General features: G+C 43.4%; 2 protein-coding genes, 1 long non-coding RNA gene and 1 pseudogene across 3 annotated transcripts in view; 3 read left to right on the top strand and 1 right to left on the bottom strand.

Moving 5' to 3' along the window:
• Positions 1 to 1,631, top strand: part of LOC135443150 (uncharacterized) — a 2,263-nt gene extending 632 nt beyond the window's left edge. Inside the window, exons 2-3 of the long non-coding RNA XR_010438843.1 lie at positions 67 to 189; positions 1,095 to 1,631. This is a non-coding gene — a long non-coding RNA (uncharacterized LOC135443150). The remainder of the gene's footprint in view (positions 1 to 66; positions 190 to 1,094) is intronic.
• Positions 1,632 to 23,917: 22,286 nt separating this feature from the next.
• On the bottom strand, positions 23,918 to 36,763 carry PDIA4 (protein disulfide isomerase family A member 4). The gene is made up of 10 exons (XM_064704984.1): positions 36,605 to 36,763; positions 31,135 to 31,312; positions 29,237 to 29,442; positions 28,458 to 28,596; positions 27,840 to 28,045; positions 26,954 to 27,112; positions 25,903 to 26,054; positions 25,367 to 25,523; positions 25,035 to 25,268; positions 23,918 to 24,595 (listed from the first exon to the last, which is right to left on the bottom strand). Exons 1-10 carry the CDS (start codon positions 36,705 to 36,707, stop codon positions 24,180 to 24,182), a joined length of 1,950 nt encoding a protein of 649 aa, XP_064561054.1. The 5' UTR covers positions 36,708 to 36,763; the 3' UTR covers positions 23,918 to 24,179.
• An 8,064-nt stretch (positions 36,764 to 44,827) lies between these two features.
• On the top strand, positions 44,828 to 59,397 carry LOC135442910 (serine/threonine-protein kinase PAK 3-like; annotated as a pseudogene).
• Positions 59,398 to 66,646: 7,249 nt separating this feature from the next.
• The window catches only part of CRTAP (cartilage associated protein), a 22,932-nt gene continuing 18,253 nt past the window's right edge, over positions 66,647 to 71,325 (top strand). Inside the window, exons 1-2 of the mRNA XM_064703378.1 lie at positions 66,647 to 67,235; positions 70,951 to 71,100. Coding sequence (XP_064559448.1) covers positions 66,789 to 67,235; positions 70,951 to 71,100 — 597 coding nt within the window. The 5' untranslated portion in view covers positions 66,647 to 66,788. The remainder of the gene's footprint in view (positions 67,236 to 70,950; positions 71,101 to 71,325) is intronic.

The raw sequence follows: 71,325 nt of genomic DNA, 5'->3' as shown, positions 1-71,325 counted from the left end.
TCTGAGAAAAACTTTGCTTGTTTCTCAATATCCTTGTTTTCTTAGACACATTTTGATTTTTTCCAGTAATTTTTAGCTGGAAAATTCCTCAAACTGTAAGAGTGCAAGAATTCCTGGCATTGTTCTACAGAAGCTGGGAAGATTCAGGGACCACTATTAATGAAAACGTCCAACTGTCCCTAGAATGAGGTGAATATATTTATTTAATTAACCTGGTTGTCCTCACAGCAGTTGAGTGTCAGGTAGCATTTGCTAGGTAGGGGGGGAAATGAAATGCAAACACATAAAGGAAAATTATTTGTGTTTAGTAGTCTAAAGCATATCCAGTATCTCAAAGTTTTGGGGGCTTTTTTTTTGTTTTGTTTTTGTTTTTGTTTTTTTGCAAGGCAGCAGAAATCACAACCCTGAAACTCAGAAGGAACTTCAATTTCTCATTCCATTTAATGTAACTTATCTGGAAAAAAAAATATTTACAATACAAGGAAAGAAAGTCTGGAAGGAAAACCAGAATAAGAATCTCTGACTCAACCTTGTATAAGAGTCTACATCAGTGCAAAAGTAAACTGAACCCAAGCGAGGCCTCCTTAGGTCATTCCTGAGTGTTGTAGCATCACAAACATTACTTGTGCTTGAATATATGCAGTAATGTGTGTGTTTGTGCTTGCCCAATGCCATTCCAGGCTTTACTAAACTACATTCTCGAGGATCACAAAACTTTATCTTTCTCAGGGACCTTCAACAAATGTTAAATTTCCTCATTAGCCTTGACTGATTCCTTAGAATAAAAAATTTTTAAATGAAGCTGTTGTTTTAAGGGTAACATACTGGTTGTTATTTTTCCCCTGATACAAAAACACATTAGTATCTTTCAAAAATTTTAATCCTTTCTTGCTGGTGCATTCTGTCAAAACAAAATGCTTTCATATTCCATAGTACATTCTTGAAGTGTAGAAAGTAGCTGTTATTTAGGTTTCTAGAATAGAGGATGTCTTCTTTTGTTTGTCAACATTAAACTTAAGGGTTTAGATAAGAGGAAAGGGTGAGATAAGAGGAAAGGAGAAATAATAGTTATTTTTGTTTTGTTTACTTTACAGCCACTCGGGAAATCATTGGGACCTAATGATTTTGCAGAGACATTTAGCACGCAAAATTTAGGAGGGACCCCACATCTGCCTCCTAAGGACTGAATTACCCTAATTTTCTTGTGTCTCTAAGCCTCAGCTTTTTCTAACACCATGCTTCTGGGGAGGGATGCTGTGAAAACATCAAGAAGAGGGCTGGTTCCCAGGTGTGGCACAAATATGCAACATGCCAAAGCCTTCGCAGGAAAACATCTGTAACCAGCACAGAGGAAACATTATGAGGCCTTGATTCAGGATTAGGCTCATGCACAATATTTTCAAAACTAAAAGGGAAGCTGCATGCTCACAGTACTGCTAGTATTTAAATTTTTTGCTGGCTTCAGTTGACACTGTTGCTAAATGAGATTTGATGAAGCAATGCTTTGCCATAAACCATTGAATGGTTTTCACATGGTCATGAACTGTCTGTACAGCAAATGTGGCAACTTTAATAAGAACATGCACTGTAAATAAAACAGCAAATAAATAAATAAATAATGAATGAATGCAAAGAGGCATCCTTTTTTTTTCACTTGAAAACCAGCTGAGTGTCAAGTACTAATAGCAAAAACTATTTGAAAAATAAAGTTAAAACCATTATATACTAAGCACTTCTCAAGGACAGCCCAAAATCTTTATTACCTGGAACAGAGATATTTTGAAACATGATTTTATCAGTATCCTTGCCAATCATTTATATTTTTGTATTTAAATTCCTATTCTCACCACAACAGTATCTTATTCCCTGATCAGGCCCACTCAAAGCAATTCAGCTGAGATGTTCCAAATGGCAAATGTAATTGATGTACCAGTTTATACAGGGCATAACATTACCACTGCATTAAGATTTCAGCAGCTGTAGGTTCCTGAATAAGATGACACGACATAATAAATTAGGAAATTGCAATATCAATTTAGCTTTGGAAGAACAAGTTGGATTAGAAAGATGAAGTACAGAGACTATCAAGAGACTTCTTGGTAGGCAGTTTAAACTGCAATAAAAATTTCTGAGTGGACTTGTCCAGGGCTGTCAGGAAAAAATAAAGAGCAAAATCATTTTCCTATTTGAAATTGATAGAAATCAATTTTCAGGTGACATTTCCTAAAGTTGTCTGGACAGAAGTAAATAAAATTAGGTTTAATCCTTGAGAAGATAATCTTCAAGTAGCTATTAATCATGAACATCACAAGCCTTTAAATATTTTGCTTGTGATCACTAGCCTGTAGAGGTGGAAAAACTTGTTGCTCCATTTAATACTCTTAGTAAATTGCAACATTTAGTTTACTCACCTTGCTAAATTATGCTGTACCTTTAAAACAGAAAGAAAGAAACTAGGAAATAATTTTCCCCCGTGTCTAAAAAAGCTCGAAAGGTAGTATTCAAATTTCTAATTATACAAATGCCAATTAATAGGTTTTCCCCTTGGGTGAAATAACAAAGACTCCCAGCCCCCATGACTCATCATGTCCCTTCAATCTCTGAAACACCCTGCCATTTACTACTGCATTTATAGACACAAAGCAAAAGCAGAAGAGCAGAGCAGTTGTTCTGCTGCTACAAATGGCTTTTGATGATTCTGTAGTGCTATGGTCTTACCAAATCTCCTGGGAAGGAGGGGGAAGCAGCACACACTAGCAAAAATTAAGTTACTCAGTAAATCTCTTTGTCTTCAGTGGACACATGCAAGTCTGCAGTGAATTAGAGAGCTTATGTTACAGAGAACACAAAGAAGTTCTTTTAAAGAAAATGAGTGCCATGCTGTAATATTTAGTTGATTTTGATCAGCAAGCTCAGCCATCAGTGGGAAATTTGTACCACCAAACACTTGTTTTACTACTGCTTCTTGGCTACACTTGTGATGCTTTTTAAAACTTTGTGAATCCAGGGACATCCAGGAAAAAACCAAACAAACAAAACCCAACCAACCAAAAAACCCCCACCCACATACCAAACCATGTTTCTCTTAGGAATGATAAGGTAATAATAATAATGGCAATAATGGTTTTGGGACCTTATCTCCACCCAGTGCAAACCTGTTGCCAGATTAGTTCACTTGGAAAAATTCAGCATAAGTCCCTCAGTGGGGTCATTTGACTCCTTGCTTTTCTTAAGATAGATTAGAGCTGTATGGAAATTGAGGAAGTTTTATTTCTCAGTACTTTGAATGAGTATTCTGATTAACAAAATTCCTTTCTGAGACACCAGCTATACTAGTTTTTGCTAAAATTAGCAATATTCATCAAACATTTCTTCTCAAGCATCTACTTTCATTGTCGAAAGGCTTTCACTAATGTAAGTTACTTCTCCCTTCCTGCAGAGTGGAAGGAGACACCTCTCATTCTTATATTGGCAGGTGTAAGGATGATGTGAAGATGCTCATGGCATCATGTGTCTTGTATTCCTCAAACACTCCTAGGAATGTTGTTTGCAGTGTGTTTTGAAGATCAGATGAGGTTGTTTTGGTGAATGCCTGTACCCCTGTCACTAACATTCGATTTTTAGGTGCTGTGTAGCACACTGCATTTGATGCACATCGCAGAATCTTTTTCACCTTCCTCTCAGTTTGTAGAAATTAATTAAGAGTAACCTTACAGAAGTACTCCCAAAGGTTCCTGTAGCAGCATTAACCCTCTGACTTAACATGTCAAATATTTTGGCAGTGTTTTAAGTCTCCAAAGGCACAGCTAAACACAGAGACAGTGGGTCACAAGGGAGAAGTCAGCATTCAACAGGGCCAGTCAGAAGAGCAGTTGTTCACAGCAAGCAAATTAACACAAGCCATATAGAGAAATCCTCTTGAGCTCTTATTAAAAAAAAAAAAAAAGCTGTCTTATTACACTCTACTCTAGATTGCCTCTTCTGGAACACGTAGCAAGGCTCCAGCCCATATTTTTAAATGTACATTGAAAAAGGTGATCTAGAAGATGACACATATACCAAAATTTATCCCTGAAGCCCAGCTCATACTGTTTGGTGACTAATTAGTGTGATAAAATAATACCAAATTTGAGGCCTGGGGAATGTGGCTGGAAGGAGGACAAAGATGAAATCCTCAGAACAACCCTGTCAGCTGATTTAAGGATCCCATTTTCTGCCGGAGTTTACAAATATTTTGGGATTTATCCATGATTATTAGATTCAAGAATTTCATCCCTTGTGAATCTCTGCAATAGGTAAAAGATGTGAAGATAAGTAGGGCGTTGTTGTAAAACAATACACACAAAAAAGGAGTATGAAAACTCAGGGAAAATACATAATTCCTCTTAAGGGGAAAAAAATACACAATTCCTCTTAAGGGGAAAAAACGATAACTTCCCATTATATGCATTGGCTGGACCCACTGCAACAATGGCAAAAAAGCATTGAAAGCTGGGAGTGGCCCCATTTTGCAACTTTTTGAAGAAAATTAGTTCCACAAAAAGCCTACACAGATTTTGAAGTAGCAGCAAGTGAAGTGGATTCCAACTGTGATAAAGTCCAAAAACTTGTTGTCAAATTAGGAACTTGTTTGAAGAAGCCTGGATACAATATTACTGATGTAAAACATGTGCAAACAGACTGAGTTGAGTAAACAAATCCTTAACCAAACATATTTGCAGCATTACCAAAGTATTTGAAAAAAAAGAGAGGTAGAAAATAATCTCAGGAGTCATTCCAAATTTTGTGTGCATCCCTTGCATTGCATTTGAACTAATATTCTACAGTGACATGATCTCTTTTTTTTCCTGCCTCCCTTCATGCTCAGTAGCTCTATGCAGCCAGAAAAAAAAAGGACTTAAAAAAAAATAAAAAAAAGAAACATAAAACTACTCCCCCCAAAAAATACCAACCAAAACCAAACCAAACAAACAAACTAATAAAAAAACCTCAAAAAACAAACAAAAAAACCCCCAAACAAAACAAATAAACAAACAGAAAAAAAAAAAAGACAAAAAAACCCAAGCCAAACCCAAACCACTTTTGATTTTCTGAGAAATCAGGGAAGGTAGTAATATCTTCAGTTTAAGAAGGAAGACCAAAGTCAAGAGATTTGGTTGTTGTTGCTGGCTGGAAACCACATTCCCATGAAAGAGACACTGCTTTGGTGCCCCTAACTTGTTTTATTTTAAGCTTTCTCAGACCCAGGTTGAACCTTCTGGGTCTCAAGCACAACAGAATGTTATTCCTTCATAAAGAACAAATTGGATGAAGCTTTGATTCTTCACTTCCTGGTTTATCTGGCTTCAGAATATGAAAATTCTGGCATTCAATGGGTATTGGAATGAAACCACAGCTCTGTTCTGAAGAAATTAATCCATAAATCATGATGCCATCAGGATACCAGTATTCTACAAAAAAAACCCACAACCAGCCTAAAACTTTTTCTTCTGGTTCCAAATGAATGCTATAAATACAGAAGCAGAATAGCCCAAATTTTTAAATTCAGAAATTATTCCAAATTTTTGAAAATAAATTCATTTTCTAGTCTCCTTTTGGAGCAATGAATGACTGCATTTTCACTTTTTATAGCCCAAAGAAGCCTGATAGATGACAGACATCAAGCTGGAATATTTAAAGCCAGTCTCTCTGAAATCACTAAGATTGATGTTTACTCTCTTTAGGATTATTGAACCTACTTCTGAGATGACAGTGAGCTATTGTGCAGACAGCAATTTGAAGACAACCTAGAATCAGGCTCCTGAAGATTTTCAGGGGCAATTCCTTCTTTCCTCACCCTGCTGGGCGCACTCTTGGGCTGAAAATGTAACATTTGAACGGCTCTGTGCCACTGTATCACTTTCCAAGATTAGCTGGGCCAATACAGGATAGAGGGTGGGACTGCAGGTGAGATCCAAAGGTGTGACCTCAGAGGTAGGACCTGAGAGGCAGGTCAGCAGAAAAGGCTGCAGAGCTGCTCAAAAGGAGCTCTGCTCTGAGGTGAGCAGAAGGGGGACAGTGGAAAGAACTGCAGCACAATGAAACAGCAGTGAGTGAAATGCTGAATTTTGGAAGGTGGAAGAACTTCTGTCCCAGTGCTGTGGTTTAACCCCAGATGACAACTAAGTACCACACTTGCTCACTCCCCAGCCTTCCACCCCTCCCCTGGGATGGGGAGAATGGGGAAAAAAAACCCCTCAGAAGGTAAGAACCAATTAATAACTGAAATAAAGATAATAATAAAGAAAATAAGAGAGACAGAGGAAAAAAGCCCAAGAGAAAGAAGTCCACTGGTTGATGCCCAGCCCATCTCCCAGCAGTGGTCAGTAACCCCCTGCCAACTGCCCCCAGTTTATGTGCTGGGCATGGCGTTCTCTCCTGTGCAATGTCCCTTTGCCCAGCCCAGGTCAGCTGTCCTGCCCCTGCTCCCTCCCAGCATCTTGTGCACCTGCTCCCTGGTGGAGCACAGGAAGCTGGAAAGGCCTTGAGTTGGGGTGAGCACTGGACAGCCACAACTGAAACATCAGTGTGCTATCAGTGTATTTCTCACACTAAACACAGCACCGTACCTGCTGCTAGAAAGAAAATCAACCCTATCGCAGTCCAAACCTTTACAGTCAGTGCTGGGGTGCATTGCCCTCACAGTTTGTGCTCCTTCGGGCTTTAAACTGTGTGGCTGAGCTGGTCTGCACTAACCAGCACCCTGCACATATTACATGGGGTTTTTGCTTTGCAGACGAGACCGCTTTCTCCCAAGGCGGGAGGGTTTGCTGCAGAAGTCACTGAGGGGCAGGTGGATGTGGGAATGCCTGGGGCAGGAGGACGAGTCTTCTTCAGGTGATTTTGTTTGCAAGGAGAGCATTTCACTGAAACTCTACTTTTTGGATTTTTTTTCTCACTGGTGCCCTTTGGCTCTAATATTGCCAGAAAAGAAAAAACCAAAGTAACAAACCAAACCCAATCAGTAGAAAAACTCAATACAACCTTCCTTCCTTCCTTCCTTCCTTCCTTCCTTCCTTCCTTCCTTCCTTCCTTCCTTCCTTCCTTCCTCCTCCTTCCTCCGCCTTCCACTTCCTTCGCCACTTCCTTCCGCCCTTCCTCCTTCCGCCACTTCCTTCCGCCACTTCCTTCCGCCACTTCTTCCCCCTTCCTCGCCATTCCCTTCCTTCCCCTTCCTTCCGCCACTTCCTTCCCCCTTCCTTCGCCTTCCTTCCGCCCTTCCTTCCTTCCCCTTCCCTTCTTCCCATTTCTTCCCCTTCTTCCCCTTCTCTTCTCTTCTTTCTTCTTCTCTCTTCTTCCTCTTTCCTTCTTTCTTTCTTTTCTTTCTTTCTTTCTTTCTTTCTTTCTTCTTTCTTTCTTTCTTTCTTTCTTTCTTTCTTTCTTTCTTTCTTTCTTTCTTTCTTTCTTTCTTTCTTTCTTTCTTTCTTTCTTTCTTTCTTTCTTTCTTTCTTTCTTTCTTTCTTTCTTTCTTTCTTTCTTTTCTTTCTTTCTTTCTTTTCTTTCTTTCTTTTTCTTTCTTTCTTTCTTTCTTCTCGCTCCCTCTCTCTCTCTCTCTCTCTTTCTCTCTTTCTCTCTTTCTCTCTCTCTTTCCCTTTTTAAATGTTTATTTTACAGTGTTTACTTTACCCCTGATATAAAAGTTCTATTTTGCAACAACAGTTTCCTAGCATCTGTTGAGATCCGTCTCCCGCCTATGCCCGCTCGCTCCCGGCCTCTCCACCTCCTCCTCTGCGGCACCGACGTGGTGCGGAGCGGGGCACCGAGGCTCGGGCATCCCCTCCCGAACAGAGAAAGGTGCCTGGTGTTTGTTACGGGCTGCAGCAGACACAGCTGAAACAATACAATAATTCAGATATATCTGCGAGACTGCTTGTTAGTGTCTGCCCACGCAGTAAACTCGCACAGCAAACTCGGCACGCTCCGCTGGTTAGAGACGATCTGTGCCAGCCTTGTTGCTGCCATCTCAGACAGCCGGGATGCCGGGAGGAGGAGCAGCAGCGCAGCCGCCTCCCCCCGCAGCCTCCATGGAAATGCATTTCCATGGCTCATCTGCATAGCGCCTACCCAGCAGGCAGCGGTGCCGGGGATGCGTCCAGGAGAATTCCCAAGCGAAATTTAACACGTACAGGACTTTAGAGGAGATACAGCGTGTTGTTTCCCAAAGGGAAACCTATAACCATTCGGTTTTGCCAGGTCAAAAATATTAACTATACCGTCATAACAGAAAAGTGCACCTCTCTCAGAGCTATAAATACCTATCTTGCCACATTTTACTTCGGCTGGTCCGATGGCAGTGGTATTTATAATTGATCACAGTCAGTTACAGATTTCTTTGTTCTTTCTCCACACCCACTGCTGCACTTGACTAGTCTTTTCTTGCGGAATGCCCCCGTTTTTTGGAAATTCGCTTTAATTAGCAAGCTGACAGTCTCTTTTGACAATCTTTTTTTTTAACCTCTGATTTTCTGGAATAAATGAGGATCAAGTCAAGCGTATGTATTTCAATCTTAATTCCTCATGGAACAGCCAGTAGCTGCTACTTGGTTTTTGCCATTGTTCCCAACACAGGCACTGTGCTTCAAAGGCATTTGTGCAATAGCAGCTGAAAGTGTTACTGTTGGGAGCAGAGGGGGAAAGAGGAGTAACCTGAGATTCTGCTTTAATTATGCGGTTTTCATTTCTAATACACAGCACGCTTTTCACTGATTAATGAAATAGTCAAAGGGATAAATAGCAGAAATACATGATGACTGCCTAAACCTTTCACCTGTAAAACACAGGAATTTCTGCTCTAGGTGCTTCAGACCAACATGCCATTTGACTTCCAGAGAATACAGCAACTGAACAAGGCAGAGGTCCTTGTTTTGCGCAGAAAGGTGCTCAATTTTTGGTTGTTGTGAGCCTGAAATATTTCCTTAATGATCACTCCCACAGGTGATGGCTGAAAGCTCATTTCCTTGAGCCATCTTAGGCCCCACTTTCTAGACTAGGGGAAATGTGCAAGGGATTTTTTAAAGTCAGCTGCAAGATATTAATTGCTGAGAGGAATATATCCTCAGCCACCACAGAATCATTTTCCTGTAGGTTCTTTAATCAGAATTTATCATCAATTTGAAATCTGTATTTATTGTTAAATTATTAAATCCTTCTGGGTAAAATGCTATTGTTCCTGTTGACCTTTCTCTTCCATTCCTCTTCAAGGTTTTTTCACTGCCTTCCTTTCAGCCACAGCTACCTCATTAATGCCTTACAGCCCCACAAATGCAGAACCTGCGAACAAAAAGCTCCTTTTGTGGACTGAGCTGCAAAGTTGTACCATGTGCTCCCATCACCACCTCCACACCTGCCTCCAACCATGCCCACAGGGTGAACACGCAAAGGCACTGACAACTCTCTTGTGCTCACACACTGCAACAGCACCACACGATCTGCAGGCACAGCTCTGGAAATGGAGAGCCATCTACCTCCCCATGAACCCAAATTGCATGAATGTGCATGAATATACTAGAAACCCGCATGCTGTCATAGATTTAATTCCTTTTGTTTATTTTATTTTTTTTCCCATTTCCCACCTTCAGGATTTTCTTTACCAATTCCAAGTTTCCCTGTTCCAGGCATGCTACTACAACCCTTCTCCAAGGGTGTAGAAGCTTTTTCCTAATGAGGGCTAAAGATAACCTTCCAATAACACTCCTTTGTCACTTATTAATATTTAACTTAACACTGTTAATCACAGTGGCAATAAGTGTGTTCCCTTTCCTAATTGTGCTCCCTCTCCTTTCAGTGGGTGTAGTTGCAAACACACAATGGTTGAATCACTCAATGAGCCCTCCCATCCCTACCACAGGGACAGAGCCTTTCCAAACCTCAAGGGACATGCCCACCAGGGATAATGCTGAGAGCTGAGTGAAATGATGGGAATTAGTATGGGAGGCATCCCCTCACCAAGCCATTCATCACAAATTCCTGCTGGGATCCCAGCAGAGACCCTGCCGCTTCCCTCAGCGTTGAGACACCCTCCTTTGCCTAGCAGGTGTCCTGGAAGGTGTTGTGCCAAGCAGGCACAAGTTGTGCAGCTGGTTCTGAACTCAACACAGCACATTTCTGGGGAGAAATGGCTGCAAATGCCGGGGAAAGGCCCTTTTTGCCCTCATGCCAGGCCCCGCTCCTTTAGCAGGCACTGGAGGCGGCATGGCCCAGTGGCCATGTGTGAGGTGAGGGCAGCCAGGAGCTGAGGGCCTCTCTGGGAGGTGCAGGAAGCATCCATCTCTTTTCTGGCATTGTTTTTTTGGCCATCATGCCTCCTCCCTGCTTGTGTCATCATCCCACCTGTCCTGCTGGCAGCCCCCTTTGCTCTCGGGCAGCCAGGCCGGGATGCCATTTTCTCCTCCCTGCCTCATCCCAGCTTCAGCCACATATTTGGCCCTGGCCGGAGCCTGTCCCAGGCTGAGGTGCTGCCTGCCTCCCCATGGTCCTGCAGTGTGAAAAACACCAATCACTTGTTTTTAAAATTTGAAAAGTTTAATAGTAATAAAATGGTTATAAAAATAGTAATACAATTAGAGTAATAATAATTTGAACAATTTGAATTAGGACAATATGAGACAACAGAGACAAAGAGTTACAGACATCCAGGTACCTTTTTCTGGGCAGCACGGGCCTGAAAAAGGACACCCGTTAACTTAAGAGCAGCAGCCTGTTGCATATTCATACATTTCATACATGATGTATAAATTCCATTCAAAAACAGGATTCTGTCTGGTCATCGTCAGCTTCTTCCTCTGAATCCTAACAGCGCCTTCGAGGTGGGAAGAAGTTCATTTCTTTTGATAAGAGGGCAATAAATTCTTTCTCTCTGAAAGATTTAGGTCTCTTGTGGCTGCTATCTCTCTGTGAGTCCTTTCTTTAAAAAAAGTATCCTACATAGCATAGTTTCTGTTTTAACATTTTTTATAACCTAAAACTATATTTAACACCCTACCTAAGAGAATTAATACAGCATTACTTTCTAACACAACACATACAATATTCATTTTAATATTTGCAAAAAGCCAATCATAAAATACATGCAGGAAAGGCACCTCTATTGCTCATCACTGCATCCAGACACATTTCTATTTTTCTATTATTTACATTATATGATCCTAGTGTGCTCTGCTTTCATGAGTTTTCTTTTGGTTTTCCTACTTTGGAACCCCAATCTTGATTCTCTTTTCTAAACACTTCTTCCTATCACTTGCTGCATTCTCCAGGCAAGCACTGCATTTTAAAAGAAATCTTTTAAACAAAGAAGACTCAGCAGACTTTCTACCTTGAAGTATTTGGGAGCCCAAAAAGAATGGGTCAGCCAGCTCTGCTCATTACGTTTCCTGGTTGGCTTTGCAGTCATTAGGTCAGTAGATAAATTCCTACTAAATACAACTCTGTCTCAAGACATTTTAAAGCTCTGTATCTTACATGAGGAAGTAAAAATGACACCAAGTGCTTTTGTATATATGTGATGACTTTTTTTCTAGAAAATTCCTTGCCTTCGTATCACCTTGAACCTACAAAGTTTGTGTCCGGGTGCTAGGTTTCAAATAAAATTTTATAGGCTGGTTTCATTAATCATCCAGGGTATCAATTAATTGAATACTAGCTACCAGAACGTTGTAAAGCCAATTCTAGTGGGCTTTTTATTACTGTGATATAAACTGCAACAGCCAAGTCTCACATAAATGAATGTGATGGAAAGGTCAGTGGCAGTGATAGCAATCATCTGCTCTTAGTTTGATCACCCAAGCAGAATTTTCATTAGGGATTTTTAACCACAGACTCATGGTTCTTTTTATGATCAGAGCAGCTTATTTATGGAGCCATTGTTTTTCTACATCTCAGGCTCACTGAGTTCAGCAGACCAAGAAAGAAAGAAAGGTTAAGGTAACTTAATTAAGACCGATGAAATTTCCACTGGGAAGACAAAATCCAGTTAGCAGCAATCAGTCCCAGTGGTGCAAGTTAGAGAGCCCCTTCCCTCTGGAGGAGGTATCCTGCCTCCTGCAGCACCAGGGAATCTCACCACACTGCAGCAGAGCCCCTCTGCCTGCTGGGACAGTCACTGACTGGGGGAAGCCCTTGTGTGGGGTGATGGGCTCCTCAGACCTACAGATGATGCTTTCCGTGCATCCCTGTCCCCCTCCACACAGGTGTGGCACCTGCTGCACCTGGCACAGGACCTTTACCTTCTGCTGGACACTCTGTGACAGAAACAGTGCTATGTGTCTGCCAAAAGTTTAGTTTACACCCATGCAGGAGGGAAGAGGATTGTCCCCAAGACAAGCTGCAAAAGGAAAACTCTTGCCTTCCCAGCTCCCACATCATTCTTTAGGCACCAAACACCATTTTGGCCACATCTACGCCATAAACCTGCAAGAGGCAAAAGTGGTAAATGAAATTACATAAAAATAATCTTCCTTGCAACACGACCAAGTTTCTTGTGAAATTTGCTCAATTTCTTTTAGCAGAGTTTTATAAAAGGCTAACAGATTTCAACATTCTCTCATTAAAGCAAAACAAACATTTTGAAGAGAACACAGTTCAAAGTACAGTTAGAGAAAATATCTCTTCTCTCTAGGCAGAGTTACACTTTCACTAGAAGTTTATTTTGTCGTTTAAACTGAATTCTGGAAGTATTAACTTAGATGCTTAGTGTAAGAAACAATAATTGCACATATGCAACATTGTTACCTCTGCTGAAAAAGCTGAGCTGTTTCTTTAGCAAGCCTTCCCTAGGGAGAGATGTTAGAAGGCTGAATATACAAATACCTACAGTCTGCAGAGATTAAATAAAGTCATTTTAATTAATTCCCAAGGGGGAGAGAGTGTTTCCAATCTCTAAATTGTATGGAAGCTCTGCAAGAAAAAAAAGAGACATGGTGTGTAATTTCAGCTACTTCACAGTTTTTTTCCACCCCAGAAAACACAAAACATTTCCCAGTGATACAGGTTATCTTTCTTATGACTGATACCCTGAGAAGGGGAAAACCATGTCTCACTTGGCCTCAGAAGGAAGTCCTGCTAATAGTGTCACATGAAACAATTTTCTCTGTTATCTTGAAAAACACAGATCTATAATTCAAGAAGTTGTTCCCCGCCAATTTAAAATAACGTCAGGTTACACACCTAAAAGAGCTGTGCTTTCAGAATGTGCTGCAATAAGTGTGCATCATTCCCTGTCACTATTCTAGCCCTGGGAATACTCCAAGGACTGGAGCTGCTGTAAATCAGAATGCATTAATTCTGTGCCTTAAGGAGCTTGCAGGGAAATGTCTCTTGCCTGCTGTTGGTACTGTCATCTGTCAGAGGGGGAGCTGGTTTTGCTGAGGCATGTGGGTGCTCTTTCCATGCCACTGAGAGCTAACAGTAATTGATGTTAATAAAGCAATACTCTCTTACACTTACTAAAGGCATGGACCTAATTATCAGCAAGCATAAAAATAAAACTAAATGGAAACCCATCATACATGTTAGCTAGGATAGAACAGCTACAGTACATTAGAACATCCCCTTGAAAAAAATCCCCAAGTTTCAGAGAAGCCAGACTATGGATAAAATAAACCATTTTGCAAACAATTCTTTTTTCATGGAAATTTCTATAGCCACAATGAATGGCACCGTGGCCCCCAAATAAATTTCAATACCTCCTGCTGTTCTAGAATTCTCACCCTAAGCAGGAGGACTAGGCCACAAGTCTGATTGTATTTGTGTTTCTTTAATTGATTCCAAAACAGAAAGCTGGTCAGGTAAAAATCTGAGCCCATGATCTTCTAATGGAAAAGTAGAAAGAATAAAGAATAAAAAGAAGAAAAAAAAATTTATATCAACATGCAGGAACTTAACATCTCAGTGATCATCTGTGACCATATGTAATTGTCGACCATGCTCTGAAAATACAAGGCAAAGATCAGTCAGACAAGAAAGTTTTAAGTTTTGGAAGACTAATAATGCTGCTGTTAGTGTGTCAAAAAAAAAAAAAAAGTTCAAAACCTTGCTACCAGCAATCCACCCAAACATTGAAACACCTATCCTTTGTTAATCCCCACACTATCACCACTTCTCTTTACAGATGGGTATCTTCAGCATTAAAAAAAAAGAAAATTCAGGAGAAAATGCAGGGAACATCATATGATTCCATGCAAAATACAGCAAGTCCAGCCCTTGGAGGATTTCTCTCTGCTTTTACATATTCTGTATTTCAGGTTTTAGTGCTGCTGAGATAGTTCATATAGCTGATAATTCTTTATGTGACACAGACCCATTCTGCAAGATGTCTGTGTGACACAGCAATGAATTTCCTTCTTTTTACAGCCAGTTTTACCTATCTCAGGTTTCATAATCACGTCACTATAAATCCAAGGGAGCCACCAGTTTTTTTCACAACCTATTTCACCACTCTCACTGGGGCTCCTCCCCATGGGTGACACTGTAGCAATTTCAGTGGCAGTTTGCAAGGCCACAGAAAGAAAAGAGCACCTGGAAGGGTTAAGGAGGAGACAAGATGGAAACAGCAGTGGGTGAGAGACAGATATCTCCTCCTGCACGTGTATTGGAAACTCAAGAACCAAATACTCCTGTCTTTTCTTGGTGAGCATTAAAATCCCATACATCTTGGGCATGTTACATTTCACTATACACTCACCAGAGCAGGACTATGGGGATAAAACTCTGTGTTCTCCCTCTAATTATTTGGCTAGGACAGATTTTCCCCAGCACGTATGCTGACACTGAGGTAACTTTCAAGAGTTTGAAGAGAGACTGAGCTGCAAAACATTCCTTGAGGTCAGTTATGGAAATGCTTCCAATGAAGAATTACACCAGTCATGGAGATGTGCTCACAGGCCTTGAGAGAAAACCCAAGAATTTCTTCTAGTCCAGGAAAACCTAGCTTCCTTCAGTAATGACAAGCCTTTGGGGAAGGAAAAGTGTAGCAATCAGAGAGATTAACTACCAGTTCCTTCTGCTTACTACCTAAGGAGAGAATGCCACTGTGCCTGGGTCAGGCTTCCACTAGGCAGAAGAGACTATGAATTCCATAACAAAAGCAGCCCTCTTGAGGAAGGAGAGAGAAGCACAAAAAGGAAAATAAATCAGATGAATCAGTGCTTATTGATGTCTGCATTCACTACATGCAGAAAAAACTGAAGAATAGGCTGAAGGGAAACTCTCGGACACGAAGTTCCTCTCCACAGCTGAGCTTGCCTCTGGCAGGTGGGGATGCTCTCATTTCCTGACTTTTCCTAAACATGTACTGCCACTGCTTCCCTTGGGCTGCCTCCAGTGCTCATCAAGCTTCTCAGTGAGCTGATACAAATGTTCAGCGCTAGCCCAAAGCACAAACACATTGAACTACTGAAGCTTGTCCACAGGCCATTCTTTGAAACACCTTGGTTGGAAACTGCAGAGCTCCTGTCCATCAGAGTGCCTAGGAGCCCCTTTCCTTTCCTTTGCTTTTTCCTTTGCCCTTCCCTTCCCTTCCCTTTCCCTTTCCCTTTCCCTTTCCCTTAACTGTCGGAAATGGATTCGTTTTGCCATTTCACCGCTTAAAACAATCTGAAGGAGGGAGATGCAAAGCAGCTTCCTAGTGGAAGCTCAGTTATCTCTGGAAAACACAGTAGAGAGGTGCAGGGAAGAAAAGCCAGCTCTCAGGAGGCTCCCGGAGAATCTCTGCGGAGCCGCGCCGTTCCCAGGGAAGGGCGGTGGGAGGCGGTGCCAGGAGCAGGGGCGGGACCCGTGATTTCCATAGAGCGCTCCCAGAATGCGGCGGGGTCTCCCGGCGGGCACGAAAGGATTTTTCCTGTCCCTAAAGGCGTGTCTTTGCAACCCTGGCTTTCACCGTGCTGTCGGGAATACAGACCCGAACGCCTGGGCAGTGGACAACGAGGAACGCCGTTGCAGGAGTAGCCATAACTTAGAAGCTGTGATTCTAAGGGAGATATAAATATCCCTGTGGTAGGAAAACTCCTTCGGCTGGTCCGAAGGTAGTGGGGTATCTCAATTGATTGTTCACAGTCAGTTACAGATTGATCTCCTCGTTCTCTCTTTCCCCCCTTCCCACTACTGCACTTGACTAGTCTTTTGCGCCCCGAGCAGACCCTCCCACGGCATTTGAGCATCACTTCACTGCCGCCAGCCTCTCGGCTCTAGGGTAAGGAAAAGCACAGCCCCCACCACAGCCAGAAAATCCCCCTCTTAGAAAGTATTTATAACAGTGCCTGCTATTGCAATATCCACATTTCCAGCCAAATTCTCGGTGGTACAGCCTGCCAGGCATTGCCTGCAGCCTCCGAAGCACTGAACATAACCTGGCTAATTTAGATTCACCCAGTGACATGCCAGGAGCACGGCAGGGTGCTCTGAGCAGAGCTGTCCCATAGAGATAGGACTGGCTGCAAGCATTTATAAATAAATACCACTGAGCACAGTTAAAAGTGTTGCCAAGCATTTTTGAGAAGTGGTATAGGAACCTCATTTTCGAAACCACCTGGTCAGACAGGTGAAGCAGAACAGAGGTGGCAGAAGGGACAGCCTAGCTGTCTCTGCTCGGTAGAGAGCTAAAGTATTGTCTGAAAAGGTGCACATTGAGCATTTTCAGGAAGGGAGAGGCATCTCCTTGGCCTTGGGCAGGTCTATCCACTGTTGTAAAAGCATGGAGGGTCACACCTGCTGTTCAAAGATAAATTCTTTGATGGAGCATGTCAGGCACCTGCTTTCCAAAAGGGAGTTCTATGCTGGCAATCACCACAGACTGCAAGCACAGTTCTGTGACCTCAAGAAATGTGTTTAGGTCTGAAAGAGGGGCAGCCTTCAGGCCCTTTTCTGCTGGCTGGAGCTTCATTGGGCTTTACTCACTGCCCTGTTTCTTTGGGATTTTGTCTGATTCTCTCCCTCCAGAGAGATTTTTACCCTATAGGTGCATCCCAGATACCAAACTTGAGCTTTACATTCCAGTGCAGGTGCCAGTCACCTAATTTTCTGATACTGAATCTTTTACTGGAATTAATAAATCATGGCTTGTGATGAGGAAAACTTTGTTGCATCCATAATGTTGGATAGATCTTGCTTATTCTGAAAGATTAACACTGGATTCATTTCAGTTGAAGGAAGAAAAATTGACCTAGGAAAAAGGAAATGTCATAGACAGCAGAGAACCACATAATAACCACTCCCTTCTTGTGGCAAACAAATGAGTACACCAGGATACTTATGAATGCATTTGATAGATTCTCTGAAATCAAAGTGTCTGAAGAAACTAAATTTTGCTGTTAGACTCTGTTGAGTCTGAAAATGTTCATTATTTAATCACTATTAAAGTGCATGGTCTAAATTAGTTATTGATTTCAGCCAGTCACCAGATGAAAGCAAGGAATGCCTCAAACCAAAAGAGCTTTGTGGCAATGTTATTTTTTCCCCTCCAAACAGTATCCCAAGATTGACAATTCTCACTAGAACTTTTTTGTACATTTCTACTTATTTTGTATCTGAGCTGATGCATGTCTCAGGCTAAATGTTTTCTCTTGTGTTTTTTAGCCCTCATATAGTTATTGATCTGTAGTTACTAGTGGCAAATACATGTAATTGGCTGTATTGCCTGGTACTGCCTGTGATTCATTTACATATGTGTAGTAATCTTCACACATTATCCTAATTTCCTCTTTCCTTTGCAAGAAGGATGTTTTCCATCAGTGACTTAGGTCTGGCCTTTCAAATGCAGTGCTTCATGCACAAGAGGATGACTTGCTCCTTATTTATCCACAGTTCCTCTTCAGGCTGAAGTGTTCAAGTACTGGACTTCAGTCTTGTGACACTCAAGTTTGACCATTCCTATAATTTTCAGCAAAACAAGCTGCATTGTTAGGAAAAGAACTCCAAACAAGCACTGATTTTATCCTACCATTGAAACTGTTACCACAGCACTGTGATCAAAGGAGGACTTTTTGATCCTTACCAGTTCTTTTGGACATTTTCCTGCATGAGCAAGCACTACCCTTATACCCACTGCTGTGTAGCTATGGCAAACAGCATGCTTCAAGGAGATCATTAACAATTATGGTGCACTTTGGAAGTGAAAGAATGAAAAAAATCAAACACACTGTGACCCTTTTTTTTAATTTAAAATGTGATTTTTCTATTGAAAGAATGGCTGGTTTGTCCAAACTGAATATTAAGGGTGATCTCTGAGAAAAACAAAGAGGCAGGCAGATTATAGTAAGGCCACTGACATTTCCATGGACTCATTAATACACCAGTAAACAGCTCCCAGTTTGCATCTGCTTAAGTCAGGTGCTCTCCTTCAGGCTCAGGGAAAGGAGCTTAACAAAGCTCAACCCTCTTGTCACTAGGCTCTCTGTGACAATCTGCTGGCTGGGAAAAGCTACAGCTCAGTTAAACTAGTGGGGTTTTACTTGCTCTATGTTAGTAGGTTATCTTGAGACTGAAAAAGACCAAAACCAACTCAAAATCACAGAAGAAGTGCCAACTCCCACATGAAAATACATCACTAAAGTCCACTGTCCAAAGGCATCAGCAAAAGTTACACATGAAATATTTCACATGGCAAAGTGAATGCAAAACTGAATGCCAACTTCCTTACTTGAAGCAGCAGTACCAATTTCTAGTGGCACATCCCATTTCCTGAAGGCATTCTGTGGTTCAGAAATGAGTGTTAGTGCAGCAGGACCACTCAGCAGAGCTGTGGAGCTTAGTTTGTGTTGCATATTTGTTTGGAACAGGCCCATAGGTTAAATCCAAGTTATTAGGCTGAATATGGAAAGCAAACAGCAGAGAACTTGTGGTCTGATGTGTAAACCAATAAGATTAGCTGAGTAAATGGCCCTGTCTAGCATAAATTTCTCTAACTTCAGGGAAAATTTATAAATTACCTTTTTCCTCTCCCCTGAGATCACCTTCTGCTGTGTTTATTTTTACTTTTTTATCATTCTGAGCAGCATTTTACCAGGCTGTATTGCAGAACAATTCCCTCCTAATGTAAGGCAAAAGATAGCAGATTTCAGGAAGGCCACTATAACTCAAACAAAGGCAAGTAGAAGGGCATTAATGCAGGCCAGGCTGTCAAGTGTCAGCTTTCACTATGAAGAAACAACTGGCTGTTCAAAACCCCAGCCTGTGGAAATCCTTCAGAGGATTGGGTTACTGATTGTGATAAGGGTTTTATTTGCATGGCTGGATTAATATAGCTTATCTCCTTTATGTTTCTGTTAACCAAGTCACACACAGCTTGAGATGTGAACAGCATTTCTCAAACTGAAACTCCCACCTTTCTAATGTAAGGATTTGGAGCAGTTCACAGACCAGATCCCTTTCTCTCTAAATGCAAAAATGAAACTGGAGAGTGGTCATGTCCCTCCAGACCCAAGCAGCCTCATCTAGCCTCTACAAAGACACGATCATTTATTTTTCATGGTACATATAAGAGCTTGTTCAGACAGATTACAGCACAATGGCTTCACATAAAACCAGCTGCTCCTGACACAGAAAATCCAGCACTAACATTAGCATGACATCAGTCTGGGGCCTGAGAGCAGGCAGAGCTCTCTCTAAAGGAACTGGTTTCAAGTGCAGAGCAACCTCCAAGGGTGTTGAACGAAAACAATTGATTTGTGAGTGGGATTCTGGGCAGATATGAAGGCAGGTTGTGCATGGTAAGAGAACATTTCTTCTGCCCATGGCTGCATGGCTTCACACAACCTACATGGGTGCAGGCAGGAAAAGAAGGGAAGCCCTCTGTAGTTCAGCAACTGAGAGCCCTCCTCTGTCACATGCATTGCAGTGGCATGCAGCGATTCCTGTGACTCCTCAAGCTGTGCTGAAGTCTTAGAAATGCCTGGCCACTGATCCAAGATGGTACTGCACTGAATTTTGCTAGGGTTGCTCATAGATCCCCAGTTTGCATTGACAAAGGGAGTTCTGCAACCCAAAGCCAAATTGCACAACAAACACAAGGGTTTATACCAGTTTGACTAAGCAGATTACACTGTTTGCACAGGGCTTGACTTACTCACTACCCACATCAAGGGCTGAGCACACAGACTGCAACACCCAGCCCTCTGACAGTGTCCATTACCAATGCAGGCTGTCAGCAAAAGGCCTTCTGGAACACAGTTTGCACAGGCTTCTCTTGCCTACCAAAAAAGAAAGGACAGCAGTCTGACCACTACAGTAAATGCTACTTTCTGAGAAGCCTTTAGCCTGTATCACTTATTCATCTTCTACTTTCCAGAAGGCTGTTTACTCAGCACATAGCCTCACACACAAGAAGGCAGAGAAAACTTTGTGGCACCAGCTCTGCAGTGTCTTTCTTGCTTGCCACCAGCCAGATCCTGGGCCATACCCAGGCACTACCATAATTAGCAGTTTGGACATACAAAATTGCTGAGAGTAGAAACCAGGTAACAACCTTGATTGCAAACCCTCTGCTGTTAACAAATCTCTTCCAGTACTAAAAAAACTATCACTTAATGCAGTATCAAGATGCCAGGCCAGTATTTACTGTCACAGACACAGTACAGAAAAACTCATTCCTCAAGGAGCACCAACTGTGCTACAGTTGCTGCCTACCTTAGTTCTTAACCCTTCAGGGAAAGGAGCTGACCCTGAGGAAGTCCCAACTCTGACTACTTTAAGATGTACTACAGTTTACAGAAATAAGTTTGTTTCCAAGAGGATGCATGTGTGGGAGATACACCAGGCCAGGCTCCATGGACTTTTACAAATCAATCCTGTGCTGAAGCATAAACTGTAGGATCTCTTCCAACTGGAACCATAATCAGAAATTATGTCATAGGCTCATGTAGCTGTGGCAAAGAGCAAGTGAGGGGAGCTCCCTTATTCTCTTTTACTGCTTTTTTTTTCTTCTATAAAGGGAACACCAAGGTTAATCAGCAGAACTTAGGTAACTCTTTAATAAAATAATTTGTAATGTTTAGGAAAGCATCCTAATGCGTCAGGAAGGAAAAAGCAGGCTTGCATAATGCCTTTGACAAATTCCAAAAGACTGTATGACTGGTTCTCCTTAGAATCCATCAATCACATTAATATCACTTTCTGGACAAAGATTACAAATCTCACAGTGTATCCATCCCAGTGAGTTTCACAGAGGGTTCATGTGATGTTGACAGTGCACACAGCAAAGGACAGGATACTTGAACTAAGGAAAGCAATTTGCTTTCCACTGTGACTCTGCCCAAAGCTTAGAGACAGCAGTATCCTCATCTTGCTGGGGAGTTATAAATGCATTTATTTTGACATGCAAATGCCAAGGTGAGTGGCACAGCTGAGGACTCACAGGAAATGTGGCCAGGTGACACCAGTGTAAGGATGGAACAAATCCTCATTCCCTCTACTGCTCATAACCTAAATCCATAACCTGCTTGGGGTAACACTGCCTGCTCTTGCAGCTTACTATTGTCAAGAAACTGCAAGCAGTACTAATTACTGTATTCCTATTCAGCTCTGACTCAAGCACTACTGCTCCTGAACAAGAGTCAGGGTTTCAGCACCATACTGAAGGAACTGCTTGTGTACCAAGGAAGAGAGAGAGAGGTGGCAGGAGCACTGAGCCAGCACATCTGGGACACTCCCCTGGGCCTTGTGTCCTCTATTGCCAGAGGGGCTCCCTGGAGGCTGCAGAGGTTTCACCCCAGAGAGGGGTTGGCTCCTGTGGGAGGAAGCAGTCTAAAGGAACACTACAGCATTGGCAATGAAAATGTTAATAATTTTGCACCTGTCAGAAGAGAGGTGAGAAATGCTCTTGCTCGACTTTAACCCTTACTGTCCCAAGGAGAATGGTGCCTCAGCCCTGACTGAAGTCCTTCACCACCAATAAGGGACTCTTCACCCTCCTTTCTACAAATTCCATATTTATCCATATTCCCCTGTTAGACAGCAGCTGTTTTGAAACAAAACCCTTTAAGTCTGCAAACAACTAACAAGGAGCAATTTAGTTCCCCACAGCAGTGTGTGAGGTATTTGCTTAGGCATAGAACCTGGACTATGTTTTAAGAACTGATTTTAAAAGCCTGTGCCTAGTTCTTTGAAGAACTGAATTAATAACACTGGCAGATAGGACTGAACTTGTTACTTGACTTGTATATATATTTTCTAAAGCTGAAAAAAATCACCTCTGGTGTTCAGCTAAGTCTCATCTCACTCCTGTTGCCTGCACAACACATTTAGAATAGATTATAGCTTTTGAAAGCTCTGCAGAAGAGCTGCAAAGGGAAATGACAGTAGATGGGAAGATAATGCACTTTATCTGGTAAGAGTCTTGCAGATGAAATACTGTCTAAGCTTAACAGCCATCTGTCCACTTAAGGACAGTAGAAAGAAAAAGCCCTCTAATGTGAAAAGAGGAGATGGACAATGCCAGGGCCTGAGGTAAATGATGACACTGCTTTAACACTTACTTACTTAGCATTTCCCACCTTTTGCTGATAAAGAGTAGGAGCTGAATAGCATTCAGGCACACCCCAGCACTCCCAGGAGATTTGATACTGTCCCTCTCACCCATAATATGCTGGTGAGCTTTGTTCACTATCTTTGGCTAAGCCATTAATTAAGGGAAAGCCTTCCTGCAGTCCCATACACCTCTGCAAGAATAATTTGATAGTTATGCTTTGCTGTGTGGACTGTTAACAGTGGGGGACAGTCCCCCCTTAAGGCAGAAGGGAAGGACACCCCTTCCATAGGGATATAGGGATGCCAAATGCAGTAGAAAAGTATAAGGACTATGTACCCCCTTGCAGTCCCTTTGGGTCCCCAGAATCTACCTGAACAGCCACCTCCTGGCCATGGGTTTAATCTTGCTACACAGAAGAATACATCTCCCCAGAAGAAAAAAAAAAGAAAAAGATTGTGCAGATCTAAAACCACTGGCTGTTTGTTTGGAGCAGGCCCAAACTCGCCAAAAATCTAAAAACTAACACAACAAGCAATTACTGAAGGAAGACTGGTCGTATTTTGCAAGACAGCAAACAGTGCTGCTAGGAGAAGAACTACCTGTAAAACAAAATGTGAATCAAAACTGCCCCAGGGACATTCAAGTCGCACACACCACAGCCTCACAGCTCTGAGAAGGGTCAGACAGTGCTTCCAGAGTGCATAGGTCTGCAACCTCAACATGGCCCATAAATTTATTGGCATATATAAACTGGGCCATTCAAGATAAAAACCCACTTTTAAATGCATATACTCCCAAGGGCAGCACAGTGAGGATGTGATTATTCTTTGTACCTGCAATACCTGCTAGAGGAATAAAGGCTGTTAGAAGGTCTCAGTCTGCTTGCCCAAAGAAGAATCACTATCAAACTTTCCTCTCTGCAAAAGGAAAGGAGACAGTAACACATAGATCTGACACCAGAATCCCAGCATTTCCACCCACTAGATGCTCTTTTTGTGCCATACTCCAATTACTCCAAAACATATTCAGGAAGACTGAGATGTGAATGGATCAATAAGGACTAGTAAAGAGAGGTACATTAGAAAAACTTGCTATTTTAGCATCACCCTCTCTACAGAGAGGCTAAAACAGATCTAGAGCATATTTAGTTAGCAAGTCCCTGTGTCTTATCTCAGTAGGACCAAATAATTCATCCACACTTTAGAAAACTTCCATTCTTATCCTCAGCTATGAATACAGTGATAGGGTCACATGAATAGGTACAAAGAAACATAACAGAAAACACTAGCTGAAAAGACAGCTCCCCCCAGTAACCATAACAACAAATAAGCCAAATCTGTTTGTCTGAGGGATCTGCTTCTCTCTTTTTGGTAGTATCCTTTAACTTAAAACAGCTGCATTGGAGTCAAAGAACAAAGCTCGAGATAGTCACAAAAAATAAAGGATGTATTTTTCTCCAAAGATCAAAACCGTAACTAACATAAGACATTCATATTAGAGTATTAAGTTCAGTGTCCAGAAAAAAACTCATCTGCCATATAAAAAAAAGAAAAAGATACTTAAATTGCTTTACTGCTCAAGAATCTCTTTGCTCAAAACTGCTTAATTCTTCTCTCACCAAGTTTTGTCAGTAACTTGATTTTAACTACATTGTACAAACAACTTTTCTTCTCCACCCTCATCTTATCTAAAGCTCTTCTTTTGTTCTGGAGAGTTTTGTTGCATGCTCCTCTATAAATTTGCTCAAATGCTCTAAATCTCTGTCCCCGCCTTCAAATTTAATTGGGTTGTTCTTCTTGTCCTTTGGAGCGAAGTAGATGGTGGGGAATCCCTCCACTTTGTAGTGGTCATTCGTCACGTCGTTGGCAGTAGCATCCATCTTGGCTATAATCAGATTTTTCTCATTCTTGTATTTTTTGCCTAGCTCATTATACACTGGTTCTAGTTTCTTGCAGTGTCCACACCATGGGGCATAGAACTCTATGAGAACATCATTCTTTGGATCCATCACTATGGTATCAAAAGTTTTACCCACTACCACTTTCACAGGCCCTTTGTTATTTTTTGGCACTGGCTGGGACTTCACAATTGGCTTCAGTTTTCCTAGAAGGAAGCAAAACACACACAACACCGTTAGAATGTGGTAAGAGCAGCCCTTACAATCTCCTCTAAGAAAGGGCAGAGGTACATCCTCATCCTCCTGCCAGGTAAAGATCACTGCACTGGCAAATGAACTTGCCTCAGCATGAAACACAGGCTAGTTAACTAGTGACCTTTTGGCCCAATAACCTCATGAAATACAGGCAACAGATTTTTTTGCAATTCCTCCTAGAACCCTTCTCTTTTTATGGCTGTCCATTCACAAAGTAACCCATTATTTAATATAGTAGTCCCAAATATGAATGACCAGCTCACACTTTAAAGCCACAGGAACATTTTAGGCTCATAAAACAGACTCTGTTTACTAGAGCCATTGCCTCAGAAAACAACTCTTGGAAATGTAAACAATATAGCTTAGAGAGCCCTATTTTAGAAACTGTACCTTTTTTGAATGCCACCACAAACTGCCTGAGTACATCAGAGTCAAACTCCTCTGGCTCCATGGCATACTTCTTGCCACCTTCATCCAGAATGGCAGCGTTGACATCCTCTCCACTCTCAAGCAGGCCCAAATCCTTTATTTCAGAAGAATAATCTTCCTCATCAGAAACAGCAAACACGTATTCAGGGAAGTCTTTAGCCACTTCCAGGACTTTGCTTCTCCAGTACTGAGTAGCTGAAAAACCAGAACAGGACAGAATGGGTAATTTCTAGCTATTCAGTGCCTGCTTCCTCTCAAAGTGAAGGAAGGGTAATTAATTGTAGCAAACCCACCAACACGGTAGTCGAAACTGAAGTCCACAGAGTAGTAGACAACCACCAGAGGACGCTTGGAGTATCTCTTGGCATCGTTGGAAGGCTTGCGATGACCAACCAGAGGCAAAGCATGTTTTAGCACGTGCTCTTTAATCTCAGATCCATCTGTAGAGTCCTGTAAAGAAACAGTGACAAAAGTTCAAGCAAACAGATTTAAGCAGCATTTCTGCTGCACACTACTAAAAAAACAATATTGGGACACATGTATGTGAAAGAGGGAAGGATGTGTTATAAAATCAAGGCTGCCACCACATTTTCTTCAGACCTTTGAGCACTGAATATTGTACGGACAAATTACTATTTGAAAACACAACATCCGGACTAATTTCATAAAGTCCTGTTGAAAAAGAAATACAGTTTCAGTGGACAAACAGGGTGACTCAAATATCTAGTAGGAGTATTTCTAACAGGAAGATGCCAAATGATTGGAATTACAGAGAAAGAGAACCTTCAATCCCACACACAAACATTTTAGCTCTGGACCATCTACTCACTTTAAGATTCAGAACGTGCATCTTGGACTCGTGCTTTGACTGAAATTTTTCTGGCTGCATGACAACCAGTTTTCCTGGAGAAACTTTCAATAGTTTTGCAATCTCATTGCTGAAGGTGTGATGGAACTTATAATCTTCTCTCAAACCATTAGCTGAAAAATTAAGGTTAGGGTGAAGGAAAAGTTATTAGAAAGTGAACTTACAGACTGTAACTGAGATAACTGCACGGAAAAGCTCTTCCTGTTCTCCAAGTGACACAGAACAACTCGATCTTAGACAACACCTCTCATCAGGGGTGAGAAGCATGTGAATATACATGCAATTCCAGCAGCACTATTTGAATGCTGTTGAACAACCCATCCACTTGGCGAGTTATTGTACACACTCAAACACCTTGAACAGCTTCCAAAACACATGCAGCAAAACAGTTTTTCTTTTATCAATCTCTTACCTCTTGGCCTCTCCCCAAAGAGGTCAGCTAGCCAAACTATTTGCTTTGGGGCAGCCTGGGATACAGTTCTCTGTCTTGCCATGCTGAGGCAAACAAATGAGCTCCTAATCCAACTATGACAGCAGCCCCAGAATCAGACATAGACAGGTTGCCAGGAATGGTCTAACTAAACTGACTCAGAAGTGGATGAGGATCCTTTCCTCAGGCCTCTCATCCAAAATGAGTTTGGGGACAACTGACTCTGGGCTGCCAGATATGAAACTAGAGTAACAGACAGCAAACATACCCAGGCTTTAAGCCAAGAAACTGTGGTTTGTTCCTCAGGAAAGAATTTTCCCTCCTCTCTAGTCTACATGTTTTTGGTGACACAATTACCAAGCAGAGGTATATTCTGTGACCTGCTGACACCTTAGTTACAAAATCTGGTGTGAGCGTATTTTTTGAGTACAAGTAGAAGATCACCCTTCCTCCTACTACTTCTTCTCCTCTCCAACCCTCCCTACTATACTAGGAGCAGAAAATGATCTCTTCATGCCCAAAGCCCTAGGCAGAATCCCAACAAAACATATATTCCCATTAATATTTTAAAACACTCTTTACCTGCTTCCTGATAGAGCTGATAGGTTTTGTCATTCTCTCCACTAAAGACACCAATGATGATGACATCATCTCCATCCTTCAGAAATTCTTGAACCTGCTTGGTAGCCTGAATCTGTTTGGATGGAGGACCAGCCTGTTCAATCATGTAGTCGACAATACCTGTGAGAGAAACACGCCCCCGAAAAGTTGCTTAGGACATTTACTGAACTGAAAGATTTGGGCATTCCATCTATAACATTTAATGTCACACTTCCCATGAACACCTTTTCTCCTGTGCAGCCCTCCCACAATAACCTAAAGGTCAAATCAGCAAGACTTCAGTCCAAGGTTTTAAAGCTGTAGTTCTGAATATTCCCTTTCAGGTTGGTTTCAGAAGAAGTGACCAAGCACACAATCCATGAATATCAGTTGATCTTGCAAGTTTTTATGAAATTTTATGAAATTCCAGACCCTTCACTGTCTCCAGAACCTGTTATGAGCCAAAGTGCTACTTGAATAGTCTTAAGTCTTAATCAAAACTTAATATTGGGGTATTTTTGCCAGCCCTCAAGGCACATTCCAGTATAATTAAAACCTGCCCATTTACCCATACTGCCACTGCTTCACCGAGTGTATTTAATTTAATTGACATTGAAAGGAACTGATACTACCACCAAGTGTATTTAACTTACTTGATATTGAAAGGAGCTGACACTACCACCAAAAGATGTTATGAAGACTAAAGACAAATTTAAATATCCTGTGTAGGCATGAGAGCAGAATTTTTCAGTTGTCCCCAGTTAACTGCTGCTATGACATTAACAAGTCTGCAAGTCCAACAGATATGTAAAAATATTTTTCAGAGCACAAGAAAAAGCAGTTTTTCTTGTAAGCAAAGTTGCAGTACCGTATTTTTCCCGAGGACCGCTGTAGTCGTAAGGCTTGCCCTTGCGGAAGATTTTGAGGGTTGGGTAGCCAGTGACATCAAACTTCTTTGCAAGCTCCGTTTCAGCTGTGGCATCGACTTTAGCCAGGGGGATGGGAGGCGTGCGCCTGCTGAGCTCCTGGGCAGCCTTCTCATACTCTGGAGCAAGCCTCTTGCAGTGGCCACACCTAGGGAGGCAAAGCAGAGGGCACCTCTTACCAGCCACTAAGCCTGCCAGGTACCTCCTACACCTGGAGTGGAAGAGTTAAGTCTTCCAGCATGCAGAAATGAGATCATTGAATCTACAGAGGACACTTCAGCCAGGTCTCTGCAACCTGAAGCTGGCCTCACATTACTATAGGTAGCTTCATTTTTAAGCTAAGGACCAATTCCTTTTGGTTTTCAGTATCTCAGTGTGTTCCCAAATCAGTAAATATTGTCCAGTGAAGACCTGGACACCACCCCTTGCTGAGACACAGATCCAGTGTAGTCCACCAGTGATTTGCAAAGTGATCCCAGGTGCAGATTAGAACTGAGGTACACCAAGTGTGTTCAGGCCATCTGTGCTAGACAAATACAAGTGACTGCCTTTTTGCTTACCATGGAGCATAGAACTCCACCAGGATTATGTCAGCATCATTCACAACTTCGTCAAAATTATCCTGGGTCAATACCAGAGTAGCTTCGGGTGGAGGGGTCCAGTTGGGGTCAGAAACCTCCTTGACTTTGGCCACAATAGCTGAAATACAGTTCAATAACACAATTAGCAAGCATGCATTTTATCATACCAGTAGCATCTTTCAAATGCAAGAATTTGAAATCAGAGGGGAAGTATGGTGCTGGATCAATGCTTACACATCAAGCTTACACAAGAACACTTTCTCAATCAAGCTCTTTTATGCCTTATTTCCTTGTTGGCATTACCAAGAAGGTCCTCTCTTCACCCTATAGAGTGTCTTATGCAAAGCACAGATCTGTACTTTCCAGCACTGAATTCTATCTCAGACAGAAAATGTATTTTTTTCCCCTCTGACTAGAGCTGGACATATTAATTAAGCAAAATACAAGTGGGTTTCTATACAGCCAACATATATATATCAAATGTTCATTGGCTGATCCTTCAGGAAACATGAGACTGTCTTCTCTTCAAGTCGTATTTCTAGAAACCTTCTGTCAGTAACAGCACTACTCACTACCTGCAAAATTGTCCTCTGGCATGCAGCTTGTTGAGAGAACAGGGAAAATTTCAGCATTCATAGTATTACTTGTTTTAAGATAAATAACTTGAGATCAGGGTCCTTCCAAAGAGCCACATGTTAAGAAACAAGATCATAGATACTTTGTTTTCTTACAGGGAACTGCAAGGGACTGGTGCTTACCCTCTTCTGTCCGAGACCCATCGTAGTCAACAGCTTGGCCTTTTTTCAGGATTTTGATGGTTGGGTAGCCACTGACATCAAAACGACTCGACAGTGAAGTGGCAGCAGTAGCATCTATTTTGGCTACAGGAATAGGAGGGTCATTTTCCTTCAGAGTTTTGGCTATCTTCTCATACTCAGGAGCAAACTGCTTGCAGTGCCCACACCTGTCAGAGGAAGACACAAGCAGGTATGTAAATGCAGGACAGACACACAGAGGTGCTCTGCTGCTCTGCAATTCCAGGATGCCTTCTGACAGATGTCCACATCATCAGCACAGAAATGTTTGTCTTGCTACATGTTCAGATCATGGAGAGACGGAGAGCAACTGTAGCTAATGTACTGTATGTTCACATCAAAACCTTTATTTTTCTTAATTTTCATTCAATGTGGAATTATTGTCATATGCTTTATAAAACCACTGTTAAAATATTCAACAACTTCCTTTACAACAAAGTTTTGTTATGCTCACTCCTTCCTTCTTTCCTTCCTCCTCAACTTCAGCTTCTCCCTAACCAAGGTTCATCTTCTCTCCCCAGCACCCTAAATTGAAGTAAAGAGAAAATGAACCAGCAGTCAAGTTGGCCAAATGAAATCTCCCACCCACCATGATAACGCAGCATCTGCCCCCTCTCTGGCCACACCAGAACTCTCTGGGGAGAACAGAGGCTCCTGATGCAAAAACAGGCATTACCAAGGATACCAGCATAAATAATGCTAAATACAGCCTGACAAGCTAAAGGTGAAACCAGGAAAATGTAGGAAAACAGAAAGAAGTTTGTGGCAGATAGCCGTTGCTACTTAGCATCTCAGCTGGAAGGAGGGGGAGTAGAAAAATAGGAGAGGTGTTTAGTCACACATCCTTCTGCTCAGATAAACTGAACTTCATGTTTAGTTTTCATGTAGGCAAACTACAGCTGAAAAATTAATGCCTACAGCCAAGAAGAATAGGATTCTCTGTAAAAAGAATGGCACAAGTTAAAATGCAACTCCACCGCAAACAAGATCATATTTCCCCTCTATTCAGAGGCTGGAGAAGCACCAATGACTAAGTCATTTTTGTATCACTGAGCCACAATGGAAAGGTTCTGACTGCAACACTAACTCAGCAACTCTACTGAAAGTATCTTCTATCTTGTTTTCCCCCAGTAACCATCCTTAATGTTTTTGAACACAAGAATGCAAGAGAAGACACATCCTGGCCTAAATCCTTTGTCTTGATTACAGCAGGTAAGTCCATTATAGCTCCCGGGAGTGCTGCACACCCTGGGATGCCAGCAGAACTGCCATCATTAGGCAGACATATGAGGCACTGCTTAAACTGATAACACAAACAAGCTGTGTCCCTAACCACTCCACACGCTTCTGGCAAGGACAGAAATGGGAATTTGGAAAGGAAAACCTTCAGGGAATTCCCCTGCTAGGGAAGCCTTCATTACTCCATCTAGGTGAGCAAGTACACACGTTCTCAGTGGTCCACCACTGGCACAGGATGATAGCAGGCTGCAAGACCACACTGCACAACTTTTCTGGGCCTCACTTGCACCATTTCTGTTCCCTGACCAGGGACAGAATCCGGATTGTGCTCCCCTAGGCATGGGAACCCTCAGTATGACCCACATCTGTGGAACAGGAGCAGGCTGCTGGTTATTGCATGGTACAGGGGCGGGAATAAAGGTTCTTCCCCACCACCAGAACCATCTCTTATTCTGTACTATAGCAGAGTCCTGGGCATCTCCTGCAGGCAAGTTACTCCTTTGTCACCTTTAAAATGGCAACCCAAGGTCACTTTTTAGGAGCTTGCCCTGGCAGAGCAGCCCTGTGACCCTGCACCCGGGGGGGTGCCGCTGTGAACCCACCATGGTGCGTAGAACTCCAGCAGCACGGTGTCCTTGTCTGCAGTGAAGGTGTCAAAGTTGGCATCATTCAGGACTAACACACCATTCTCCTCTTTAACTACAGAATCATCGTCGTCTTCCTCATCTTCTTCATCGTCATCATCATCACCTTCATCGTCAGCTTCTTTTGTAACAGATTCTGGCAAGGTAAGAATATGACACACAGATTAGATTGTGTCAAGTTTAACATTAAAGTGAAGATGGATTTGGTATCTCCTGTGGCTAAGGAAAGTACCCACATGAATTTGTTTCTGCTGCACACACAGTGACAGCTATCTCACTTTGCAAAGAGCCCGGGCTCAGATGTTTGACCATTTCAATTTTGTCCACACTACACCAGCTAACAATATTCATATTTCAGTAAAGCATCAACAGGTATTTCACACCTCAGGGAGAACTAACAAAATGGACACAAGAAGAATTAAAGAATACAAATCTGCGCAACAGTTGCCACCAAGGTTTGATGGACATCTTGTTGAAATGTGGGCAGTGGGACATGTTTTGCTGGGCAAGAAGGACACAAAGATGACACCTGAACTTCAAACAGAACCCCTTCATCATGCAACAGAGTAGCCAACTTTAAGTTGGAAAACTTAGTGTCTTACACCAAAAAAGCAGGTGTTATCTGCTCCCAATGCTCCCCTTGTACCCCTGCTCAGGAGACCTGTAACACAATAGCTATGTGCTGCCTGTCTGAAGGTCTAATAAACAGATACACTTGCTATAAACCCAAAATTTACCATTTCACTACTATCAAGGTGGTTTGGAGGCAGCACTTCTAAACTGTGCTTCTTTCCTGACTGCTCCATCCACCTCTGCCATTCTTGCTTTCAGTTACAGAGATGTTCCAGGTCTGCTATTCACTGAGGAGCCTTTCCACTCACAGGAGCACCAATCACTCTGCTCTGGATCAGCACCAGGCTGCAGAGAGTGTAAAATCAAGGAACTAACTGCAGAAGTCCCATGGAAACTCATTCCTATGCACCTGGCAAATGCCAGGTACTCTTCCAAAAAAAACCCAAAAAACCACGGAGTGAAAGCTTCTTCTTTCAAAGAACTTTTGGGGAGGTCTTTGAATTAAGACCAAAACCACTGGTGCAGAACAGTCCTTTAAAGGAGAAAGCAATTTGTCAAATTAGCAAAGCAAAATTAGCATGCGAAAGCTGAAGCCAGCACATTTCTACTGGTTCCTTCTTTGTTGGCTTGGAATTTGAGATGATTTTTTCAATATCCGACCTTTCACATGTTCCTTTTAACTTTTTTTTTAAAAACAAAACTGCTATCTTTCAAGGAAACCAGACCTTCCTGAAGGACTTGAAAAGAATTTCAGTTACAGAACAACTAATGAAAATATCTCGTCCCAAATGAAAACTGTAAAACAATGAAGTTAAGTTCCTTTCAACCACTGGGAGTCCCAGGAATTGGATTAAAAAAAAAGGGGGGGGGGATTAGAGTTTCTTGTTTAAAATTATTTTCTTTTTAAATGGCTTTTGACTAAGGTGAGAGGAGCTACTGCAGAAGTATTCTGAAAATATTCTGATTTCATCAGGAAGTTGAAAGTCAAGAATGATAAATATGTACTATCCAGATATGGAAAAGCTAACAAAACAAAACCCACTTTTGTCAGACCAACAGCAGACATTAGGAACAACCTCACCATGGACAAAATTATGCCATTAAGTTGCGATAGCTAGTTTTATTTTAAAAGAAAATATGCAAAAAACAAGTCTATATGCTCTCAGGAAACAGTACGGGCTCTTGGAGAAAATATATTGATTTTAATTAGAGGTTGAATTTTACGTAGCATGAAAATAGTAAATTACTAAAGCTTCTGATGAAGGGAGAGATCACAGGAGATCATTTATCACACAACCCCAGTCAGCTGGATCAGGTTTCTTTAACAAGTGCTAGTGTTTCACCTGATCTGTGAGGCAGCTAAAAGCACTATTTGCAAGCAGACAATGCCTCCTGTGTTGCAGCTCTTGCTCACCCTTGAGTGAATGCACACCTCACATCCCTGCAGGGCTGCCCTGGTGGAACAGCTGGATGTCAGGGGCCTTCTGCAGGCAAAGCCTGTGCCTTAACAGGGGTGCCCAGCAGTTCTGAGGGCTCAGTTTCACCACAGGCTGCTCCTGGCTGGCCTGTGCCTGAATTCCCAGCCATTGCATTCCTGGCAAATTGCTTCAGATATGATTTTTCCTGACACAAAGGAATGCGAGCAAAACCAGCCGGCCAGTTCTGCTCCTGCACCCCAAACCACCCTGCGGGTTGTGACCCCTGTTCCTGCCCACTCCTCACCCCCAAGAGAGACAAAGAGCTCAGCAGTTACAGCGGCACCTGGTTTTTGGAAAGAACAAGGTATTCCCTGCAAAAACATCCAGCACCGGTGGAACATGTAACCATCTGATCCACCATCCCTCACTGAAATAATTTTCTATCTTTCCCTACAAGTGGCGGTACTGCCTGCCAAGGTGAAATTTCCCTGACAGTGACACGTTGTCATGGGCATTGCACACACCCCCTTCCTCCTCCTCCTCCCTGGAGATGGAGGCAGGACAATAGGCCTGGAACAGCAGGACTCCACCTTTTCCCAAGCGGCTTAAGGAGTGAGGGCGTAAAAAGAAAGTTACCCACACTCAGATATCGTTCCTAAAGAGTGCAGAGTTACTTTCTGCAGCTTCCACCTTCACCAGCAGGGCTATCACAGCTGCCTCTGCCATCCCTTTAAAGTTGGGACTGAAAGACTTTCAGGGACCCAACCACGACTTTTTTTTTCTCCCATAAAGAGCAAGAAACTTTCCTCTGCGTTAAAGATTCACAATTTTAAGAGAGCAGAATGAGTTTGTGACACCTGAAGTGGCAGAAGTAGCTAATAAATACTTGCATAAATCAGCTCATGAAAATAAAACAGCTGCCCCCAAACTGAAGTAACTTTGTTTCTTAAAGAGACTTGCAAAGCCAGTGGACAAACCAACAGCTGTGACAGCTGTGGCTAAAACCTGTCCTCTGGTAAAATATGGATAACCCCCTTACACTAAAAAAAAAAAAAAAAAGACAAAAAATTTTAAAAAACCCCAAAACAAAACAAAAAACTCCCCAAAACCCCCACAAAATCAATCCTCAAATTCCCACACATTACTACACAAGTCAAAAAACATGATCAAGAAGGTACTTTTTATAAGACTTGAAGAACACGATGCCGGCTGGCAGGCCTTCTTTAGGATGACAGCTACTCTGAAATTAATTCTTACAGTAACTTCACTGAATACTCAGCATTTATCAGAAATATAGCCTAGCAATATTTTCTTAAACAAAGCAAATCCTGTACAGAAAAGCTGCATCCAGACACCAATGACTTTGGGATGCTGCCTGAAAGTTTCCTTTTGAGCAGCACACTGTTCCCTAATAGGATGAGCTCAGTTTTCAGAAACTCAGAACTCATCATGTGTTGCTAGGATTTTTGAAAGATTTTCAATTAAATTTAATATCAGCCCCCTTCAATGTTTTCTGTGGTGGATCCTCTACATGATCCCTCCTTTCCGATCATCAGGATGCCAAGGGTGTAGTGGTCAGGATCCAGCCTAACCTCACTTCCCAGCATATTTACACCCCTGTCCTGCTCAAACCTCACTTCCCAAATCATGCAGTGCTGCAAGATAGGTTTGCTTGGAACTTTTCATCTCCCCAACAACCAAGTGCATAAGACCACTTCCTTGTTGCAAAGTAAATTTATTCCACTTCACCCAAGTCTGCATTCCAAGGGCAAAAATTAAAAATCCCCCACTATGTGCGTTTTTAAGGCAAAGGTTTTGTCAAGGCTAGTTCAGGATCTATATACAAATTCAAGGTACACAATAGAACCTGGGAAACGATTCAAAGCTGGGCAGTGGATTAGTGTTCAGCTCCACACAGCAGGAGACACTTCCATCCCTGCGTACCTTTGATGCCCAGAACTCCTATGATGAGAGGAGCAGCAAGCACGGGAAATGCTGATGAGAGCCAGGCCCACAAGAAGCCGAGCCGCTGCTGCCAGCCACAGGTTAACACTGTAACATCACAGGTGCCACTTCACCCTTTGAAGGTGGCAGGGGAAAGCAGCCCGAGGCTTTGTCACATGCTACAAAGAAACCACAACCACGTCCTAGCTAAAAGCAGAGAAAGAGGCATAAAAATTGTATTCCAGTTTACAACAGAAAAAAAGAAAAGAGCTCCACAGGAAGATTCTGTACCTCTGTATCCTTACTGCAGATGCCATATTTAAAACAAATCTCAATTTCAAACAAATCTCTTTACCCTCATCCTACAGACCATACAGTTACACAGATAGGGTAACTCATCTAAATGCACTTATGCAAGTTTTAGTGCCTGTTAGGCCAGCAAGAAGTTGCAGGACAGCAAGAAGTTGCAGGACATGAGTTCAGAAGGTCATCCATAATCCAGTCTCTCTAAAAGCCCTCTAATACTTAAAATGCAGCAGTGTTCACACAGGAAACATGAACGATGCATAATTTACCAAAATCCACATGAAAGAAACTTAAAACCGAAAAAAGAAACACCTTCAAATGCCTGCCTCCTACTATACTCATTAAGCCTCAGCAGCTTTGTTTCAGCTAATTTTGGAAAGGAGGAGACACACGTCAGTGAAATCCAAAGACGGTAGGAAGAAACATCAAGAAGATGGTAACAATGGGCCTTCCTTCTGTAAGGGGGGGAAAAAAAATCAGTTTGAAACACGAAGAATGCACAGAGTCCCTGAACAAAGGAGTAAGGAAAAGAGTGCTCGATCACAGAACCGTAGAATGCTAAGGGTTGGACGGGACTTGAAAAATCTCATAGTCCCAACTCCCCGGCCAGGGAAGGGACACCTCCCTCTTCTAGAGCACTGCTTGGTGGTCTTGAACACAGCCGGCACTGGGGTATCCACAGCCTCTCCGGCAACCTGTTCCACTCAGAGTAAAGCATTTCTTCCTCATATCGAACCTGAATTTCCCCTCTTTCAATCTGCACCCATTGTCTTATTACCACTACAACTTATTATTACTACTCCTTGTTTTATCACCACAGCTCCTGATGAAGAGTCCCTCCCCGCATAATGAAATCTGTCTGATGGGTGTAGGAATAAAGCAATCGCCAATTCCCAGGAGGTTCAGAAGCCGGGGATAGCCAACATGGCTAATGGTTAGCTGGCTGTTACCTCCGTGCTGGGAGCGGCGAGGCAGAGCCGCCCCACGGCGCACGACACACCAGCAGCGCCGGGACGAGCGGCTCGCACGGACCTCAGCGCCCCGCACAGCGGCCTGCGAGAGCGCCCCGGTCCCAGCGGCGCCCCGCCAGCCCAGGCTCCCCGCAGCGCCCAGCGCCGGGGCCGCGCCGCCGCCCCCCGCGGGGGAACCCGGCATGCGGTACCGGCCCGGCCCCTGCCCGCGCTCACCTCCGTCGCCATCCTCCTCTTGTGCGGCCGCGCCCCGCGCCAGGAGGGCGATCTGAGCCAGCCCCAGCAGCAGCACCAGCACCCACAACCCGCGCATCCTCATCCCGCCGCCACAGCCGCTCCCGGCCCGTCCGCTCCCTGCGCTGCGCTCCCGCCGCTCGCCCCGCCCCGCTGTACGCCGCGCCCGCTCATTGGCTGCCGCCTCAACACGTGCTTGGAGCTGTCGCCAATCAACAATCGTCACGAGGGCGGCCGGCGCGGGGTGCGCGGGTTTCGCGTGTTCCGCGGCGCCCCCGGGGACCCCCGGCGGCAGCGGCCGCGGCGCCGCGTCGAGACACGGGCGCCATCGGCCTGAGCGGCGGCGGGGAAGCAGCGGCGGCACCGCGCGCGGAAGCGCCCGGCCGCTCTGAGGTGCCGGCCCGCCATTGGCCGCCGCCGAGCCGCCAACCGCAGCCCGCCACGCGTGGAGCGCGCGGCCGCTCCGGGGGCGGGACGGGGCGGGAGCGCCCCGAGCGCGTGCAGCCACATCGCCCTTCGGGATTGGCGGGCCGGCGCCGGGGGGCGGAGCCAGCGGCCCGCGGCAGCCTGTGAGGGCACGCCGCGTGCGGCGGGGCGGGGCGAGATGAGGGCGGGCTGAGGGCAGCGCTGGGGCCTCCTAAATTCCCTCAGCGGGAGAGGGGGAGTCGCTACGGTGCTGCTGCGGGCGGGAAGGGTGCGATGGAGGCACCGCCTTTCGGTGCTCCCGCAGGGGGGATGTGGGGCAGTGAGCCCACCGGTAGCGCCGTGATTGCACGGGAAGGGGTCGCGGCGTAATGTCTGTCCATGGTTGTCCGAATGGTGTATATGGTGAACGCCTAAGATGCAACAAGACAGCGCTAAAACCTGGCCTTTGGTGCCAAAATTGCCAGTCCGTCCCCATGTTTGGGCTAATTACATAGGCTCATGGGATAATTATTTTCATTTTTATGAAACTTTTTACACTTAAATTGGAAGCTTATAAGCATAAAGAGCTGCTAAATTCAGTGTGCAGCTACATGATAAAAGAGTAGCAGTAGCTTATGATAAATGAATTATCTTCAAGATTTTGAAGTGCAAGCTTTAAATATAAACTCCACAATTTTAGAGGATTAAGACATTGCATTGCTATGAAAGGCTGCTGTTGCAACAGTTGCCATTTGGCATTTGTAAGTGATCTTGTGTACGTTGGGGAAAAAAAACATATTAAAAGGCCTGCTGTGTTCTACATTCATGAGTTATAGCCTAAGTTATAGAAGTTATGTAAGTTATGCTAAACCTTGTATAAGTTTTAGAAGTCAGTGCCTTTCCTCAACTCAGCTGCCACACAAGTTAACTTGAAAATACAGCTGCTGATACAGGAGCACTTTTTAAACTTACTTAGCACATCACTAGAATGGAATGGGACCTGATCTGAACCAAGTTAAAGCTGTCTGGATCCTGCCAAAATTGTGATCCTGATCCTGCCTGGTTTTGGTATTGATATAAATATTAGTTTGATTAGCATTGATATTCAGTAGTTTGATGATAGCACATAATCAGATTGTATACTCCATGTTCTCAGTGGGAAGAATTAAGAGTATGGAAGGTTCTTATTTAGAGTTTTGTTCCCAGTTTAACACAACCCTTGATTTGAATATCATCTTGGTGTGTGAAATATTTACTGTCTTTGTCCTCTGAGTTTATGAGAGAGATAGTGGCTATAGTAATCCATTTTTTCTGATTTAAGTTGGAGGTTTTCCAACTGACAGTGACCTTTCAAGGTAGGGGAGTTCTGTCAAGCCCAATGCTTCGTGACAGACCATTGCAAAACTGGTTAAAGATGCTTGCAGAAAAAGTGAGCAGGTAAAATGGGGAAGTGATGTTATTATTGCTTTTGTCTGCTGGAGTGTGAAATACTGAATTAAATGCTTTTTCTTTATGATGAATTTTATGGTTATTATGGTTTCTGTTGCTCCAGGTTAACTAACTGAAAAAGGGGATCAGTAAATTTCCTAGGCAGTCAAAGGTGCCAAATACCAACAATGAAAAGGAAGTGCAAATAGTACAAATACAGGGGAGGTGGGTTTGTTATTACTTATTTGAGCTGTGGGAGGAAAGCCTGGAATGCAGAACTCCTGTGATCCCTGTTCAGCCAAGGACAGCCTGACAGAAATTTGCTGAATTGTCAGTTCACTGTGTGGGTGGTTACAACACTGGGAGGATCTTAGGCACATCCCACGACAAACAGGGCCTTGGCAAAGGACTGTGGTCTGGTCTGTCTTCAGGCCAGCAGGGCTGTGCCTGTTTTCCTAGATTAGGGTTGCACAGGATGGCACAGCGAATACAGAGCTGTAAATGGCACACCAGACATGTGATTCATTCCAGACCAGCTGGGATTCATCCCAGACCAGCTGAGGTGCCAGCTCCATGCACTTTGGGCACTTGGAAGAGTGTGCCAGCTGTGCAGCTCTTCCAGGGGATTCCTTCCTGCTCTCTGTGGGGCTGACCATATGCAGCTGAAAATCCTCTGGGCTAAGCACTACTGCTGCCTTTTGCTGAGTGCTCATTCCTTATGTAAGTTAATGACAGGAGCACTCTCCTCTTTGCCAGGAGGGTCTCTAGGCAGGAGGCAGGTGGAACATAGAGGGTCATCTCAGGGTTAGATGCATAGAAAAGTGAATGGCACAGGTCTCCTGCAGCTTGTCTGATTGTGAGACATTGGCCATACAAATCCCTAGTCATGGAACACACTGGAGGGTCCAGAAAGCATGAGGCCTCACAGAGCACCTGGATTAAAAAAAGAAATTCTACCTGATGACATCTGCTGTGCTGCACAAAAATGCAGATATTAGTGCACTCTGGTTTTTTGAAAGTGGATTGCATTTTGTACATACTGTGTTTCATATCTTGATAAGTGTTAGGCTCTCTGCTGGCAGACCTGCAACCCCAGGAACAAACAGACAATTGCAGTTCTTAAATATGCTTCTCCTCAGGAACATTCAGTAAGTGTCTTTCCTGTTGGTTTAAGTTGCCAGTGGCTACCTTAAAGTCTTCACAGGTTGCACCTGTGTTCTCCAACACCATTAAGTGCCGGGCTGTGGAAATCTCTCCTTGTATCACACTGTATTTTTCTCCTTTGAAAGGTAGCCTAGACACTAGTAATTCTGTACCTCATATTGCACATTCTGTGAGGCACAGCTGTTAGTCTTAGAAGAGGTATATTCAGCAGTAGATATAAAAAAGAAAAAGCAAATGTTCTTCCACAAAAATCACGAAAATGGTAAAACATGTCAGACCAAGCTATATAGGTCTAACTTCTGCTATTAAAATGTATTACAGTCTCAAAAGTAAACGTGGACCCTACTTGGCCTTTCACAGGCTGTGAGTCAACACAGACAGGCAACTGGGACAACCACAAACTCACAGCAAGAACATGAAGAGTAAATTTGAGCTAAAAATGTAATATTTTAAATGGCTCAGTGTCACACAAGTGTTTTGAAATATTTTTCTGCTAGTTTTCTTGTTGACCTTCGTTATCTTGTTTGCATAATAGCTGAACTTTCACATGATGCTGAGTTGCCTTGCACATAATCTTCATGTAAATCACTTCAGTGAACCTCAAAACAATGCTTAAAATATCCATCCTGATTGCATTTCACCTCAGTGATTTGCATTTCACCTAAAAATAATTTAGAGCAAGAGAGACACTTGTAGAACTCATGATTTTTTGCTCAGTGGTTGATTCCTCTATTATGATGCTCATTTTAAAATATCTTTCAATAATTTTCAGTCATCATTGTAGAAAGATGATAAAAAGTTTGATGTGAAAATGTTCCACTTCAATACTACTAAATTCTTGTAAGTTAATGAAAAATGGTAAGTGACGGTAATATAAATTCCTGTATTGCCCAGGAAAACTGATTGTTTTGCTGCAATGATTTTGAGTGTCTGTCTGGATGACTTCTCTTTTTTTGCCTTTTCTCTGTTTTTTTCAGGGACCTGCTTCTTGGTTCTGTTACTCCTTGTTGTGTCACTACCAGCCTTGGTAAAAATTCTCTCTTCATCTTTCTTACAAGACCCCTTCATCTGTTAAAGGGCTGCAATAAGTGACCCTGGAGATTTCTCTAGGCTGAGAAATTCCCACTCTCTCAGCCTTTCCTCAAAAGAGAGGTCTTTTAGTCCTGTCGTCATTCCTGTTGCCCTCCTGTGGAGTTGCTGCATGGTCCATGTCTTTCTTGTGCCCCAAGAAAGGAGCAAGATTCCAGAGCTGGACACAGTGTTTCAAGTGAAACCACCACAGCAAAGTAAGGGAATCCCTCTGGATAACATCCTGTCCTTCTGGCATATTTGGACATCCCATGCTGGGAGGATTTGGGCAGCACTGTGGTAGTAAGGTAACCAGGCCCCAGGCAAAGGAATGTGATTATTTATTGTCAGTAAACTGAGATGCTGGCTGGCACATTGCTGGCCAGTGCCAAGCAGAGCACTTCCAAGGACTTCCGAACATTCCTCTGCAGCTGGCACGTTCTTGGAAGCTGTTTGTGTGCAGCCAGGCTGCTTGGAGAATGAGAGAATTTATTAGCGCAGGTGCAAGCACCTCCACTTTGGTTGGCTTGGGTGCCTGGGAATATCCCAGACATGCCCTATTTACTGGTGTAGGTGTGGCACTTCAGTGATGTGTAGGTTGGTGCCAAGAATAGCAGAGAACATGTAGGAACACTTACCTCAGTACCACTGAGGTAAGTGGCCTAAATGCTGGCCCTTACTAGATTTTTGTTAGAATTCTACATTGTGAGAACCAATGGATAATGAGATTACTTCAGTTGTCTGTAAAGTTACATCCTAAATTTGGATGACCACCTATCCAATACAGCTCTGTAAGAGTAGTAATTTCTAAACTGTAGTTTATTTCTACTTTTTCTTCAGATTGAATATATACCTCCAAAACACTTCCATGGAATTTATTGGTAAATGTGCATGGAATAAACTTGAGAACTTTCAGCAAAGTCACATTCTAGTGTTTTCTGTGTGCAAACCCAGTTTTACCAGACAACCCTCCAGGGTGCTGATAGCTTTCATGGAACAGGGTGGATGTAACAGAACCTTGACAGTGACTGCTGGAGTACCTTACTTTATTAAAACTCATTTTTCACTTTTTGTGTAGGTGACAGAATGTCCTGCCTCCTGTAGGGGACAGTCAAACATGATGAAGTTCAGTGCATTGCTGGCTCTGAGAGGCAAGTATTGAAGGATGCATCTTAAACAAGTGGCAGAGAAGAAGAGAAACTGTTTTTCTCAGCGAGGTGCTGGTGAGGGACGTGTGGAGGAACAGTTGGGCTAATGGTGCTGTGCACCAGTCACTGGAAGCACTGCAGCACATTTTGGAGCTGTTTTGGTGGGTTAGTGGAAACCAATGGAAGTACGGATTTCTCAGCATTGTCTGTTTACGCTTCAATGCCTGAGTGGATTTTTCTCTGGTCTTAATTTATCTTTACTCTGATCCTTTGGCCTGTGAAGAGATCCACTGATCCTACAGGAAAAAAAAAAACAAAACAAAGGCATACAAGATGGAATGAACAATCCCCTTTAAATGAGGGTCCCATCTCCATCTAAGTGAGTTGTTGTCACAGACATATTTTAAGAAAAATCCTTTTGTTAGGATCTTTTCTCCTGAGAAGCCGAGAGGCCTCAGAAACAAAATGTAAACAATAATTATCTGCTGCTGTGGAATGCAACAGGCGCATCTTTGATTGGTCTCATGTGGTTGTTTTTAATTAATAGCCAATCACAGTCCAGCTGGCTCAGACTCTGGTCAGTTACAAGAGTTTGTTATCATTCCTTTCTATTCCTTGCTAGCCTTCTGATAAAATATTTTCTTCTATTCTTTTAGTATAATTTTAGTATATAATTTTCTTTTAATATAATGTATATCATAAAATAATAAATCAGCCTTCTGAAACATGGAGTCAAGATTCTTATCTCTTCCCTTGTGGGGGTTGCCTACAAATTCCTACAAGCTGTCATATGCACAGTTGGTCACAAGATGTCAGTGTCAAAGAGCAAGCTGGAGTGAAGGGCCTGGGAAGTTAAGATCTCCCAGTTCCCCATTCTGGGAATACTGCAGGGAACATTTGCTGTGTTGGCTCCTGGCATTGGAAACTGTTGCAGTATTGTTGGGGCTCAAGGCTGTAGTGCAGGTGAGAAATCTTTCCAGCTCTTTGCAGGGTGGTTTTGGTTTGCTTGGTGCATAAGACTCAGCAGAAAGCTGAGAACTTTCTGAGGCAAGGTATGAGCAGGAATCAGATAGGATTAGGAGCAGGAACAGATTCTGGCTGGAGGAGGAGGCTGTTTCCCTTTGCACATCATCTTCTGTGGTAGAGTACTCCACTAGTCAAAGGTAGGTATCTTGCATACAGCTTTCAGGTGGCATGTGAAAGCATGGGCCTTCCAGGCTGTTACCTGTAAAGAGCCCATTTTTTAATCCAGGATGATGATACAAGGGATTTAAGACTGATCTGGCTTGCTATGGTCTGTTCCAGATTGCATCAGTGGAAAAACTTCCTAACAGAAACTGCTGTGTGTAACTGGCACAGCATGGCACAGCTTTTACACCTCAGTCTGCTGCATGGGAGTCAAGAGCAGGAGAGCTTGTGGGGTCATGGGAAGACCACTCTTAAAAGGCTTTTATTAAAACCATTATTTTGGCCCATCCTCCCTGGGATTTCCAAGAGCTTCAGGAAGCAGCTGTTTTCCAGAAAGAAAAACATGTCAGGATAACTCATGGTTTCTACTGTAACATCATTTTCCAGAACTGTAGTTAGGATGTGGTCTCCTTGAGATCCATTTAGATGCTCACTACTTCATTCATGAAAAACCCTTCAAATGGGTTATGAAGGAAGAGTAGAAGTCTCAATTCTCTCTCTTCCACCACTGACTAAAGCTGTGTAACAAAACATGCACTACTACAGATCAAAAATTCCTTCTGTTTATAGAAAATCAGAACTAGACTCTTTGAACTGTGAAATATATTTGTTTTTGAATTAGCATTGCATTTTTTCCAAGATGCTCTTGCATTTTTATGCTCTGAAGGCTCAACCTAGTGTATTTTTCTCCTATTTCTGTTCCGAAACACAGACTTGCATTTGCAGTTTGTTGTGCATTATGTTTAAAGCCATGTCATTCCTCTGTTGCCTCTAGCTTTTTTAGGAGTAAAGCACAAGAGATGCTACTTCTTGGACTTCTGCTTTCAGAAAAAAAAAAAAATCAGGCCATAAGATATCCTGAAATCTTAAATTCTTAAATAATTACATTGGCTAGCTTACATCCATTTTCCTCATATATGTACAGTTTGCCAAAATAAGAGTCACATTATTTCCTTGAAAATTCCCCCCCTGCTATCCAGAGCTGCTGTTCCAGCCCATATGGGCATAGTCAAGCTCACTGCTTTGGGTACCAAGTGTCAAAGCTGTTGAGAAACTGCCAGTGTGAAAGCCTTGCCCAGGCTTCTACAATTTGTCCTGATCCAGATTCAACACCATGCAGCTTAAAGCTGCTGGAGGTACAAGCAAGTCTGAATTTTCCCCTGCAAGTCTGCAGAACTGTGCACTACATTGATGTGACTCTTGCTCAGTGGTTTCCACTTCTCCCTTTTCAGAGCCTCTTACCAGAGCAGCACAGTAACAGATACCCTCTGTAATTCAACAGACTTCAGAGCCACACTTTGGCTGTGTGTGAATCCAGGTGGCAAAGCCATTTTTATGCTTATTTCCATAAGAAAGCCTATTGCTCTCTCACCTCGTTCTGTGAGTGGCAGCTGCTACCAATTTGTGATCAGTATTCTCAGGTGGATTGTGGGTGAGCATGTCTAAAATCAGTCACATGTAGGCTGGGAAGTGTCAGGCATTTACACTTCAAAAAGAAAGTGTCCTGCAGTACATCTTCTCCTTTCTTTTGGTCTTCCAGCTCTCTGAATATTATTGAAAACAGTTCTTTCTTCAAAATCTTGCCTGCCTCTTGTTAGGGAGCCCCAGCCTCACCTCAGCTGGCATCTATGGGAGGAGCCCATTGTTCTGGTGGATGAGGCAGGAATGGAGGCAAAGTCAAACATCTGTGATAGTATTGGCATTGTATTGCCTGCAGTTACATTGCCCTCATGATTGTAAGGCAGCTTTTAACTGGTAATTCATCAAAACTGAGTATTTCTCATGTGCCTGCTTAAAGTCTGAGATGGTCCAGCTTGGGAACAAATTTTATGTTATTCTTTGGCTGTTTGAGCAGGGCCTGTGTAGGAGGGGACCTCTTGTCCTCTTTGCAACACTTCTGGATCTCATTGTAAAGGCAAAAAAGGAGAGCGAAGCAGAGAGCACTGAGGAACAGCGCTGTTTGGGAGAGGAGGGGATTCTTTCCAGACACGAAGGAGCAGTGGGATATCAGTGCGGTTTGCTAACAGGCTCCAGCTGGACCCCGCTCCGGCCGGGGCGCACCAGGGGCGGGCACCGGGACCCCGCCGGGACCCCCGCGCCGCCGCCGCTGTCCACGGTGCTGAAGCTGCGGGGGGAGGAGGTGGACGGGGAGCACCCGGCGGATGGAGAGGTTTTTGTCCTCTTCGTGCTGGCGAGTGATGAGGAATTCCGCACGCTGGCTGATGCTGAGGTGGTGGCCATGGTGGGTCTGTGCGGGCTGCTGGCAAAGCTTTGGTAGTCGGAGTGCCTCGTTGGTTGCTTGTAGCTGGGCTATCGTTCAATGCAGAAAAGCCTGGACAAGGAGCCTAGGGCATAAGGCTGGCGTCACAGACATATTTTCTGAAAAATCCTTTTGCCCAGGGTATTTTCTCCTGAGAAGCTGAGAGGCCTCAGAAACAAAATGTAAATAATAATTATCTGCTGCTGTGGAATGTGCAGGTGCAATCTCATGTGGATTGTTTCTACTTGATGACCAATCACGTGTCCTGCTGTGCTGGGACTCTGGTCAGTCACAAGATTTTATAATCATTCTGTTCCTTTCTTTGTTAGCCTTCTGATGTCTCCTTTCACTTTCTTTAATGTAGTCTAATATATCATTTTCTTTTAATATAATGAATATATATCATAAAATAATAAATCAGCCTTGTGAAACAGGGAGTCAAGATTCTTGTCTCTTCCCTCATCCTGGGACCCCTGCGAACACCACCTCAGTCCGGCTTTGACAATGTAAAGAATTTGGACTGAAGTGTATCCAAGGCTGCAACCTGTGTCCTAGAAGCAAGTCCAAGTAATGGCACTGTTAGGGATCTCCCATATTACAATTTTTTATTTCCTGCAGCAATGAAATTATCACATTCCCTGCTCACTCACCCCACCACACACACACCCCCACCTATGCTCCTTGACCCCCACCACCACCCCCCCAAAAAAGAATAAAAAGTAGTAGCCTCTGCTTGTTTGAGAATAGTGCTTTTTTACGATAAAAGTCAGTCTCTTTGTGCCCTGTTTCAAATCTTTTCCATGGTGCTAACTGGAGACATTACAGTAGAAACATTACTTGGAATCCACAAGGAACTTAAGGAGGCTATAAGCTTTGTAAGATAAACATGAATGATCTGTGTGTGTGTTTTGCAAGGTGGAAAAGATGTGAGAGCAGGAATGCTTTGTGTTTAAAAACCTCAGCTCTTCAGGCTGCTTTTAATGTGTATCCTTAACCACGTGTAGTCACTGGAAAGCAGGAGCATACACAGTTCATGGCCATGTTTAAGATACTGATCCTTCCTGCTGGCCAAGGCACAGAGTGGATGGCTGGGAATGACCCCAGCCCCCCTGCTGCTGGGCTGAGCATCGATGTACTCACCAGCCCAGTGCAGGTATGAGGTACTGCCCACCTTCGCTCAGAGTGGGTCAGTCCTTGATCTTACCAGGTATCCACCTTCTGATCCACTGCATTTCTCGGAGGAATTTGGTTATTTTTTGGTTGTCATTGGTCAGGAATATGTACATGACTGTTTCTGACTCCACAGCTTCTTTCTTTGGGTTTTGTTGGGGCTTTTTCATTTGCTTATCTTGCTTGTTTTAGTTTGCTCCATTGACAGGAATTTTTTCTGACTAAACTTAATCCAAGGGCCCAGCCAAGCCTCTGGTCAGATTCAACTAAACCTTTAAAGAAATGGCTATGAGCTCCAGTTCCACTCTTTGAGGGCTTGATCTCTTTTGATCATTGATGCCATTGCTTTGTTGATAATTAGGTCCAGCATCAAGCTGAGTCTCCACTTACATCTCTGGCTAGAGGGCTGCAGCAGGGTTTGGAGTCTTAATGGCAGCTCTCAAACCAAAGTCAGGTATCACAGAATATGCAAACACCAGTCTATTTAATACCCCGACTAACTGGACCTCTAATATCATCACAGCCTACCTTCCAGAACATTTTTAGCCTCTTTAGAATTTCATTAGCATCTGGTTTGGGGCAGTGATGGAGGTATAATACAGAGCTTGATAGAGAACACAGAGTTCAGTGAACTTTGGTCTTGCATGGTAGGGCTGTATTTTTGTTTTTAATATTCCAAGTCAGGATGTCAGCTGATTTAGAGCACCTGAGGCTGTTTTGAAAATATAAGAATTCAAGAGCCTAGTTTTGTTCATTGACAGGTTTTACAGAAGCATACAGGTGCCTGAAGTCTAAATTCATTGCTGCTCCTGTAAAATTTAATTTTGTTAGGAACTGAAACAACAAGAGCACATCTGCTTGTTACAGGTGCTTGTTTTTTCACAACTTCCATGTATGTTGGAGATTGGCAGATTGGGTTGGTATTTAGTGTAATTTGATGCAGTCTTTGATAAAAAACAGGCTTCTGAAAATATGCAAAGTCTTCTATGCACGGAAAAGTAAAGGGACTTTACTGGGGATCAAAGGATCACCAGGTGGTTTGCAGATGGCATGCGGGGTTTGCTCTACATGGCACTGAACTGCAGACACAGGAACTGTCCAATAATCTTTTTTGGTGCTCTCTGGCAGTTCTGAGTGAATCTATAGGGATTGTTTGGGAAAGCAGAATGTAAATGACAGAACTGAAATATAATCAAGACCCAAGTGTTTGAAATGTTGTAGCTAAAAGTTGTTATTATTTCACATGTCAGTCTTGAAAAGCTAAGAAACCTGGAAGACCAGGTCCTCTTTCCTGTGTAAAACAAACAAATAAAGAATACAACAAAACCCTCTCCTCACCAAAACAAATCAAACCAAAAAACCCAAACAAACAAACAAAAAAACCCAAAACAATGACATTAAAAAAGAAAACATTTAAAACCAAAATGTATGAAGTTTAACAAAGACAAGTGCCAGATTCTGTATCTGGCATGGGACAACCCTGGGTGTATGAACAAACTGGGGAATGAGAGGCTGGAAAGAAGTGCTGTGGAAAGGGACCTGGGGCTCCTGGTGGATGGCAAGTTGAATGTGAGGGCACAGCATCACCAGCTGGGCAAGAGAGGGCATTGTCCCACTCTGCTCTGCTCTGAGGCAGCCTCACCTCGAGTCCTGGAGGCAGTTTTAGGCACCACAATATTAAAAAATATTAAGCAATTAGAGAGCATTTACCATTGCATAAAGTAGGGGATGAGAGATATCACTAAGCATGTGCTGTCTGAGGTGCTCAAAGTCCTTTGCAAGTGATTCTTAAAGCAGTTTGGAAGTGGTTCTTCACTACATAAAATAATGATTATAATAAGAACTACTATGCCAACTTTCTTTCCCGAATTCAGGGAGAGGCCAGAGCAGGAGTCCTTAGTGCACTATTTCCTGATCCTTGTTTTTACAAAACTGAGCTCACTTCCTATTCAAATAGACTTTTTCCATTCACACTTCACAGCTGTAGAGTAAGACACATGACTTGAAATCACAGCCACCTTCAAAATAGTACAGTTATTCCAAAGAGCACAATAATTCATAATGGTACAATTCATCAAGAACATCCACTGTGGAATATCCACTCAAAGGGCTTCCACAGCACTGGGATTCTGGACCCTGCTCTTTTAGTCCACTGAATTTTCAGGATAAAGGGCAAGTGACTCCACAGTTTTTATCCCTGTATACCACAGGTAGGTTTGAAAGATTCCTCCCTCTTTGAACTTCAATGTCTGTAAAGTAGCAATCACCAAAGGGAGGATTCCATTTCCCTTCAGGGAAGCTGCTCCTGCTTCCTGCAGGGCCATTGCTTGCCATGAAAACACCCATGACTCTCCAGCCAGTCTGTGCATGAAGCAGATAACCAAAATGTCTGCAAGTCATCTTACAAGGTAGCATGGGATCTTGGTAATGATCTGTGAGGCTGCAGCTTTTTACTATTCTAAATCCTCCTTCTTTGGGCTTGACATCTGCAGGGCATTCCAGGGGCAGTGGGCCAGGCTGCTACAGAGCTCCAACAGAACAAACGTGGAGCAGAATCCAGCAGTCGTAGATGCTCTCAAATGTTAAGATTCCAAAGAATGAGTTAGCAATCAGAAATGTAGGAGCTTTTGGTCAGGGAGTTCATCTTGCTGCAAAAAAGGGAGCTCAGGCTCCACTGTCAGTCAGAGCAAAGTTCAACATCAAAGTGGACAAGAAGTAACCTGAAACCATTCCATCTTGTGGAATACTCCTGAAATGAATTCTGTTTCTCCTTCTGGCCCCTAAATGTCACTGAAATGGTGACTTTTCTTTGTTGCTTGTTTTCAGAACTAACAGAGATGGGAGAAGCATTCCTATTCACAGCTGGAAGCATTAGTGACCAAAGGTTATGTTTACTTTTGTTCCTTCATGTCCTTGTTTCTTCTCAGTGTTCAGATTGGCAAACAGGGCATACTTGTCTGGAGTGTTGCATTCTTGGGTCCTTTCAGAAATGGTAGCTCTCCAGAAGATTGCATATATTTGCAGACTAAGAATGGCTGCTACTGTGACGTCAGCAGAAAGTTGCTGCTGCTGCTGATGCTGTGCTGCTGACAACAGAATGTTTCTGTGGTGCATGGAAAGCCTGAGTGCCCAAAGCACCCTTTTGATGCAAGAGGGTTCTTCTGATCCTCTTGGAGGAGATTGCCAGCTGATAGGCTGCCCCTTGGCCTAGGGGGTCCCATATTTTCTCTTTTCAGTGCACAGTGTGCAAAACTGCTGCCCAGCATCACTAAAAATGTTCAAGCAAATCTTTGCTGCAGTTAGAAATTTTTTTCCACTGGCCTATTCTTTCTATTTTTGCCCAGACAAAATCTGGCTGGTGACTCACCTAGCAAGTAAGTAGAGTTTTTTTTCCTAGGTACATCTGATCTGGCTTTTGTATCAGTGTGTTGTTCATGCTATCCCTTAGTAACTGAGTTGATTTTGAAATGAAAAGGCCATTAAGATACTAGGACTTTGGTAAAGCTTGTGTCAACAGCTTCAGCCAAAAAGAGGGTGTCTGTAGCTCTCTCATGGGGTGTGGGCAGCTTTTGTAATTGAACCTGCAGGGGTTCTTTTCCCTGCATTGGATTGGCCTGTGGCAGTAGGATCTGTGATTTCCTCAGCTGCTGGTTCAACAAAGACAACTTCCAAACTTCTTCAGACTGGCAGAGCTTCTGAGAAGTCTGCCTAGAGACTCTGCAGTTATTCCAGAACTGAAGGAAAGCAATTTATTTTCTAAATTCTGTTATTAAAAGATTTGATGGTCTGACTTTACAATGGCTGGAGAAACAGAACAGCCTAGTATATTGTTTTCTTGCTTGCTATGTAAAAGAATCGCTGCTACTGGAGGGACATCCTGGAAGAAAAATGCTCTTTATTTGGGTTGACTCATTCTGTGGGATTCCCCACAACAGGCAGTTATCTAACAACATCTGGTTTATGTTCCCTTGCCCATTACAGGTGCAATTGCACATGGACACAGAAAAGCCCATGCTCCAGAGAGTGGCAAAGCAACCTCTGATGTTCCAAGAATTTCAGAATCATGGAGCAAGCCACGAACTTTGCCTGCTGCAACAGGAGCCAGCCTTGTAGCCTGAAATAAAGTTTTAGTGTATTTGCATCAGCAAAAAAGGGGTACCTGGCTGTTTTGCAATTTTCTTTTGAAGAGCTATTGAGTAGATGAAAGTCTAGTTTTGCAGACAGGAGGTTGCTTGCTGTTTGTTTTTAGCCGTGGTGGAATATATGGTTGACAACAATATGCAGTGCTGTATAATTAGCTCACTCTAATTTAGTTTTAGCAACTCAGAATCCCATTTCTATCCAAGTTCAAGATTTCTCCTTAGTATAGCTGGATATATTGGTACATATTAATAAGATTGTAAATAATTTGTAACGCTCTGTCACTCACACTGCTGTCTGTCCATGGGGAACAACACCAGAATCAGAAGCTGCTTGAGCTCCCTCTGTTTCTAAAGAAGATGATGATAAGGAAGAAGATAACCAAGCTCCACCTGTTTTTGGACCAGAACCTGAGAGTCCTGCATCAGTAGGGGCCAGCTTTGGTCAGCATTGTGTTTGGTGTAGTTCAGAGCTGTCTGTTTCTGATCAGGCAGCACTGGTCATTCATGGCTGAAAATTCTGAGGGCTGGAGTCCTACTGTGATAAAGTGCTTCCCCCACTCCCAGCCACTGGCACCTAGAAAATCAGCTCTGAACTTTCAAGTTTAGTCATCATTTTCCTGGCATTCTGATAGGAACTATGAGTTTATCTTAGCATTGGATGAGAGGCAGTGTTGTGTCTTTAAATGCTACTGGTGCAAAAGTGAAAATGCTACTTTGAATCTGTGCTGGCTCCCTGTCATCAGCAGAGCCAGCTGTCCAAAGGCACAGCTCACAGAAACTGTCCTGTGGAGGTTCCTGCCCCTTTCCATGGACCATCTAAGTAGCTAAATTACAGCTTAGACTGCACCTGTGCATTTTACCATGACCAAAATTTGATGAGGAGACTCCTGTGTAGTCCTGCCATGTCAAGAGAAGGTTGGCCTCTGAAGGGCTGGAACACAGTTCCTCTAATGAGCACTTCCTAAAGCCTGAAATACTGATGAGAAGTATCTCTGCCAGCCACCTTTCTGACACAAACTGATTTCTTACCACAGATCCATGCATCCTCTGGAATAGTAGCTGACACTTTACCAGTATCCTCTGAAACAGGCATTCCCACACCTGAGAACTCCAGCACCAGCAGCTTGTACAGGAACATCTGCCAGGAGCAAAAGGGGATAGAGGAGGAGAGTCTAGGGACACTAAGTAGGTCTTCTGCTGTTCTGGTCTGAGAGAGCCATGCTAATGTTCATAGACAGCAAATACTTGCCTTGGTAGCTGTTTTTTCCCTCTATCTGTCTCCTCTGAATGTTTCTCCCTTTTCCTGGTTTTCTGTCAGGGTAACTCTTCAAAGGACTGTAGAAAACCAGCCATTGTGCAGGCCTTCTCTGCTATGGAGCTGCCTGTCTTGTTGTTGTTGTTGTTGCCCAAATGACTACAGCTCACAGCCCCAGAGATGAATTTCTGACCTGTTGGATGGTGGTATCTCCATTTTGAAGTGATCTTTTATTTTGTTCCTTTCGGGGAGCATTGTGAGTGTGGGAGACCCTGTGACAAAATATGTTGCTGGAAAAAATTGCCAAAGGGTAAGTGTAATCACAGTTCCTTCTGCAGAACCACAGGCCAGGTATTTTGCTGGTGTAAGATCAGGTGTGAAGTCAGACAAGCTCCAAATGTGTTCCGAAGGGGGTTTAGAGCCTTCTGTCTCTCAGAACTGACCAGAATTTATAACTCTGATCAGAAGGTGTCATCAAAGAACTTCATTGCCTTCAGCAAGCAGCAGGACTTGGAAGATCTCCTGTCCCTCTAGTTCCTAGCACCTCTTTACCTACTTTCTTAGGAGAAATCTTTTTTTTAATCAAAATAATAGAGCCCTAGATAGATTCAAATAAGAGATCTGAGAACAGAGCAATAAGAGTTCCTGAGGACTCAACAAGGCAACATGGAAAAAGAAAGAAAGATATTACTTTCCAGTTTTTGTAGATGTGCTCTAGGCCCTGCATAGGTTTGGAACTAAAATAAATCCAGTGTGCACATCTGAGATTTGTACTAGACATTCACATTGCACCTAAATTTTCTTTTGGACACCCTGCATGGCAGAGGGCTGGTGGGCTGCTGTGCTCTTGGCTGAAGGGTAGGTGATGCCAGGTGTTTTATAAACACTCCAGGCAGCAGACATCTCCTGTCTGGGCTGGCTTTCACTTGTAGGAACTCAGTGGCTTTTCCTTTCTTTGCTGCTGTTTTGTTTCTGGGGTTTCAGAATGGTCTATACAGCGACTGCTACTGCCACAGGAGGAGAGGTAAATGTCAGTAATTGCAGATGTTGCAGCTCTTGAGTGCCTTTCCCTGTGATGTGAGCTGTGGTTGGAGCTTTGGATTTCCAGGAGAAAAATCTTCCTTGTAAAGGCTGTTCCTACAAATCACAGACTAGCATCATCCTGCCCAATCCATTTTGGACAGCTCTTAGGGACTACAGCTTAAGATTTCTGAAAGCTCCTATCCGACAGGAAATATATCTGATTCTTCCTGGTAGCTTCTAATCCCCTTGGAGTACCATGCTTTGTAACTGTGCTTAGATACAAGTCTACAAGGGACTCAGGGCATATCCATAAAATGCCATGGAGTGGATAATTTCTTTTTAAAGCCAGGAAACAGCTGCAAATCTAAACTGCTCATGAATGTTCTTCAGACTTGCAAACTCAAAATTCAATAAATTATGAAGTGGTAGGATTCTGTTTTTTGGGGAATAACCTTAGTGATCCTTTTAGGATGGCATTTTATCCATAATGTCTGTCTGTGTTTGCTTTGTTTTGCCATAAAGAAGAGCAACAGTTGCATTTGAAAAAATGAGCTAACTCCATAGAATTCCTAAAGGATTCCCAGATATTTTGTGATATTTTCACAGGAACAAAACTGCTTTGTGCTTGCAAACCATGTGTGAATGGTAATAGTGGTGATTGACCAAGGCCATTGGAAAAGAATTTAGGCACAGGGTGTTGTTAGAGCTCTAAGGTTGATAGCCTAAGAGACCATTTTTACCAAGATGACAAGGCAAAATGTCTATGGCCATGTGTCCTAACCAGCACCTGAGCTGGCAGAGACATGGGCTGCTGTCATGTCAGTGACTAAGCTCTGATGTGTGTGGTGGTGTGTTGTAATGTCCTGTTTTAGACTTCCGGGTCCCTTCCCAGGTGTGCCTATACCTCTCTCCCTTCCCCCTCTCCCCCTTGCTGAGTGAGTCCTGTCAATCAGGCTTAACATTCCAGGAAGGTCGTTGTGTGGTTGGTCAAGTTCAAAAGATGCCCCTATGCCCAGAGGTCATTGGCCTGTCTAGGTGTCATCCTCCCCTGAGACCCTGCCCCTTCCCTCCCCCTCCCCCGGGAGCTTAAAAAGGTAATGAGACCATGTGCTCGGGATTCTGTTGGACATGTTACTACGATTCAGACCCCTGTGACCATGAAATAAAGCTCTGGATATTAACCCTCTGGCAGAATCCATCTCCTTTTCCTCCTCACCATCGCCTGAAGCCTTCCCTCCTGAGGTAAATGGAGTTCCTACCAAGCCTGGACTTGTTTCAGTGCCCAGTTGCAATCTCCAGCAAGCTAAAGGTATCTCTGGGGTGATACACCACAGTTGCTGCCTTTGGCCTAGCAGCAAGGGTCAGACTGGCCCAGGCACAATCTACCTGGTAATATTGGGATTCTTATTCCAAGAGATGTGTAATCACACAGCAGCTGGGCATAGCTGGGCTCTGTTACTCCAGAAATGCTCACTCCAGGATCATTCTGACAGACTTCTCAGGTTAATTGTTTTCAATGTCATTTTAGGTGGCTGTGAAGCAAGTGAGTCTCCAAAAATAGCCCTAAAAGGAACTAATTGTCAATGAACTCCTAGTTATAAGGGACAATAAGCACACTAATATTGTTAGCTATTTAGACAGGTAAGTAGTTCTGGTATTATTGCATGAATGTTCGTTTATGTTCTGCAAGACAAAGGTTAAAAAAACCTCTTCAGATACTGCTGGAGAATTGTGCTTTTTACTTTCGTCTATCTATTTTGTCTGTGTATTCGCATACAATATGTGGGAGGAGAGTGAATTTTGTTTGCACTAATCTTTTCTGTCATGCATCATTGGAACCCTCCTTTGAAAAACCTATCTGATTAAACAAAAGTCCCTAAATTCACTGTCTCCATGTGGTTTTGTTGGTTTGGGGTTGGTTCATGTTTTTCTTTTTTTAAGTTGAACATATTTTCTGTGTTTTATGATAAGTGCTGATAACTCATCATAGAAATTATTTCCTTGTATTTTTCACTTTCTTGCCCTCTAAGACATCTCAGTTTTCATTGATGGGCCTTTCTCAATAGACTGCACAGATTCCAAGTAGTGTATAACTTAGGAGAAATACCTCTACCTTTTATTCTGTGTTCATTTACAAGTGCCCTGGAAATAGGAATAAACTGTGGTAGTTTTCATAACTGTAGTGTTTTTCATAAGGTAATTTAGCTATGCACATTCATGTCCATGCCATTGTTTCCTTCTTTCAGCTACCTTGTTGGGAATAAACTCTGGATAGTTATGGAATACATGGATGGAGGACCTTTAAGCAGTGTCATTAAAGAAGTCCATATGGCTGAAGGAGAGATGGCAACCATCTGCTGAGAGGTAAGGGATGCCACTGGTACTTCTGATTGTTTGGGCAGGCTGTACTTCTCCACAGATGTTAAGAACAGGAGTGATCTCATATTCAAAGCTTTGTTACTGTGTTGCTTTGATAATATGGAGAAACAGGAGTGTCTTAGGTGAAGGACCTGCCAGCACAGCTGTTGTGGTACTCTCTTTTTAAAAAAAAATTAATTAATTTTCTCAACTTTGCCTCTTTGAGCATTTGCCTCGGGCCTGTCTGTATTACATTCCTTGCCTGTAAAAGCAAATATGCTGGTGTCAGAATTTTAAACTAACAGCAAAGCCTTTTTTGTCACCTGGATAAAGAGAGCCCATGCCCTGCAGCAGCAGTCATTCTGTCTGTGTTTGCAGGGGACAGTCTGTAACAACAATTGCCATTTCTCTTTCAAGAGGCAATATGTCTTCACCTAGAAAGATACTGCTCTACTTTAATTAATCTTTATCCTCCTGTTTTTTATCTGCCAGTGCCTGCAAGCACTAAGTTCCCTTTACTACAACCTCGTGATTCATAGAGATGTAAAAAGTGAAAACATTCTTCTTGGAATGGATGGATCTGTCAAACAGGGTAGGTATTCTTGGTCAGGCACAGCATTCCTGGGCTGTGGGTTGTGGGGCTGCTTAAGACTGACCACCAGTTCTCCAAGAGCAGTGCCTGTGGGAGTGCATGGACCACTGCTGCAAGCCCAGAGTGCTGCTGCCCTGTGCAGAGAGGGCTTGAGAGAAACAAGGTGTCAGGAATGGCTTTGGTTTGTGTGTGACCCTTCCAGAGGGTGACACTTACAGTCTTAAACTTCAAGTGAATAAAAGCCCCTGAGTGAAACATGGAAGTTTCTATAAGTGATTCCAAATGTCCTCCGTGACAGCCTTGAGGAATCGGAGCATAGCCACTTTTCCAGCTAGATTCAACTCCACATTCTCAGACCCGGAGTGGGAAATTCTTTTACTTGGTTACTTAATTCAAGCTGGCTTTATCAACACTGGGTTTCCTCCTCAGCTGATTTTGGCCTCTGTGCTCAGATGACTTCTGAGCAGAGCAAGCAGAGTTCAATGCTTGGGAAAGCTCAGTGCATGGCACCAGAATACGTGAATAAGGACACATATGGGACCAAAGCAGATATTTGGTTCCTTGGTATTGTGGTGATAGAAATGCTGCAAGGAGAACCACCTTACTCAAAGGAAATTCCTCTCAAGGTAGGGTGCAAATACTAGCAGATGCCACTGTCTCTCTAATCTGCCCCATGCTCTGTCTTCCCACGAGACAAAATCCCACTCACATCAGCTTGGACTAGTTCAACCAAGGCCCATCCACCAAAAGCTGTCCTTGGAGCACATCAGCATCTGGTGTAGCTTTGGCTACATCAATGCAGCCAAACCTCATAAGAGGAGTGACATGCTCCCACTGAAAAATGTCCCATTTTGGCCTTCAGTGATGCTTCAAATTTCTCATTCACTTTTTGAATTCTTCTTGAGCTGTGTCTCAGAATGAGAAGAAATGTTCAGTGACAAGTTTCTCGAACTGGGGAATTTGTATGAAAAGCATTTCAGCTCTGTCTGCAGGCACAGAACCCTTTTCAGTCTTGTACCAGTGCCAATTACTTACCTGAGCCTTTCAGGAAGTGCCTCTGATTCTAGCAATACTTCAATTATTCATTACCAAATAGTTTTCTAAAAGCATGTTTTAGCACAGGGATTAGCTTCATTAATGCATTCACCTGAGTATCAAAATTAGCAGAGAGTTACCACAGGGATAGTACGTAGAGAGTTACCATATTTTTTTTTCTGATTAGACCATTAAAAGTTTTTCTTTGACCACGGAAGTGAAACTCATTGAGAATTTGGAGCCAGATGAAAGACAGAGCTGTAGGTATCTCCTGTCTGCCTGAGCAGCCATTTCCATCATAAAATATTTGTGGATATAACTGAATGTGTCTGTGTTGAACAGAGCTTCCAAATTTTTCTGTTCCTTTAAGCAAGGAATAAGTTGATGGATTTCCTTTTTGACATCTGGTTACCATTTTTATCGGGAAGAGAGCAAAAAATTTAACAACCTTTTTTTTTTTTTTAAATGGAAGCTGTGCTTTAAAGACCAGTGAGAACTGCAGAGATGAATTGTATGTAACAATGCTTGGAAATAATGTGGTTAGACCAAATTAACTCTTTGAAAGAGCCTGCAAAGCCTGTAAAGTCAATCTTCAGGGCAGAAAAATGTGCTTTTGGCTGACATAGCTCCTACTAACTTGGTCAGCCCATGAAATCATCTGTCAAGGCAAGATCATTTGCATGTTGGGATAGCTGTGGCTGCTATTTTGTGGGTCTTTTTGTTGGTGCAGAAAAATCATCTCTAACCCTCTTCTGGGGAAGAAACTGCCACTGGAGGCCAGAGCTTGAAAAATGGGGTCTGTGTGAGCAGTTAGGGATATGAAGGAAAGAGGTGGTGCCACATGCTTCCTTTTTCTCTAGGCCATGGATCTCAGAGCTAAGAGAGGGATGCTGAAGCTGGAGAATGCTGAGCAGCTGTCTGCTGTGTTCCAGGGCTTTCTGACCTGCTGCTTGCAGACTGATGAGGACACTCCATGGTCTGATGAGCAGCTCCTGCAGGTAGAAGGCGAGGCAGCTGCCCAATGTACCAAGGGAAACATTGGTTTTCCCATCAGATAAAATCAAAGGCATCAGATGAACTTCCCCTTGTATTAATGCCCAGTCTGGGTGGTTTTCAAGAGAAAACTGAGTAGGATCATAGAATGGTTTGGGTTGGAAGAGACATTTAAAGGTCGTGTAGTCCAACTTCCCCACTATGAGTGGGGATATCTGGAAGTAGATTAGGTTGCTCAGAGCCCTGTCTGACCTGACCTTGAATGTTTCCAGGGATGGAGAACCTAGGACCTCTCTGGATAACCTGTTTCACTGTTTCCCCACACTTCTCTTGAACAGTTTCTTCCTCTGACTTAATCTGAATGGACCCTCTTTTGGTTTGAAAGCATTTCCCCTTTTTCATAGGCCCTGATAAAAAACCCATCCCCATCTTTCCTCATCTTTCTTAGAACCCCCTTGAAGACAGTATGACCTCCCCAGGGCCTTCTCCAGGCTGAACATCCCCAAGTACTGGAGCCTTTCCTCATAGGAGAAGTGTTCCATCCTTTGATCTCTTCTGTGGCTCTGTTCTGTGTTTTGGTAGCATGTTGAGTTTTCCCTGGAGGCAAAAGAACTGCAGTAGGATGATCCCAGCTATGGAGGCCTGAAATGGTGCTGGTGGTGAAGGAATCCAATGAAGCCATCCCAGCCAAGCAGTTCAAGACTTGGCTGTGGGAAGGAAGGGGTTGCTGGGGGGCTCCCTTTGAACATCAGAAGGGCCTCAGCTTGTCCCTCTTAGAGGTTTCTGACACCAAAAGAGGCATAACTGAGCAGGACTTGTCACAGCCCTTTTTGCTGCCTGGCACAGTTGATGAGTAGATGAGAACTGCGGCAGGGTTGCTGCCAGGTTTTGTGACAGACTGGGAGCTGCAGAAGGTGCCACTTGGCTGTGGTGCCAGCCAGCATAGGAGGTGCCAGGGGATGCAAAGGTGGATGCTGTTCTCCCTGCAAGTCACAGTTAAGTCTATCAGTGCTCCAACACTTATCTCCCTGCTCTTGGTGCTGAAAACCTCAGTGGTCTTCAGATGAACACATGGGCCCAGATCCTACTGGGATAAACATTTCTTAGTTGTCCTCTAGTTTCTTGAAGGACAGCTTGTGCTCGTCACCTCTTTTGACAACTAAAATAGCTCATGCCTACAAGAAAGGGGATCCCTAAGTCAATATTTTGTGTTTCGTGAAAGCAGAAAAATCCTGGACTGCAAGCAGCATTCCCAGAGTCTTGGCAGGGGAAATATTGCATCAAACTAGAGACAGCTTGATAAATGGATTAATAGAATTATGGGCCAAGCATTCCAGGTACTGGACATGTGTTAGCAAGGTGCTTGAAGATGGAGGTGCAGATTGTCCCTTCAGATCTATTTCTGCATCCTTCTGATATCTCGAGGAATAGTACTTGAGGCCATGAGAAAATGATTTTGGAAAGTTGTGGTTCATTTGTTTTCATTTCCTTTGGGCAGCATCCATTTTTACTCTCAGCAAAGCCTCTCTCCAGCTCATCCTTCTGATCACTGTGGCAAGGCAGATGAGGGAGGACAGGAGATGTGACAGTGATGGAACTGCTTTGTCCAGTGCCAGCAATGGGTGGCTCTCAGAATAAAAACTGTTTAAAACCTCAATTCAGTTGGAAGACACCCTTCCTTCTCACCCTGTGATAAAGTTGCACATTCACTTTTTAATTGTCACTTGTTTCTTAAAGATGCAAGGTCCCATTGCATCTTTAAGAAACAAGTAACAATTGCATGGGGAGGGGAGTTGGTATGGCTTGAGATTGGAGAAGGGTCTCTTTCTTTCCTAAACCCGCTGCTAATGGAGTCACTAAGACTGCACTGCTTATGGAATACAGCCCACTGGATGGGTTTTTCCCAGTCATGGTCCTCTTAGATAAGTAAGACAGCACATTTGCATTTCCAGCCATATACAGATGAAGAGTGTGGCAGATAAAATATCATGTGGAGATGCTGTAGCTCTGGAGGGTTTCAGCTCTCAGCCACTGGATTTGTACAACTAATATCAATGTCTTTGCCTGGATAAGAGATGAAAAAGCAGCAAGATCCATCAGTGCACTCTGAAAGAGCCCCCATCTGATGCAAAGCTGTCAATGGAAACATGAGAAAGCTGTCAACAGAAATGTGAGGTGGGAGTGGGCCCAGCCACTGCCAGCTCTGAGCCCCAGCAGAGCACAGAGCAGCCTCAGCACTGGCAGCCTGGAAGAAGGAGTTTGTAGCAGCAAGCAGCAGCAGAGCAGCTCTGAATGCTCTGTTATCAGTTATCCTGTATCAGAACCAAACTGGCCATGGGCTGCTCCCAAGGGGAATCGTAGCCATGCCATGGACTGTGCAGCCTGGTGGGATTGGACATCTTGGGTCTGTGCAGGTGTAGAGAAGAGCCAAAGAGAGGGGACTGGTGGTGTCACTGCTGAGGAGGCTGCTCTCAATTAATATTTGCAGCTAAATGTTAATTAACTGTCCTGGATTTCCTGGAAAGCACAACCAGGCCTGATTTTTCAGATGGCTGCTGAGGTGAGCCACTCTGGTTTCCTGAGCAGGGGATCCCTAGGGGAAGCTGAGAGAGCTCCCAGGAGCCTGCAGCTGACACAACAGTGGCTGACAGGACTTGGGTGTTGCAGGAGTGTCGCAGACATCTCTTTATGAAAAATCCTTTCTTAGGATTTTTTTCCCTTCTGAGAAGCTGAGGCCTCAGAAACAAAATGTAAACAATGCTTATCTGCTGCTGTGGAATGCAACAGGTGAATCCGTGATTGGTCTCATGTGGATGTTTGGATTTAGTGACCACTCATGGCAAAGCTGGCTCTCTCTCTGTCCAAGCCAGCTTTCCTTTCTATTCTTAGCTTAGCTAACCTTCTGAGATGAACATTTTCCTTCTATTTCTTTTTAGTATAGTTATAATGTAATATATATGTCATAAAATAATAAATCAAGCCTTCTGAAATATGGAGTCAAATCCTTGTCTCTTCCCTCATCCTGAAAACCCCTGTGAACATTGTCACACAGGAGCAAGGAGGGCCAAATGTCCATCCCCCCAGCCCTATAAGAAGCTCCTGGGGAGCTCCAGCATCCAGGGCAGGAAAACAGGCTGTGGCACATCAGATCATGCAGAAGTGCACCCAGGAAGGCACTGAAGATCTGCCAGCTTGACCAGGGAAAAGCAGATGGGGAGAAAGCCACAGCCTCTCTAAGCTCTGCACCCACCAGGACTGATGCAGCTCTGGGAGCTGAGCCCAGGAACTCCTCCACCTAGTGCCAGAGCTGCACTCTGGGAGGAGGTGAGTAGTTATACACTATATACAGATGTGTATCTATACACTTATCTATTTATCTGACCACCTAGTGCAGTATAAATTAGAGGGGTTTTCTTCCAAGCTCGATGTTCACAGCTCTTTGTGGCCAAATCCAAACGCTTTCTCAACTGTTCAGTGTTTGGAAGGTTGGCATGGGCTGATCCGTGTTTGTGCTGGATGTTGTAATTGCCTGGGCTCTTGGGAGTTTTCAAGCTTATTTTCTTCCTTTAGTTATCTCTCTTTCTGAATAGAAGGGACAATAATTAAAGACTCTGATTTTCAGGTTTTTGTAGCCTAAAGAGGAGCTGCCATCTTCCAAGGAAGGAAAACAGGGAGATGGAGTTGAGAGATCAAAAAATATCCCTCTTTTCTTTGCAGGATGTTTGAGACATATGAAATTTGTTCCTCTTTCTGCTAGAAACTTGCTGCTTTTGACTTGAAACAGATTTAAACTTCCAAAGCCACCTGAGTGATGCTGAGGGCAGTAGGAAGATCATTCCTCACAGCCCAAAGGTCTTATTGAAACCTCGACCATCAGAAGGAAACTGGCAAACCCACAGTGGGCAACATTTCATAAAGGTCAAAATTACACTTCCTTTTAACAGCATTTATGGAATTAAGGGAATTAAGAATGAAGGTTTGTTTTTTCTAACTTCCAGGGTGTTTGACACAACAAGAGGCAGGAACATGCACATGAGAAGCCATGGCCTGTCAGAGGAAGGGTCTCTCCCAGGGATTAAACCTTAATTTGGGGGTTTACTGGGGGTAGAAAGAGTTTGATAGGGAAACTCATGAGATTGCTTTTCTGCTTAGTTTATTAGCAAGGGTTATTGATTAGTAAATGAAAGAGTTTAGGGGTTGCTATGTTTGATCTTTTTGCCTCTGTTAAATAATGAAATTTTAAAAACTGTCACACTCAAACCAGACAGAAATTCAGAAAAGTAGAACTGACCAGTTGAATTGGAAATAAAGGAATTGGGTTGTTTTCTCACTTCCAGGATGACTGCCACAATGAGAGGAAGGAACACTTCTGTCAGAAGCCATCACCTGCAGGACAAGGAAGTGTCTTTTGCCAAGACTTAAAGAAGAATTTTGGGGCTAACAGAACTTAAGGATGGAACAAGGAAATTAATGAGCTTTACTATCTGCTTTTGTCATAAACTTATAGCCATGTGTCACATTTCAGATGTCACCTGCCCTGTTTTTTTAACATTTATTTTCTTTTTTCTACTTAATTTATGTAATTGTGTTTTGAATAATGGATGTAAGAGGGCTTGGGTTGATTATGTTTTATAATGTGTTTTTATAATGTTTTATAGTATGTTTTATTATAAGGTTTACTATTTATTATGGGTTTTTTTATTTATTAAATTATGGTTTTCCTTATTAAGTCATAATCTGTTTTTTTGTTAGTTAAAGCCAAATTTGTTTGCTTCCTTCATCTTCCAAATGCAGCATTGATTTGGAAAAAACCCAGGCACTCACTTTCTTCCCTTTGGCAAGAACCCAGCCCCTCACTCGGTGGGTGGGGAGTATGGAGATGGATCCTTCTTCCTCCAGCCCGTGGGATTTTATCATTTTTTCCCAAGAATGCTGAAGAATAAGCTTGAAACTGCAAACCCTTCAAGCCTGGGGACTGAGTCAGGTTTAACTTGCTGTTGTATGGAAGCTCCTTTCCTTTCCAGTCCAAATGTAAACATTTCCTTCATTTTGCTATTTCAAATCCTTTTGCCGTGGGGTTCCCTGGGGATGGATGCCAGGGTGTTGCCTTGTTTATTTTACCAGCCTTTGCTGCTCCCTGTACTCCCGGTGGTGCTGCAGCCCCTGCTTCAGTGGCTCCCCTCGCTCCTGGGAATCTGACTAGCAGCACAGGACACTCAGGTTTCAGGCTCCAAAGACAAGCAGCAGGTTTTACTCCAGTAAATCAGAATGAGCCAGCCCCAGATCCCACTGCACCATCCTGTACTTGTTGGAAATGAGATAACTTTCCTAATTATTGGTTTTAATTAACTTATTGATTAATTGTTTTAAAAACTATAAGTAGTGTATTAGTCTTTAGCAGTGTAATTTTCCGTTTTAGCCAGCATGTACGTAAGTTTTTTTCCTACTGACTGTTATTGTTAGAGTGTGATTATTCGATCCCCAAAAATTTTAAGCTATGATGAACTAACCCTGATAAGCTTCAATGAAAAAAGCCCTCGGGAGTTAAAGGCTGGACATCTGGAATCCAGAATTTATAGCCTGCCAAGGACACGTAGAAGTAACCAGAAGGTAAAGAAGAGACTAACAAAGGTGATTCAACATGTTCTGGAGACCCCCTGTCAGGGAAAAAGATAATAAGAAAACTAAAAGATGTAGATCAATTAGCATGAAAAGTGAGAAATCAATAACCAATAGAAGATAAAATAATAATTGGTGAAAAAAATTGTGAAATTTAGAACCAATGAATATTAACTTCTTTGCTAAAGATGTATAAATAAGTGAAAAGTTTTGCAAGTCATGTGCATCTTGGTGGAGCACCCCAGCCCGGAATAAACTAATGCCTACTCCCTAAGACTACAAAAACAGTGCCAGAGAGTTTCATTTGTGCTGATGCTTTTGGCAACATACTGGCAAGTCTCTGGGAATCAGCCGGCAGCAAAACTCCAGAAGCTGTCAGTGAGTTTCAGAAGTGACTGTGGGAACAGGACTGCAGGCACTCAGTGGGAATGGTGGCGAAGTGAGCAACATCCACACGCACACACAAACCAGACTAAGGGCTCTTCCTCCTCTTGGGGCTCCTCCCGGGCTGTGTAAGCTCTCAGCTGCATCTTTGCTACCCAGGAAGGTTTAAAAATGGGACTCAGAGTGTTTACAGCCATGTGCCAGGAAAAACAGGAGAATCATCCCTATTCCCTGCAAAGACAAAATGCAGAGTCCAGGCTGGCAGAGCTGACAAAAAAGGCTGGCAACAAACCAAGCTTCAAAGCCTGGCTGGGGACACGTTGGTGCTCAGCCCTCCTGTGGAAAGGAATCAAACACCAGTGACCTTTGATGTTTTATTTTGGTTTGGTTTTGGCTTTTGGTGTTTGTCTTCCCATAGGAAAGAGGATCTGGAGTTCGAGGTTTCTCAGCCGTTCAAGCCTGAAGTGTGAAATAACAACAACTACTTAGATACAACATTTCCAGCACTTGCACCTGCAGGGCTCAGATTTTGGGCTCAGAAGGGCAGGCTCAGCTCAGTAATTCCTGAGAGCCCCTGCTATAAGGGTAGCCACTGCAATGAGGAATTCTGGAGAAGTTCACCGGCCTCCATCCTGTGGCTGCCTCTGATGAGAAATGTAGACAAATAGTTCAAGTATTAAATGTTACTAAGAAATAATTTTCTTCATGGTTGGTCATTTAGGTCACACACCTACAAATGCACTGATACTCAGCCTAAGAAAGCAAAGGGATAGAGAACTGTTCTTACTAGATCCAGAAAGCACAGGGTTAAATGTCATCTAAAGGAAAGGTAAATACTGGAACTCTCAGGGGCTTGGGGTTTTTTTTTTTTTGTTGTTGTTTGTTATTTTATGGGGTGTGGAGTTTTGTTTTATTTTTAATTACCTGTGACTTCTCAATTTAAAAATAAAAAAGAACAGACAAAGATCTGGGCCTTCACCATTTGTCTAGTTTGGAAGCCATGCTAGCATTTTAAATGGCTCTACACGAGTGTTTTCCAAGCTGGAGGGTTCTCCAGCCCCAAGATTGCCACTGATCAGTGCATGAGTCCACCAAAAGCAGCAGAGAGAGAGCAGCTGGTCCAAATCTAATTGTGAAATCTGAGAGGTTGCATATTGTCATAATGCAAATAATCTCTATGTGTCAGACTGAAAGAACAATTCTAAAGAATTGCTTGAATAGATTAGGAACTTTCAAATTCTCTGGATCTACAGCCACAGCTTTTCCCACTTACTAATGATTATAAATTAATTAATGTAGCTGGACATCAGAAAATGTCCCAAAGCACTGCACAGAACCAGTGGAGGACGCACTGTTGGCATTCTATAGCTCTATAGCTAACATTTGAAGTATGCTTTTCTGGCAAGTATCCAAAAAAAAGCGCAAAACCACTTCCCTTATAGATCTTCCACATTATTTTTCCTCAGGAAACCAAACATCGAACAGAAACAAGAGGCAGAATTGGTGCTTACAATTCTGCAACACCTTCTAACACCATATCTAAAACTCCAGTTTCAAGGGAAATAATGCCCAGAATTGTAGGAGTATTCCAACAATGCACTTATTACTTGACATCACAATATGAATGCATGAACCTATGTCACAGGTTTTGCAGAGAAAAACACACACCAAAAAAAAATTGGAGGGTACAAGAGATTGATTTAGAACATGTGAAAAATGTATATTTTATGATTGGCTTTTTGCAAATATTAAAATGAATATTATATGTGTTGTGTTAGAAAGTTAGGTTGTATTAATTTTCTTAAGAAGTGTGTTAAATGTAGTTTTAGGTTATAACGTAATGTTACAATAGAAACTATGCTATGTAGGATACTTTTTTAAAAGAAAGGACTCACAGCGAGATAGCAGCCACAGGACACCTAGATCTTTCAGAGAAAGGGAATTTATTGCTCTCTTATCAGAGGAAATGAACTTCTTCCCGCCTTGCTCAGCCTCGAAGGCGCTGTTAGGATTCAGAGGAAGAAGCTGACACTGACCAGACAGAATTCTGTGTTTGAATGGAATTTATGCATCATGTATGAAGTGTATGAATATGCAACAGGCTATTGTTTTTAAGAGTTAATCCTCTGTTAACGGGTGTCCTTTTTCAGATTTGTGCTGCCCAGAAAAAGGTACCCGGACGTCTGTAACTCTTTGTTTCTATTGTCTCATATCGTCCTAATCCAGATTGTCCAAAATTTTTATTACTCTAATTATATTGCTGTTTTTATAGCCATTTTATTGCTATTAAACTTTTAAAATTTTAAAAACAAGTGATTGGCGTTTTCCAGAAACACCATATCTAAACCCTCAGTTTCAAGGGAAATATTGCCCAGGGTGAGGTTTTTTTGTGGTGTTTTTTTTTTTTTTCACGCATTCATCGCAATATGGATGCGTGAACCTATGTCACAGGTTTTGTAGATAAACGCACACCAAAAAAAAAAAAAATTGAAGGGTACAAGAAATTGATTTAGAACATATATTTTCCAAAAAAAACCCCTAAATTGTGGACGGCAAAAAACCCCAATTCTCACGGACACTGGGGAAAACACTTTGAGGAAAAGTTTCCTTGCAGACACGACAGAGGCTGGAAGCAGCTCCGGCTCCGGCCGGGCAGCGGCACCCAGGGCAGCGGAGCAGCCGGCGCTGTGCTCGCTCCTCCCCGCCGCGGCCACGCTCCCTCCCCGGGGTCGCCTCTGCCCGGCCCTCGCATTGCCCCGCCCGCTTTCCCTTCCCTCCTCCCGGCCGCGGGCCGCCTCTGCCCTGCCTTCGTCCCGGCCCACCCGCTTCCCCTCCCCTCCTCCCGGCCCCGGGCCGCCTCTCCCGGCGGCGGCAGCGACGTGGTTCTGTGCGGTGCTGTGCTGTTCTCTGCTGTGCGGTGTCGGAGGCGCAGCCATGTGGGTGTCGGCGCTGCTGGCGGCGCTGCTGGCGGCGGCGGGCGCGCAGTACGAGCGCTACAGCTTCCGCAGCTTCCCGCGGGACGAGCTGATGCCGCTGGAGTCGGCCTACCGCTACGGGCTGGACCAGTACAGCACCGAGAACTGGCCCGAGAGCGTCAGCTACCTGGAGGTCAGCATGCGGCTGTACCGCCTGCTCCGCGACAGCGAGGCCTTCTGCCACCGCAACTGCAGCGCGGCCGCGCCGCCGCCCGCGCCCCCCGCGCCCCGCAGCGCCGCCCTGCAGGAGCTGCGCATCCTGTCCGGCGTGCTGCGGCGGGCGCAGTGCCTGCGGCGCTGCAAGCAGGGCCTGCCCGCCTTCCGACAGGCGCAGCCCGGCCGCGAACTGCTCGAGGAGTTCCAGCGCCGCGAGCCCTACAAGTACCTGCAGTTCGCCTACTTCAAGGTGAGCCCCCCGCCCTCGCCTGCCTCTCCTTGATCCCTCCTCCTTTCTCCTCCCATCGCTCTGCTGTCCTGCCTCCGCTCCCCCCGCCTCTGTCGGAGGCTCTCAAAGTCTCGCCTGGTGCGGTGTCACCCTCCAGGCACGCCAAACGCCTGTCAGTGTCGTGGTGTGCCCAAATGCTTCGTGCACCCGATGCTCGAAAAGCCTCCTGTCATGCCCACCTCTCACCTGGCCCTCGGAGCAGGTTACTCTGGGCCACAACCTCATTCCCCATCACCTCCTCCTCCGCACCAGCTCTCATCTGCCTCGCCTCCATTTCTTCCTTGCCCCCCTAGACTGTCAGCCCTACCTTTTGTGATCCTCTCCTTGGCGAACCTTTCAGTTGTTTCTTCCCACTCCTGTAACCCACAGTGGGATTAGCCTGTGCCTTGTCTTTCCCCCTGCTTATCCACATACCATCCAGCTCCCTCTTCACTCGTTTTTTACAACTCATCCAGCACATCCACCCCCTAGAAACAGCCTTTCCACTTCTTCCTAGAGGTCGGGCCACTGGATGCTGCCTCTGTGTCCAGTAGCTGTGTCATTCCTGCCCCTCTCTTTCCATCTTTCCGTCTGCCTTACTTTCTAACTTCTCTGGAACCTTTTTCAGACTCTTCATGTCACAGCTCTGCTATTGCAAGCGATCTTCACTGCTTCTTCTCCTTCAGCGTGCCCACCTTCTTCACTTGCTCGTTTCTGGTCCAGTTCTTTCAAGTGCAGCAGCCTGGCCCAGCCTGTGACTTGCCCATAGCCTCATGCCTGGAAAACTCCAGTTTCATTACAGCTGCAAGAAGGAACGAAGCAAAAATTGGCTGCTGAAGTGGGACACTATAATACCTTGGAATGGTATTTACCTTTTGCTCTTGGGTCAGCCAAGACTGGGGACACACTTCTCTTAACAGATTTCATCCTGTTGTTCTAGCTTCTTATCATTCTTCTGTCCAGGATCTTATTGGTTATTTTCTCCCTTCTCATCTTCATCTTCTGTTCTCTATATCCAGGTCCATCTGTCCTGCCATCCCCTCAGACACTGCAGTTATTTGCATTTGAGATTAACAGGAAGGAAACAAGCTGAGCTCTTTGGTTAGATTGTTTTCCCTTTTAGAGATTCACTCCCAACATATCCCAGTATACACTACATAGGTTATATGCTTGTGCATTATTTTGAGATTGCCTCTTGAAAACACACATCTTCTAAACTGTTGCTGTGCCCTGTTTTTAGGAGTGCTGTTTCCTCAGCAGTTTTTCCAAACACTCACAGGGAAATGTGTTCTCATGAAACCAGAACAGCATCCACATGCACAGCGTCACACTGGAGTCTAATGCCTTCCCTAAGACCATACCAAAGAACTTGATACATTTTAGCCTCTGGAGAGGGCAGGAATTCCTCGAATTCTCAAAGCTATATATGGATACCAAAATGACATCATCACAAATGTTTCCTCTTCTTATCTTAATTTAACTATTAATTCCCCCCTTGTGGCGTGTACAAAGTTTGCACTGTACAGATAACACCAAATATAATCTCTTATCATTTTGAATACAGTCGAGTAACTGCCAGGTAGGAATGTGAGAGGGAAATTGGAGGAATCCCTCCCCCTCCCTTTTAACTCTTTTTTTCAATCACATTTGCATTGAGTTTCAGTAGTAGTTTGGTGGTTTTGCTTTTAGTGTCTGTTGTTTATATTGTGTTTCATACTGGATTTGTAGTTCAGCTTTGAGCCCTTATCTTTCTCAGGGAGTTCTAAATGTGCCTTCCAGAGCTACAAACTGCTGCATCCAAAGGGCTTTTTCCTGGCTGGTGGTTTCTGTGAAAGGAATGTCCTTTCCCCCACCCCTCCACCCCCCCAACAGCATTTAAAGTAGAGGAAGAAGTGGGAGGAAAATACTTTATGTAATTTTTTAGAGTAACCATGTGTGTATTCAGGTGGGCTCACAGAGAAATCTGCCACGTTGTAAGATTCTGGGAGTAGCTGCTCCTGCACTGCTGCTTGCTCCTCTGGAGGGAGCTTTCTCAGAGCCACTGAGTTCACTTAGTGTGTGTTTCTACAAAACCTCTTTTTATTTTATTTTTTTTCCTAAGAGGTGAAAATTAAAACCAAGAGTGAATCATGGACCTAAATAAAAATGAGACTTGTCAGCTTACCAAAGAAGCAGGGTTACAGCTAGAGCACAGAGGAAACCAGGCATGTGACGAAAGTGCAGCTGAGATTTCCCTTTGCATTTAGCACGGTCGGGGCGGACTGGAAACACGTAGTTTTGGGACAGCCAGGAAGGGCAGCTGGCAGAGCTCCAGTGCTGGGACATTCCTAGCAGCACAGCAGCAGTGGCTGGGTTCAAGTTTTGCTGCTGTGCAGCCATCCCTTATGTTCCTTTCCAAAATGAAAGGGCACCTTTCATGGGTGTGAGCAGAAGGGTGCGTGTGCACACTGTGACTCTTGCTCGTGGTTTCACACGTGTGCTGCCAGAAGCTGTTTCACTAGTGAGTAGGGTTCTATAGGAGTTTATTAGATTCACTGAAAATTGTTTGAATTCTGGTTTACTTTTTTGCTCCTGTCAGTAACATAAATGAGGTCTGTAGGAAACTGGAACAGAGATCTTACATTAGCATGGAAGTTCTGTGTCAGAGTAACATAGATGTGTAAATAACAACTGCTCCATCTGGGTAGCAGTGGTCATGCAGCCACGTCTCTTGACCATCATTTCAGTATCACTATGAGGCTCAGTGGTTAGTCAGTCTGCCTTTGCAATCAGCTTTGTGGTTTGTGTAGGTCTGGTGATCTGCATCTCCTTTCTCCTAAGTATGACAAGGTTTTATTGGCTATTTTTAATCTTTCCTGCGTTGGAGTTTTACTAGTAGGTAACATCTGTATTTTGATGTTGTATATATACACTGAACAGCCTGGAAAAGGGGTTTTAACAGTTCACAAATACCCCAAACTTTTGCTTTCTCACTCTTCCTAAATATGTGCATATACTATATAATTTATGAAAATATGCATGTGTATGTATATATATATAAAATTTAAGGAATCCTAAATGGCACGCACACAGAAGTACATACATCTTTGGTACATACAGTTGTAAATGAGAAATGCACACGTCACAAAGTATATCTAACAGGGATTAAAGTTAATTAAAAAATGGGCTCAGAAAGTTGCTTTAGGACTCAGTTTTTGACCAAGTCTCTGCACTTTGTAATGCCACCAGGAAGACATATTATTTTAATAATGTCTTCTGTGCTGCTGGGCAAATAAATGACATAAACACATACAAACAGTGAAGACTCCTGACTACTATCCATTGGTTAGCATCAGTACTTGCTGTGAGATTAATCCCTCGCAGGAGCCCTGGTATTTTGCCTTGTCAGCTCTATGAACAGGGGAGGGGCAAGGGATAAAACCTAATCTTTTTGATTTACAGCAGTCATCTATTCTATCTGCAAAAATGATAGATTTCTGAGTAAATTGTTCACACTCTTCTAGGAGTAAAACTGAGAGGAATTATATCAGTTTTACTGTACAATTGTATCTGCTGTGCTCTCAGTAGAAGTAAATTTGTGAGTTTAGAGAATTCAAGAAAAGTCATTGAGAAAACTGGGAACCTTTGAACTGTTTTGTTTTGTTTTCTCTGGGTAATTTTTTTTTTTTAACAGCTTCTTTTCCCTATCCCTGTTTAGGCTAATAATCTTCCAAAAGCTATTGCAGCAGCTCACACATTTCTTCTGAAGCATCCAGATGATGAAATGATGCAAAGAAATATGGCCTACTATAAGAGCATACCTGATGCTGAGGAGCATATTAAAGACTTGGAGATAAAGCCTTATGAGGTATGGTTTTTATTCCTTAGGGTCTGCTCTTTTGGGACTGTTCTATTACTCCTCTTATTGGGTGAGATTCAGGGGTCTCATTTGCTTATGTGTTCTCAGTTTTTAGTCTATTTTTGTCATCTCAGTCGTCTTTGTTCTGCCTCCCTGGTGCATTCAGTAATTCTCACCTCTGCTGCACTTCATTGTTCCACAAATGAGTCACAGCAAATCAGAGAGTGGCGTACC

This window comes from Zonotrichia leucophrys, chromosome 2, assembly GCF_028769735.1.
Source record: "Zonotrichia leucophrys gambelii isolate GWCS_2022_RI chromosome 2, RI_Zleu_2.0, whole genome shotgun sequence".
In the NCBI taxonomy this organism is placed as follows: domain Eukaryota; kingdom Metazoa; phylum Chordata; class Aves; order Passeriformes; family Passerellidae; genus Zonotrichia; species Zonotrichia leucophrys.
This window is presented reverse-complemented; position numbering and strand designations above follow the sequence as displayed.

What these genes read in the sequence shown, in the direction of transcription:
- PDIA4 (XM_064704984.1), bottom strand. Translation starts at nt 36,707, where the DNA reads ATGAGGATGCGCGGGTTGTGGGTGCTGGTGCTGCTGCTGGGGCTGGCT. An exon ending in TCAGCTCTATCAGGAAGCAG is followed by an intron (nt 26,055 to 26,953) that starts GTAAAGAGTGTT and finishes TTAATTTTTCAG; the next exon opens with CTAATGGTTTGAGAGAAGAT. An exon ending in CAGTTTCGACTACCGTGTTG is followed by an intron (nt 25,269 to 25,366) that starts GTGGGTTTGCTA and finishes CTGGTTTTTCAG; the next exon opens with CTACTCAGTACTGGAGAAGC.